We start from the raw sequence: 72,089 nt of genomic DNA on the forward strand, positions 1-72,089 counted from the left end.
AGCATCAAAGAAAGAACAAAGTGGATTAAAATATATCTAACAGAACATGTTATTTTTAAATATTGAAAGTATATATTTTTTCATCTTTCTCAATCATAACGCTGTCTGCCAAATGCATTTAGAATCTCAGACACTTTTCTTTAAGAAGGCATGTTCACATATTCCTGCAAGCAAGAGCAATGCTCAACTCTTTTATATCAAGGTGAAACGAGCACACTGATATTCATTTCCTCTTTGTGTGGACCACACTCTACCCCACATTTTATGAATGTTTAAATGACATTTGTGGTCATGTTTTGATTAGAAAATGTTTTGCAGATTTTTAGGTTAGTGCATTGAAAGTTCCTCTTTAGTTAAATTTACTTAATTACGTGCTTATTACTTTCCCAAGTATTAAACATAGTGCCATGTAAAATTAATCAACTCCTGATCCTATGGAATATTTATGCTTTCTGCACCTTGCAGGAAAATAACTAAAGACTATAAGGAATTCTCAGGAAGATCTGAAGTCCAAGAACCATTTCCCCATGTATCACAAATTTGTATGTCATATAAATATTCTTTGCAGGCATTAAATTTTAAAAAAATAATATGTATAACTACTTAGTTTAATTATGTCTACAGAGAATAGATTTCCCTAAGACATGTGTGGCCTCCCACTAGCCTATTATGAAATCTTAAGATATATATAAGGATTTAGAAGCAGAAGGAGGAAAGGTTATTTCAAGTAGGAAGAAAAAGTGAAACTATAAGATGGAGAATGCATCCTGTTAAAGAAAACACTGTATTTAAGCTATGTGCCATTATTAATTCCCCATTCCCACTTTACATTTCACAGCATCCATGGCCTTCATTTACTTTTCTGCAAACTGCCTTTGTAATATTGTTTGGTGGATCAAAAAATAATATTGTATAATAATTAAGTATTCTCAAATTCTGCCATATTAACAGAATGTTCATCTGTGTAAAAGACTAATCAGAATGAAAATCATTTCCCTAGCCTTCCTTGAAATTTGTTTTGGCCATGTGACTTGTTCTCACCAAAGGATGTCAATGGATATAACTTAACTTCCATTGATTATCCTTTCATAAAAGGGGTTTGTCCTCCTCCTCCTCCATATTCCTCTTACTGTTGTAATGGAGATATGCAGATATACTATCCTGAGTCATAAAAATGAACAAATACATTAGGGATGTCTATTCAACAAGATAGAACACACTCAAGTTCCTAACTCTATAGCATACCATACAAGCAAAAAAGATGCATTGAATTTATGGAACAGTTTCAACCCATTAGCCTGAATATTTAAATGAGACTTCATAAAAAAGAAAACAATTATCTAATTCAAACTACTTTATAATTGTCTTTCTGATATATTCTATTATCACAAACTGAGAGGGTCTAAAAGTTTACCCTACTCATAGTATAACAGATTAACCACCCTAAATTTTATGGATACTGAAGACACAAGAGACAAAGGATATTATTACTCCCTGCACAGCAGGCAGCAAGAGCTTAATAGTTTCATCAGTTCCCTTTCTCCCTCAAATCCTATGGCACACCAGATGGGTGGTGGACCTAGTGGATGTTGTACGTATGATGAGCCTGAGTCACAGATGTGGAACTCGAAGTTTAACAAATTCCTTGTCTTTTAAGAGGGCTGCCTGAAAACTTGCCTCATTTTGTCACTGGGAGACATTTCTTTATTATTATCCTGGGCAACAAACAATTCTGTCTTCTGCCAAAGAGGAAGATACTATTTCCATCTTTCAAGGCTGTCCAAGACAAAAGCTGGCTCAAGATGAGGAGAAATGCTGTGCATACTTACCTCTGGAAATCTACCTTTCCTTTCTAAACCACATCGTTTTTGATAAAATTTCCCATAAATATGACACTTTATTGATTGCTCTGATTAAGCTGAAGCTCTTGCTTACCACCCCTATTGTACAAGTCAGAGTGTTCCAAGAGGGAGGCAAGCTAATGCTTGGTCTTCCCACACCAAGGCTGCATGAGGTCTCATGAAAAGGAATTGATTACAAGTTTTGGAGACTGCCCACATAAGACTGTTAACCTATACAATAATCAGAGCATAGGTAACAATTCCTCTAACAGCCTACCAGCTGGCTGATAAACCATGGTCTTTCCCATTCAGTGCCTTGATTTTTCTAGTGTTGCTTGACTGCAGTTAATTCAATCTGTGCAATTTGTCCATTATTCCTGTTCCTGCACCCCCTTATTCATAACACTTCAGATTGCCTTCTTTATCTCCCATTTTCCATCATTGTTTCATTTGTGGCAATTTAATCTATAAAGCCTCTAGAGTGCTATTCTTGACTTCCCCATTGTACATTATCTGGGTGACAGGACCCAACTTACCAGCCTCCTCAGTACTGGCTGGGAGATGTAATAGCATAGCTTGGTTCTTCATGGCAACAGTAAAACACAGTGTTCTGCCACAGGTACACCAAAGAATGACATATCCTCTTTAATGCAGAGGGGTGGAAGTTACAGTTCTATTCCATGTGGGAAAGGTGTATCTTCATTACTGCATAGAAGACTGAAATTCTGTAAGTAGGATGATGTCGACTGCCAATTGGGAACGTTTTATTTCTTCATTTTCAATTTGGATGACTTTTCTCTTTTTTGCCTAAATGCTCTTGCAAGAAGTACAATATAATTTTGAATAATAGTGATGTCAGTGGGCATCCTTGTCTTGTTCCTAATCTTAGCAGGAAAGCTTTCTTTGTTCCTGATTAAGTAGGTTGATAGCTATGGGTTTTTCAAAGAAGCTCTTTATCATACTGAGGATATTTCCTTCTTTTCCTAGTGTACTAAGTGCTTTTTTCAATAAGGAATGCTGGATTATATCAAGTGCTTTTTCTTCATCAATTGAGGTGATCATATGGTTTTTTTATCTTCCTTATATTATTGTGGTGTATTATATTAATTGATATTTTAAGTAACATTTATGTAATCTAAAGTTTCTTTTAAAAATAAATAAAATTTTAAAAAGGAGGAAATGAAGTCATGAAGTATATGACAACATGGATGAAACTAGGCGATATTATGTGAAGTGAAGCAAGCTAGACAGAAACAGAAGGACAAATACTGTATGATTGTACTATTATGAGCTAAATATATTATATAAAACCTAGGAATTAATAATCAGAATATAGGACACCAGAAAAGAAAATGAGGGTAGAATACCTATAAATCTTTGAAAACACAGCTTCGACTTGAAGATAGGCAAGCATTGGAATGATTGACCATTTACTGGTCAATTAGAGACATAGTAAACTAGTACCAAAGTTATATATTATTACAAACATCTTTAGAGCAATTTTCTTTTGGCATTTAAAACATACATCGAAACATACAAACTTCACACATCTCAAAAACTAGAGTTTGGAAAACTTTACTAGTTTACTCAGTGAATATGAAGTACCAGAAAAACCCAGCATAGCTTACTTAAATATTAAGACACTGTACTGAAACTTTGTAACCAAGTGTTAAAAATTAAAAATAATTATGAATACTAAATCATGGCATGGATGCCTTTTTCCAGTAAATTATAAACTAGCCAAAGGTTGATATCTGGAATCACGGATAACTCCCTAGACTCATTTCACCCTTGAATGTGGCCATTTCCCACTATAACCCTGCCCTTGCAATGAATATTCCAAGCTGATCATCTCTTTGCATATGAATATTTCTATTGAAAGTGTGACCACATCAGCTTCTGCTGTTTGATATTCACATGAAAACCCTTATAGCTGATCTTTGTTTTCAGTATCCCATTTCACAGATGTCTTGATCTCTAATGATTATAACTTTTTGACTCACCCAGATTCAGTACCCATCCCATCCTCCTGAGCCCCTTAAAGTTTATTAAAGACAGAACCAGATCAAACTCCACCCCAATTATTCATTAACATCCTAAGATTATAACATATTAGTATTTCTGCAGATGGGAGAGGTTATTTTGAGATTGTGCATCTTTGGTCTCCTGCAAGTGATTTAACCCTTTTTTCTTTCCTAGCCTAGTTCAGTGTGTCTATGTAATTTGATATGCTGAGTGAATGAACCCAGGCAAGGACCACTCAAGCCCCTCTTCAGTTTGGCACCCAATGAGGAGGGAGCTGGAGTCCTTGCGAAAACAACACTGCTAAGTTGAATCTTGGACCCCTAGGCAAAACATTCACGAACACTAGCTCTACAGCCCCTGGAGTGCTTTACTGCAAGAGTCAGATGGGAATCTCTTGCCTTGGGCATTCAAGAGCCCCAAAGGTGGCAGGCTATGAAGGAAAACAAGTTCAGTTCAGTGTTTTGTGTGTGTGTGTGTGTGTGTGTTATTTTCTGAATCCTCAGAAGCACATTAGTTCCTGCCAAAGTTATAAATGCTATTTCCCATGCCTGTTTCTTTTTGTGGTTTGTTTTTGGAACAAGGAAGGGAGCAACCCCTGGTGTAAAGAAGTGTTCCTCAGTTTGGTGGCCTAGGTCTTGATTTCTGTACTTGTTTAACTATAATAGTATGAGAAGTAACTGGAGTTTGGAAATTATAGGAAAAGCAATCCCCTAGGTTGGATCATTAAACACTGGGAATAATGTGGGTATAGTCCTATTACTAAAAACAAATTGATCTGTTTTGTAAGTCTGGCCTCAATATGCACTAGATGGTTAGCAGAAATGGCCAGCACAAGAACCACCTTTAACGTATCATTTATTCTGCAATTAGACTGGTTCAGTAGAAGTTAAAATAAATGGGATGAAGTTCCTTGCATTCAATGCTTTATGGTATTAGCCCAAATTGAGAAACTTCAGAGAGAATGTTTTGGACATGGTACACCATCAGTTAGTCAGGCCCTAGGTTTGCAGCACAATAAAATTAGAAAAAATGATGACTTGCCATCCGGGCTAACTAAGGAATTAGATCAACCCTCTGTACAAAAGCCAGAGTTAATGAGACTTAGATAGTATTATTGGCTCAAGTACCTTGAGAATTGAGAACGCTTCTGCTCCTTTACCTCCTCCAACTCCAAACAGGGGGATGAAAACATATCTACACTGCCTTTAAATCCCTCAGAAATGGCACCCCCATCCCACACTTGAAATGGTGGATCTTCAAAGCAAGGCACCTCTACCTCAGGAGGAAAAAGCCAAGGCCAATTCCCTCTCCAGCGTCCAGCATGTATAATTGTTGGACTTACAAATGAGGTCCCGAAGCAAATTAATTTAAGCAATATTCAGGAAATTGTACAAAAGCCAGACGAAAATCCAACTGTATTCCTTGAGAGAATCCTTGAGGCATATCTTCAATTTACTGACTTAGACACAGAAGCTATTATTTCCTGGGGAAATGCTTATCAATGTTTTATTTGTCAGAGTCTTCTTGATATTTGTTGCAAATTGAAAAAGTAGAAGTACAGCTAAAACTGCCAACTTTAGCCCTTGCACAGATCCCTTTCAAGGTGTTCTATTACTGAGAAACAGTCCAAGGAAAACATCAGAGGAAATTTTTCTCATATAAAGCTAAATTAAATGATAATCTTTTAGGAGCAGGCATGAGCAAAACCCCCCAGCAACAGAGGTACCAAGGAAATGTAAGACCTCCAAGACCCCTGGAAAGCCTCCAAGTCCCCAGCAATGTGCTTACTGCAAGGAGAATGGGCTTCGGTAACAAGAATGTTCCAGTTTCTTAAGGAAAAGAGAACCAAAGACTCCTAACTCTGCAGAGAAACACCCACAATTTTAGGGTGACCAAGAAGGCAATCTAGAGTAATTGGGCCTGGGGCACTTTCCATTGGTCAGGAAAGGCTCCTAATTACCCGTAAGGAACCTCAGGTCTCTTTCCAAGTGGCTAAGGAATTAGTAAAATATTTGATGGATACTAGAACAACTTTTTTATTTTTGAATTAAAAACTTGAGTCTGTTGGATATACTCCTGAACTTTAAATTTATCTGATAAGAGTACTCTAAAGGTTATCCTTAATATATATGTGTGTAATGTCTCTTTGTTAAATGGTGTGTGTTACTAAGGTATACTAAATGTTCTGTATCTATCTAGCTGCTAAATTAGTGTTTAACTACATTTATACTTCTCATGAATTCAAAATTGGTTGCTAGTTACTGATAAAAGTGTTTCCAAGAATGAGTTTGCCAGTGCAGGCATCACCATCCCCAAATCCCCAAGACTGGGAATGAACAATGGGCTAAAGTAGACATATTACATTATTCTACTATAGACATTATTATTCTAGCAATGGAAAAACTTTTTTGTTTTTTTATTTCTCTCACCTTCCCCCCCACCCTGGTTGTCTGTTCTCTGGGTCTATTTGCTGTGTTTTCTTTGTCCACTTCTGTTGTTGTCAGCAGCAAGGGAATCTGTGTTTCTTTTTGTTGCATCATCTTGTTGTGTCAGCTCTTGGTGTGGGCGGCGCCATTCTTAGGCAGGCTTCATCAGCACTGAACATGGGCCAGCTCCACACGGGTCAAGGAGGCCCGGGGTTTGAACCGCGGACCTCCCATGTGGTAGACAGATGCCCTAACCACTGGGCCAAGTCCGCTTCCCTGGAAAAATTTTTATCAATAATAAAAGGCAGTGGCCACCAGAGATTCTGAGGAGAGGGGGTAAGAGAAAAAAAGGTATAATATGGAGGCATTTTCAGGACATTGAAATTTTCCTGCGTGACATTGCAAAATATATACAGGCCATTAAAATTTTTGTCATAATCTACAAAATTGTGCAGAACAGAGTATAAACTTTAATTAAACTATAGTCTATGGTTAGTGGCAATGTTTCAATATATGCTCATCAAGAATGTAACACACTAATCAAGGATTTTGCTAATGTGGGAAAGTGTATGAGAGGAAGGTGTGGGACATATGGGAATCCTCTATATTTTTTATGTAACATTTATGTAATCTAAAGTTTCTTTAAAAACAAAATAAACTTATAAAAACGAATGAGTTTGCCTATTACAGGCATTGCTGATCCCAGAGGAAATCTTAAAAGCTGTAAGACAAGAGATGTGGAGTGAGGAAAAACTTGGAGACAGCCATAACAAAGATTTGAGAATTATGAGAGAAATTTGTAAGTTTTAAGTTTCTGTTCATGTGTCTAACTCTATTTGTCTCTCTGTTTGTTCAGTGTGTATTTTCACAGGTCCAGATAGTTCTATCAAAGTAACAAATGAAAATTCTTTAAAGAGCTCTACTCAAATTGCTAAAAATTAAATAAGTGCTTTATATGAAAATGAGAACTCCTGGAGCCTACATTAGGAAAGTCAAACAAGATGAAAATGGTCATATAAAATCTGGCTAAAGAAATTATTTGAAGGAAAAAAAAACTAAAGAAATGAAAAAGGTTGTCCTAAATTCCCCCATAATCTTTCTATAGCCTATACTACACCCCAGGGTATTATGTTAACCTTGACTGAATTCAAGGTGTTACTTAAAATGGGTGTGGGAAACTATGGCTTAAGTGCTGGGTGCAGAAAGATGGGGTAGGATGTGAGTTGAGCTTAGAATTGTGTCTACTAGACCTGGAAACTAAAACTGATAGGGACAGTGGGGATATTACAAAATAACATTGTTTTGCATAATTTGTTTTATAATTCCTGAATTAAATGTTAATAACCTTGAGATAAGAGTACTTGATAATTCGTAACCAAATTTCAGTAAGTAAAGAAAAAGTCATTCCCTACACCTCCCATACTTTCCCACATTAACTACATACTTCATTAGTATGGTACATTTGTTACAATTGATGAACACATATTGCAGCATTGCACTAATCATGGAATGATAGTTTACATTATAGTTTAAACTCTGTCCCACACAATTACATTAGTTATGACAAAATATATAATGGCCTGTATCCATCATTGAAACATCATCTAGAACAACACCAATGCCCTGAAAATGTCCCCATATTACACCTATCCTTCCCACTCCCTCTGCTCAGAACCTCTGGTGGCCATTGTCTTCACATCAATGATAAAAGTTTTTCCATTGCTAGAATAACAATAAGTCTATAGTAGAATAACAATAAATCTATTCTAGTTCATCATTCATTCCCCAATTCTGAGGATTCTGGGATGGTGATGCCTCTAATTGAAAAGGGGCTTAGATCCCATGGGGCAGATGGCTAGGACTATCTTTCTTGCAATTGCAGACTTTCTTTTCCTTGGGATGGACATTGTCCATCATCATCTTCTTGTTAGTTGTCCTGGATGAGTCCTATGAACTGGAGAGTTAGGGGTAGCAACACTGGTGAGATTCAGGGTCTAACTGGCACCTGGACGGACAGACAAAAGATTTAAGTCTCTTGGTCATACAACTATCAGAGATTGTACTAAATATAGGTTCAATTAGAAAGGGCAGAAGAGTCATGTGTAGAAAAACCACAAATGTGTCCAACTCTTTCATCTTGGGAATCATAAATTCCAAACTAAGACTCACTGGCAGGGCATGAAACTCCTGAGCTGTCGGTCCTATCTATAATATTTGGATGTCTCTAGAACCCTTATGAGCACTGCTATTTGAGGCAATATTTACTATGGATTTCAGTGAGATCCTGCTGAAACATGCATAAGTATAACCTCTGGAATGAACTCCGAACTCACTTTGAAATCTCTTAGTCCTAAAAACTATAGAAACTCATTTGTATTTACTCTTTCCCCATTTTGGTCAAGGTCTTTTTCCAAGTGCATTGGTCATTGGAGCTTTCTAATAATCCTTTAGTGCCAGGGAGGCTTATCCCTGGGAGTCAGGTCCCATGCCAGTGGTGGGGTGTGTGTGTGTGGAAGGCAGTGCATTTATATGCAGAATTTGGCTTAGAGAAAGGCCACATTTGAACAACAAAGAGGCCCTCAGGAGATAACTCTTAGGCAACATATAATACTAGGCTAAGGCTAAGATTCAATTTCATAAAAAAGGTACATAAGTACAACCATCAGTATCAAAGGCCCATCACAATGATCTGTCCTCCTTCACTAGGCACTGACCCTGTACTCAAAAGGTACATAAGTACAACCATCAGTATCAAAGGCCCATCAAAATGATCTGTCCTCCTTCACTAGGCACTGACCCTGTACTCAGGAGATTCTTGCTGTCCCACTAGAGAATGTAGCAGAGCTCCCCAGGATGGGAATTAAACATTCTTTCAGTTTTGTGTGAATAGTCACCCACCATGACAATGCCCCATGAACACTTGAACACATTCATATGCCTTAGAGGCATGCCCCACGTGAACCCCCTCATCACTGACTCTCTGCACAAATGATCCCCGTTGCCACAGTTGTGATCCATCTGTGACCCAAAACCTCCCCTAATGAATCCAACAAAATAACCAGATAAAATTAATAAGAAAATAAGATAATGATAGTTTAAAAAATAACAAAGTAATATACAAATATATTTTAAAATTGAAATAATGAAAGTTTTTTTAGATGCTATGTCTTTCATAACTGTAAGATCTGTTTTTTTATGTACAATGACATTTTCTTCCATGTGTTCCCCCAGCATCTTATTTTTTAAATTTTATCTTCAAAGAAGCTTCACATTATATAAAAAAAAGTCATGCACAGAATATAGGGGATTCCCATATGTTCAATGACTTCCCCCTTTTCCCCACTCCTATATTAATAACATTTTACATGTGGATGGTACACAGTGATATACAAATATTAAAGCATTACTACAAACCATGGTCAATGGTTTACATTATGATAAACACTTTGGTCCATACCCTTTTATAAATTTTGATGAAATTTCATAAGACCTGTGTCCATTATTACAAGATCATGCAGAACAATTCTAATGCCTTAGAAATGCACCATATACATCCAATATCCATGTGGAATCTAAACCCCCTCTTTACATAGATATGGAATGGACACAACCAAGCCAAGGTCCACAGGAAGGAGGAATACAGTAAGGATCAGAGTGGACTTAATGATATTCTACAGTAAGGATCAGAGTGGACTTAATGATATTCTATTCATGAACTATTGTGGTTAATAATCGAGAAAATGTGGCATTGATTTGGAAAAAGTGGCCATGGTGGCTGCTGGGTGCGGGGAATGGGAGGAAGAGAAGAGATGTGGAGGCATTCTTGGGACTTGGAGTTGTCCTGGGTGGTGCCCCAGGGACAATTGCCAGATGTTTTATGTCCTCCCATGGCCCACTGGATGGAACGTAGGAAAGTGTGGGCTATGGTGTGGAACATGGGACATGGGGTGCAGCGATGCCCGGAGGTGTACTTACCAGACGCAATGGATGTGACATGATGATGGGGGAGAGTGTTATTGTGGGGGGAGTGGTGGGGTGGGGGAAGTGGGGGCGAATGGGGACCTCATATTTTCTTATTGTAATATCTTTTTTTAAAAAAATGAATAAATTGAGTAGAATTTGAAAAAAAAAAAAAAAAAGAAATGCACCATGGTCCATCTGTTTCATTCTTCACTTCCCCTCCCTTCAGAACCTATGATAACCACTAAGTTTCAATTTTTGAAGAATAAGATTCATAGTTACATGTAATAATAGAAAGGGTTTAATATATTGGTCTGTTTTCTTTGACTAGGCCCTGCTATTGTTCTCAAGAGACTCTTCCCCCTCTGGCTGATAACATAGCACAACTCTCCAGAATAGAATTTTAATATTTTATTGTTTATTGTGTGGGTCTCCACTCACTGATATAACACACTATGACAAGATGAACACTTAAATATTCCATAGACGCCTGCCCCAGGTGAGCTCTCTCCTGTATGACCTCCACATCCAACAACCCTACACCAGTAACCCTCCCCTGCCATATTTGCCAAAAGAACATTCCCAGCATTGTAGTTTTAACCACAGACCTGAAAATCCCCAGAGTTCTCCTGTTCTTCCCTCAAACCTCCCCCCCAATTCCATAGATAGTCCAACCCCAACCCCCAACTCCCTCACAGACCAGAACTACAGAACTCAATATCATCACTGAACCACTGTCATGCCCACCCATTGCAAACTACAACCTTGAACTATTCATAGGTTTTTCCAGTGTGAGTCCTGGCTCACAATCTTCTACTTCGTTTCTTTCTCCTGCAAGCTTATCTTTTAGACTCTAGCTCTGTGAGTCTGCTCAATTTCCTTAGTTCATATCAGCGAGGTCATGTAATATTTGTCTTTCATTACCTGCCATACTTCACTCAACATAAGGTCTTCAAGATTCATCCATGTTATCCCATATGTTACTACTGCATTACTTCTTACAGCTGAGTAAAATTCCTTGTATGTATATACCACAATTTACTTACACATTCATTTTTTGATGGATATTTGTATTGCTTCCACCTTTTGGCAATAGTGAATAATGCCACTATGAACATTGGTGTGCATGTATCTGTTTGCATTCCTGCTTTAAATTCTTTGGGGCATATACCCAACAGTGGGATTCCTGGATCATATGGTAGATCTATATTTAGCTTCCTGAGGATCTGCTAGACTGTCCTCCACAATAGTTGCACCATTCTACATTCCCACCAGTATTGGCTAACTGTTTCCTTTCCTCCACATCTTCTTCAACACTTGTCATCCTCTGTTGTTTTAATAGCCACCGGTCTAATGGGTGTGAGATGATATCTCATTGTAGTTTTGATTTGCATTCCCCTAATAGCTAGTAATGTTGAGTATCTTTTCATGTGCTTTTTAGCCATTTATATTTCTTATCTGGAGAAGTGTCTGTTCAAATCACTTGCCCACTTTTTAAATGGGTGGTTTGGCTTTTATTTTCCCTCTGAGTCATAAGGTTTCTTTACATATGCTGGATATCAGGCCCTTATAGGATAGATGGTTACCAAATATTTTCTCCCACTGCGTAAGCTGTCTTTTCAATTTCTTGAAAATTCCTTGGGATTGCAAAAGTTTTTAATTTTGAGAAGGTTCCATTTATCTATTTTTTCTTTTGTTGCTTGTGCTTTTGGTGTAAAGTTTATGAAACTGTTTAAACTACAAGATGTTGTAGATGCTTCCCACATTACCTTCCAGGATCTTTATTGTCTTGGCTTATATATTTAGATCTTTGATCCATCTTGAGTGAATTTTTATATAGGGTATGAGATGGTGTTCTTCTCTCATTCTTTTGGATATGGATATCCAGTTTGTTAGGCATCATATGTTGAAGAGGCCATCCTCTCCCAGTTGAGTAGGCTTGGTGGCCTTGTCAAATATCAGTTGACCATATATGTGAGTATCTATACCAGAACTCTCAATTCTATTGAATTGGTCAGGATGTCTCTCTTTGCACCAATACCATATAGTTTTACCTCTGTAGCTTGTAGCACGTTTTAAAGTCAGCTGGTGCAATTCCTCCAATTTCATTTTTCTTTTTCAATATATCTATGGCTATTTGGGCCCCTTGCTCTTCCAAATAAAGTTCATGGATATATTTTCTAATTCACTAAAAAAAAAGGCTATTGTAATTTTAATTGGGATTGTGCTAAATCTCAAAATCAGTTTGGGTAGGATAGACATCTTGATGTTTAATCTTCCTATGCATGAACAGGAAATATTCTTCCATTCTTAGGTCTTCTTTGGTTTTCTTTAACAATGTTGTGTAGTTTTCTGCATTTAAGTCCTTTACAACTTAAGTTAATTCCTAGATATTTGATTCTTTTAGTTGCTATTGTAAATGGAATTTTTTTCTTGATTTCCTCCTCATATTGCTCATTATTGGTGTACAAAAATGCTATTGATTTTTGGACATTGATCTTATATCCTGTCACTTTATTGAACTCATTTGTTATCTCTAGAAGCTTTATCGTAGATTTCTCAGGGCTTCCTATGTATAGGGTTATGTCATCCACAAACAGTGAAATTTTTACTTCTTACTTTCCAATTTGGATGTATTTTATATCTTTTTCTTGTTTATGTGCTTGGGCAAATACTTCTACCACAGTGTTAATTAAGAGTGGTGGCAGTGGACATTCTTGTCTTGTTCCAGATCTTAGAAGAAAAGACTTTAGCATTTCACTATTGAATATGATGCTAGCTGTGGGTTTTTCTTATACACCTTTTATCATGTTGAGGAATTTTCTTCTCTTCCTATTTTTTAAGCGTTTTTATCAGGAAATAGTGCTGTATTTTGTCAATTGCTTTTTCTGCATCAATAGAGATGATCATGTGATTTTTTCCTTTTGATCTGTTAATGTGGTGGTGTATTACATTGTTTGATTTTCTTTCAGTGAAACATCCTTGCATACCAGGGATGAAAGCCACTCGGTGATGGTTTATAATTCATTTGGTGTATTGTTGAATATGATTAGCAAGTATTTTATAAAGGATTTTAGTGCCTTTGGTTCATTAGAGTGATTGGTCTGTAGATTTCTTGTGGCATCTTTGTGTGACTTTGGTATTAGAGTGATGCTGGCATTATACAATGAGTTAGTCAATTTTCCTTCCACTTCCAATTTTTGGAGGAGTTTAAGCAGGACTGGCATTATTTCTTTCCAGAATTTTTGGTAGAATTCACCTGTGAAGTTGTCTGATCCTGGGCTCTTCTTAGTTTAGATAACTACTTGATTTGTTGAGTTCATCAATTACTTCTTTCACCAATGTAGGCTGTTAATGTGTTTCTAGGAATTTGTCCATTTCATCTAAGTTACCCATCTTGCTGGCATACAATTTTTCAAAGAATTCTGTAAAAATACTCTATTTCTGTGGATTCAGTGATGATATCCCCGTCCTCATTTCAAACTTTATGTATTTGCACCTTCTTTCTCTTTTTTTCTTTGTTAGTCTAACTAAAGGTCTGTTAATTTTTATTAATCTTTTCAAAGAACCAGCCTTTGGATTTGCTAAAATATTCTAGTGCTTTCTTATTTTCAGCTTCATTTACCTCTGCTCCAATCTTCGTTATTTCCTTCTTTCAACTTGCTTTTGGATTAGCTTATCATTCTTTTACTAATTCTTCCAGGAGTGCATGCAGTTAGGTCTTTGCTTTTAGCTTTGTTCTTTTTAAATATAGGCATTTATGGATATAAATTTCCCTCTCAGCATCTCATAGGTTTTGATATGCTATACTGTCATTTTCATTCATTTCAAGGTAGTTACTGATTTCTTCTGCCATTAACTCCTTGACCCACTGATTGTCTAAGAATGCATTGTTTAACTTCCATATCTTTGCACCTAATCTTGTTCTCTGCCCCTTACTGATTTCCAGCTTCATTATTTTGTGGTCAGAGAAATCACTTTGCACAATTTCAATCTTTCTAAATTCATTGAAAATTGTTCTGTGGCCTAGTATGTGGTCTTTCCTGGAGAATGAAACATGTGCCCTCAAGAAGAAGGTATATCCAGCTGTATTTGGATGTAATGTTCTGTATATGTCTATTAGGTCTAGAAACCTCTCTTTCTTTTTTGATCCTCTGTCAAGATGTTCTGTCTAATGGTGATAATGGTATATTAAAGTCTCCCACTATAATCATAGAGACATCTATTTATCCACTTAGTTTTTCCAACAAAGTTTACCATATGTATTTTGAGGCACCTAGTTAGGCACATAAATGTTTATGATTGTTCTTTCTTCTTGATAGATTACCCTTTTATTAATATAGTGTCCTTATTTTTATCTTTTTAGTTGCTCTTATAATTAATTTATTTTCTACATTTTGCTCCAACTCTCTCTCCTGGTTTTTTTCCTTTCAACCTGCAGATCTCCCTTTAGTATTTCTTTAAGTCAGGTCTCCTATTGAACTACTCTCTTAATTTTTGTTTATCTGTGAATATTTTGAATTCTCCCTCATTTTTGGATGCCAATTTTGCTGGATAGAGAATTCTTGCCTGGAAGGTTTTTGTTTGTTTGTTTGTTTTTCTTTTATTACCTTAACTATGTGATACCACTGCCTTCTGCCTCCTTCCTTCATGGTTTCAGATGTGAAATCAGCACTTAATCTTATCCAGCTTCCCTTGTATGTGATGGATCTCTCTTCTCTAACTGCCTTCAGTATTCTTCTTTTGTTCTGGCATTGGACAATATGACAAGTATATGTTTTGGGGTAGGGCTGTTAGGATTTATATTGTTTGGGGTGTGCTGTGCTTCCTGGACTTGTATGTTCACATCCCTGGAAAGAGTTGGGAAATTTTCAGCCATTATTGCCTCCAACACTCCTTCCAACACCCTTTCCCTTCTCTTCTCCCTCTGGGATTCCTACAATGCATATGAATTTGTGGGATTTTTATTGTCATTCAAATTCCTAAATTCCAGTAGGATTTTTTTCTATCTTTTAATCTATCTATTCTACAATCTATCTGATTTCAGATGCACTGTCTATGACATCACTGATTCTTTCCTCTGCCTATTGAAATATGCTGTTATGTGCTTTCAGTGTATTTTTCATTTCTTGTGTTGTGCCATTCATCACCATCATACCCATTATCTTTTATGTATGTTTAAAATTTCTTCTGTATGTTTTCTCAATGTCTTCTTAATATGCTCTATCTTCTCTTTCTATTCATTAAGTTGATACATAATATTTGTTTTAACATCCCTGATTAGTTGTTCTGAGTTCTGAATCTTATCCAGTTATTTAGTTTGTTTGTTAGACTAGACCATGTCTTCCTGTTTCTTAATTTTTTGGTTAGTGTCTAGGCACCTGTTTATCTTGATGGGCTTGTTAGTTGTTAGCTTCTTTTTTTAGTCTAGAGTTTTATTTTGTTGCTATTTTGTGTGTGTGTTACAGTTCCCCTTTCACACTTGGTCCTCTTATTAAATTATATTTCTTTGCAGTTTTCTATGTTCCCATGAAAAAAATTAAGATCAGAGTAAAGGAAAGAGATAAGAAGAAAAATAGAATATTAGTAATAATAATAATAAAATGGTAAAAGATAAATCATACAAGAGTAGAAAATAAATAAGCAAAAATTCTTAGAAAGTACAAAGGAATAAGAATTAAAAGTGTAATAGAAAAAATGAAATGAGCATCAAAATAGGTAAAAAATGGAATCAATTAAAAAGTTGTAAGGTTGAGAAGAGAGGAAAATAAAAAAAGAGAGAGAGAAATTTTTAAAAAATGTATTAAGGCTTAAAAAAATGTGGAATGAAAGAAAAACAATGGAAAACAGAAAATAGGAAAACAAAGGAAAGAAAATAAAGAAGGCAGAAAAAAATAAGTAAAAGGAAAAAAAAAAAAGGAAACCAAAAAGGGGAAGCATATAAAACAAGAAGCAAAACAGAAATAACTAAAAAAAAAAAAAAAAATACAACCTAGGAAAAACAGTCTTCTCTCTTAGGCCCCCAAGGAACTTCTCAGGTTGCTGGTGCCCATCATTCAATCATCCTGCAACCTGTCCTCCACAAGTGATGTACTAGGTTTTAGCAAACAAAATAAAGAAAAAAAAGGAACCAATCAAAATTTTAAAATGACATATCCAAGAAAACCTAAACCAAACAAAAAGATCTGTCTGTATGTTCCCTGCCTTAAAGAATCAGCTGGGTGCCCAATAACCCAGTGGATCACTTCTCTAAGGGGGCCCAGGAATTGAACCAGAGACTTCATACCTGCAAGGCAGGAATCCCTCCACTGAGCTATACCAGCTCCACAGGTTAGGTAGTTTCCAGAAATCTTATCTGGCTCTATGTGCCCTGCCAGAGCCAGGCTCCTTAGGTGCCTGTCTCCACCCCCTCACTAACCTAGTTCCTCTTTCTCCCACTGTGGCTGGGTGTTACAGCTGCATGATCAGATCCCCCCTTCCCTTTTTCCATGGCTACCTCAGTGCTAGTCAGGGTCTTTTCCAAGATTCAAAGAGGGCTCAGCTGGCCAAACTCACTAAAAATAAACCACTCTCCACCCTCTGCCAGGACCCTCTTCCTCCCAAAGAATTCTCCTTCCCACTCAGTTGGCTGCAGTGAACCAGGGGCTTTACAAAGGCTATTTGCCTTGAGGGTGAGATATGTACACAGTTTCCAGCCACAGGATTGAGTAACTCACTGTTTTCCTTTGGCTTCTCTATCTATCTAGTTCCCTCCTGGATGATGCACAGTACTTTCATGGGCTATTAATATTTATCACCAAAGCAGCTCCCTTGAATAGGTTTTTGTTTTTTGTTTTTTGTGAGAGAGTTGGGTTCTGCTACCTACTTTGATGACATTTTCCAAGAAATCTGAAAATAGAGATTTTAAACTCCTATGAAGGAAAAGATAAAAGGAAAACTTTTCTTATGTAAACTACAATTATATTAATTTTATTCTACCTGGGTGTAAGTTTTCTTGACTTATATGGATACTAATGAGTTAATATTTAGTATATCAAATCTTTAAGATGATGAAAATTGTAAGTTTTTAATGAATGAAATTATTATTTTTACAAATATCTTTAAAAAAACATACACAAAAACCCAGTAGTTATTAATACCCAAATTTCCTCAGGTGGTGAGAGAATAAAGGCAATGGGTAGAGATTAGAAGTAGCCAAATAGCAGACAGCTTGGATGATTGATTAACCTGGCTTCAACTGTTTTGAGGCCCAAATTCATCCCTTCATGTACCATAATTTAATTTTCAAATTGTCTCTTGGATATTGAGAGCCAGTAGATTTTCTTTTTGCCACTATAAGTTCAAGCTGATTTTCTATCATTTGTCACCAAGAGTCCTAACTCATGTAAACCTCATCAAAAAAGGAGTGGTTCAGTCATTATTCTTAAGGCAATTTGTCAATCCTCGTGCAAAAATGATGAACTGCCATGGAAGCACATTTATCATTCACTTTAAAAAGTATTAAAATCATGTATGTAATGGTGATGCCCACTCTGCTTCTGACTAAGAGGGGTACTTAGAGTCCATGGGGAAGCTATGGACTAAAGTAGACTTATTATTATTCTAATAATGGAAGAACTTTTAACATAGATATAAAGGCAGTGATTACCAGAGGTTTTTTTTTAATAAAGATTTATTTTTTATTTATTTCTCCCCAACCCCCACCCACAGCCCAATTGTCTGTTCTTTGCATCCATTTGCTGCATGTTCTTTTTGTCCATTTCTGCTGTTGTCAGCGGCATGAGAATCTGTGTCTCTTTTTGTTGCGTCATCTTGCTGCATCAGCTCTCCCTGTGTGTGGCGCCATTCCTGGGCAGGCTGAAATTTCTTTTCACACTGGGCAGCTCTCCTTACAGGGTGCACTCCTTGTGCATGGGGCTCCTCTATGTGGGGACACCCCTGCCTGGCACGGCACTCCTTTTGTGCATCAGCACAGTGCATGAGCCAGCTCCACACAGGTCAAGGAGCCCTGGGGTTTGAACCGCAGACTTCCCATGTGGTAGATGGATGCCTTATCCACTGGACCAAGTCTGTGCCCCACCCCCAGAGGTTCTAAGGGGAGGGAAAGGGAGGAATAGGTATAACATGGGGCAACTTTAGGATGATGGTAATGTTCCTGATATTGCAATGATGGATACAGGCTGTTATACATTTTGTTAAATCCTATAAAATTGTGTAGTGCAAAGTGTAGACCATAGTTAATAGCAATCCTTCAACATGTATTGAATACATGTTGTGGTATATTCTATCAAATATACCACACCCAGTGAAATTTGTTATACTGTAGAAAAGTTTGAAAGAGAGAGGTAGTGGGGCATATGGGAATCCCTTGTATTTTTATGTAAACTTACATAATTGAAGGCTTCTTTAAAAATAAAATTAAAAAATAATAATAATTGTTTTGCTTATAGTAAATGACATTTTGATATTCCAAGAACCAAATGAAGTCTATAAGATTTAAATGGATGACATGGAAAGAGTAGAAGGTTTATGAAAGCTTTTTTAAAGAGATTATGTTTTGTCCTAAAATAAAGATGACTGGTTTTCATAAAATGAAGGTGGAAATATGTAGGATAGGATTTGAATGGATATAGAAAGTTGTAGAAGGGTTGCATAAGTAAATTTTACTTGTCACTGACTGTGATTTTATAAGCTTATTTAAAGTTAAAATTTGTCTTAAGATAAAGTAAATAGTCTATGGTTTTAAATGGTTATAAGAGGTTAAAGGAAATTATAAGTTGGGGGAAGTTGTAAAAGCATTTTCTAAACTGAGGGATTTCAATGTAAATGACTGATTCTCAGAAATCATTATCAAGTAGCAATCTAGGAGTTGATATGAAAAATAAAAAGTAACTTTAATAGCAGACAAAAAATGTCAGAAACCACCTTAATCTATTACGATCTCTGCTAACTAGGTATGTTGATCTTACCATAACTTTAATGGTTTTAAAAATTCAAAGGCACAGCTAGCTATTTTGGAGGTTAAATCTTTCCCACATTATCTTACAAATGTAATTGTTACTATAATAGAGGCCTGTTTAAACAGAATAAGACCTTACCACTTTTAATATTCTAATAACAGATGTATATCTTTCATTTCAAATAGTTAATAAATTTTTTTCTTTTACCTTGTAAGAAGTGAGGTGCTAACATATGCTTTCATGGAAATTAATGTTATCAATATATCTGTATTTTAATTCATAATAGAAATAAATATTCCTAAACTGGAGCCTCATAATACTTGTGTAAACTGTATAAAGTTTAAATGGGATGTTATTTTGACAAAGTTTTAAATTTTAGTCACATTTTATACAGCTTAGATTTTTTATTGGGTGTAAAACTTCTGTTTTTGGGGGGGAAATTCCTAGTTTGTCATTAAATACTGTGGATAATCACAGTATTATTTCATAAAATGATTATGACTATATATATTTATGTTTACTGCTAAGGGAAATATTATTTATAAAATGATATCAAACCTGATATTTATTGCCTATATCAGACACTTAATACTTGTAAAGATCCATTTTACATTTACCACTCTGAAGTTTTAAAAAATCACCTTCATTGTTGAAAGTAATATACCCTTGGGGAGGGAATATTAATGTTCTAATAAGCATGCAATTATATTAAGAAGGTCACAAAGATAATAGAAAAAATAATCTGATTCCATTGGGAATTTTAAGTTTGCATAAATTTACTAGAAAAATAGTTTTTCCTTTGGTAAATAATATCTTTCTAAAAGAGAAAACATAAGGAGAAATTAAATGTATAATTTATTTGTATATTTGAGAATTATATAAAATTCTTAAAGACTTTCAAAGTTCTTACTATCTATCCTGTCCTAACACTGATCTGCATGATAATATTGTGTGTTGAAATTTTGTTTTTCTTAGAAAAATGTGATGTTATGAAACAATCAGAATCTCTACTTTTTACACTGTTTTGCTCTGATGCTGCTCTAAAAGAACTTGTAGTCACCTTGTCATCATAAAGAAAAGGGACTTTAAGGAAAAAGCAAGACAAATCTATAAGTTATACTTTATCTGTTGATTAACATAACCTTTGTAAAAGTGTAAAAGTAAAATGAAGCAAAATTCTAATTATGATCTGTAGTTAATGATCTCTATAAACAGGTTTATTTTAAATGTTAATAAGGAAATGAAGGCTTAGATTATAAACTCTTACAGCAGTCATATTTATTCCTGATCTCTGATCTCTAATTGTTATAATATTTCTACATCCTAAAATACTTTACTTTTTATGTGTAAACTAATAAATCCCAGAATCTTTTAGAGGGCGTGTATGCCACCTGGAAGTCCGAGCTAAAGGTAACCTGTGCTAAAGGTGCTGAAAAAGCAATATTAATTCTAAAAGAAGCTAAAAGATATCAGACTTTAATTAAAAGGTAAATTGGGCTAATCTAAACATTAAAGAAAATCAAGACACAAAAATAAAGGTAATATTATTGATATTTTAAAATACTAAGTACTACAGGGAGGAGAAAGAAGAGATTTATTTTGTTAAGAATATTCTTTAAGGGGGCAAGATGGCTTCTGAGTGAGTGCACCTCATAATCTCTCTTGCAAAGAGTGGCTGAGTAGGGTTGGAGTCCTGCTGGACCAGGCTATTTCAGCTGTTTGCAGAGCAGGAGGTGTCTGGATGTCAATTTGGTGGGACGGTGACAGAGGAGATTCTTGCAAGAGGTAGAATTTTGGGTCTCTTGCACAGAGGTCAGAGGTTGTGGGCAGGACCCTCCTCCCTGGAGCTGGTGGCCTGGCTGTGGTGATTCCTGAAGGCTTTGTTGTGTTGGGTGTTCCTAAGCCCTAAGCAGGCTGTTTTGGGGACTTGCAGGGTGGGAGGTGTCTGGATGTCGATTTGGTGAGACAGTGATGGAGGAGATTCTTGCAAGAGGTGGAATTTTGAGTTTCTGACATGGAGGTCAGAAGTTGTTGGTGGAGCCCCTCCCCCTAGGGCTGGTGGCATGGCCGTGGTGATCCCTGGGATCTTTGTAATGCTGGGGTGTTCCCAAACCCTGAGTGGGCTGTTTCAGGGATTTGCAGGGCAGGAGGTGTCTGGATGTTGATTTGGTGAGACAGTGACAGAAGAGATTCTTGCAAGAGGTGGAATTTGGGGTTTCTGACATGGAGGTCAGAAGTTGTGGGTGGGACCTCTCCCCCTAGTGGGGGACATGACAGCAGGGATCCCTGAAGCCTTTGTTGTGCTGAGGTGTTCCCAGGCCCTGTATTAACCGGATGCATAGTTCCCAGGTCTGTGTCCCCTAAACACTGATGGCCCACACTCCAGAGACTCACACACCTTGAGTCTGCAATATCACAGACTTCCAATCCCTGAATCCACCACCCTGAGGTCCTTCTGAAGTCCTTGATTACCCTAGCCCTCCACATTTTGTGTTGTTGTTTTTTTTCTCTCTCTCTCTCTCCTTGAACTTGGAGGAGTATACCAGCTGACTGGGGGACAGTCTGGGAAGAAAGGAGAGGCAAATCTGCTGAGAAAGCCCAATTTACCTAAACATCCTGGGATAGGAAACTTGGTCTGGGAGGTGGAGTCAGAAAATCAATTAGACCTCCCTTAGCACACCTAAGGGGGAGGGACTGTAGGAGGTGATATCCAAGCTTCCAATAGCATATTTGGGGTTTCTGGTGAGGTGTAGGTGCTCTCACGCTGGAGATAAAAGTCATAGTCTTCTGTGTTGAGTTGGTTCAACAAGAACCTACTTGAATCTCCTATAGGACCTGTCAGGCAGCTTTCCTGCTGCCCTGGGAGAGAGAGAAGTGAGGAAGGGAGAAAAGTGGAAGGTCAAATCCCTAAGGGTATTTTTTAACTGCAAAGAAGATTCTTAATTTGAAACATTGGTTCTTTTTTTTTTTTTTTTTGTCATGGTTGCTAATATTGTGTTGTCTCCTGGTCTTTTCTCCCATTTTATCCCCCAAGGTCCTTTTTCATTTATTTAAGTTTTTTTTTCTCCTTTTCTTTTTCTTGCTTGTTCCCCCCTCCTTTCTTTGTCCCCCTTTTTCTCTTCTCTTTTTTTCTTTTCTGTCTTTTTCTTCTTTCTTCTTTTATTTTCTTTATATAAAGGTGCTGCAGGGAACACTTCACATTTGCTGTGTTTCCTCATCCTACATTTCCTCCTTTCTTTGTGTACTGATTTTGGCCACCTACACTATCCCCTTTCCCCCACGTCTTTCTATCTTCTATCATCTACTGTTTCTCTTACATTCTACCTCCCTTTCTTTGACCCCCAAATTGTCTGACTTTTATTTCTAATATCTTTGTTCTGTTTTCTGCCTTTTATCCACTCTTGATATTACTGTATTTCTTTTCTCTTTCCCTCTCTCATGAAAACACTGACCTTTTAATTCATACTATATTCCTCCCCATATTCAGTTGACTGTCTCATTATAGGTACTCTCCTTACTGCTATAACTCTACACAACATACATGAGTCTGATATCCATTCTCCTAGATCTCACATTGTTGCTCTGTTAACATTTATTGTCAATACTACTTTATACATTTTCTTTTCTTACTCATTTTGCTTTCCCTGATCCTAATATTTTCCTTCACAGTGAACTTAGCCAGCAACAAGAAAATAGAGTAAGAAAAACAAAGTGACAAAAAGAAGACATAACACGTACAAACAACAACTAAGTAATCCCCAGGACTAGACAAAGAAGCTAAGGAACTACTTAAAACTGTCAAGATTAAATAATAAACAGACAGCAACAAAAAACTACAAAACAAACCAATAATCAGGAAAACATGGCCAAATCCAATGAACAAACTAAAAACCAGGAAGAGGAGCAGAACATCAGACAAGTAATTAAAGACCTCAAAACATATATTAGAGACCAACTTAATGAAGTAAAGGAAGAGATTAACAATATGAAGAAAACACTTTGAGAGGAAATTGAAGACATATGCAAAATGATAACAGATATGAGGGTGATAAACACCACAGTTCAAGAAATAAAAAATACACTCTCAGCAAATAGCAGCAGATTAGAAGAGGCAGAGGAGAAAATTAATGACATGGAAGACAGTACATCTGAAATCACACAGATAGTAGAACTGATTGATAAAAAGATAGAAAATATCCAGCTGGGACTTAGGGACCCGAATGACAATGCAAAATGCACAAACATGTGTATTATAGGCATCCCAGAAGGAGAAGAGAAGGAAAAGGGGACAGAAAGGGTGATGGAGGAAATAATGGCTGAAAACTTCCCAAATCTACTGAGAGAGATGGATGTACATGTCCAGGAAGCACAATGCACCCCAAACACCATAAATCCCAACAGGCCCACCCCAAGACATATACTTGTTAAATTATCCAATGCTCAAGACAAAGAGAAAATTCTAAAAGCACAAGAGAAAAGAGAACCATCACATACAAGGGAAGCTCCAAGATTAAGTGCTGATTTCTCATCTGAAACCATGGAGGCAAGAAGGCAGTGGTATGATATAGTCAAGGCACTAAAAGAAAAAAATTTCCAACCAAGAATACTCTACCCAGCTAAACTAGCATTCAAAAATGATGGAGAGTTCAAAATATTCACAGATAAACAAAAATTAAAAGAGTATTCCAACAAGAATGCTGCCCTTCAAGAAATACTAAAGGGAGTTCTGCAGGAAGAAAGGAAAAAACAGGAGAGGCAGAGTTGGAGGACAGTGTAAGAGCAACAAAAAGACAAAAAGAGAAGGCAAAAAACAAACAAACAAAATTTGACAAACACAATTCCAAACAAAATATGACTAACAAATAATTCCTTGAAAGTAACAACACTGAATGTCAATGGATTAACCTCACCTGTCAAAAGATTCAGACTGGAAGTTTAGATAAGGAAATATGACCCATCTATATGCTATCTACAAGAAACACAACTTAGACCCAGGGATTCAAGGAAGTTGAAAGTGAATGGCTGGAAAAAAACTTACCAGCAAACAATAACCAAAAAAAGGCAGGGGTAGCTATATTAATATCAGACGAAATAGACTTTAAATACAAAACAATTGTGAGAGACAAAGATGGATACTGCACATTAGTGATAGAGATAATCTTTCAAGAAGAACAAACAATTATAAATATTTATTCTTCTAACAAGAGCACCTCCAAAAATGTGAGGCAAACACTGGAAAAACTGAGTGAAAGAATAGATGCCTCTACAATTATAGTGGGAGACTTTAATACACCACTATCAACTTTGAGCAGAATATCTCAAAACAGAATCAATAAAGAAACAAAAACTTTAAACAGTATATTAGAGGAGTTGGACCTAATAGACTTATACAGATCATTACACCCAAATACAGCAGGATATACATTTTTCTCAAGTGCACATGGATCATTTTCCAAGATAGACCATATGCTAGGCCACAAAGAAAGGCTCAATGAATTCAGAAAGATCAAAATCATACAAAATAATATCTCTGACCGCTGTGGAGTGAAGCTGGGAATCTGCAAGGGCCAGAGGCCCAGATTTCACATCAAGATAAAGAGATTAAACAGGACACTCTTAGAAAAAGAGTGGGTCAAAGAGGAAATCTCAAAAGAAATAATAACTATCTTGAAACTAATGAAAATGATAACACAACATATCAAAATTTATGGGATGCAGTGAAATCAGTACTGAGAGGGAAATACACAATAGATACCAAGAAGGTAAATCAACTATTATTTTAACTTTACTTTAAAATCAAAAGTTAAGACAAATGGCCAGGGAGTCAAATCCAGGGAGTTTAATTTGACTGCAGAATTTTCATGTTTATAAATATCTGTATTTCATGTTTATAAATACTGTAAGAATAATCTTACAGTAATGTGTATAATAGATGATTCCATATATTTTTCTTTTATTGTTACATCTATATTTCTTATTCTCTGAACTTCTTTAGGAACTAAGTGCTGCACTGGGTACACTGACATGGACAAAAGAGTAACAGTGCAGGTCACCCTTAAAGTCTTCAGTAGACATAAAAAAATAGATGGTCACTAATAATATCTGCTTCAGAAAATCACAGTAAGCTTATAGAATCTGAATGTTATTTTTTTTAATGAGATAAAATGTAATCCAGAGAAAGGATTGCAAGATTATTAAGAGGAAATGCAAAAGAATAAAGATAATGTTCAATTTTTCAGAAATTATCTTTAGTCAATCTCTTCATTGAAAAGTCCATTGAATGTTCAATGTAACGAAGATAGGACAACATGGGGTAAATAGAATTCTTATATACAGAAAGAGGAAAACATAGAAATATTTCTTGGATTAAGTAGATTTATAAAGAAGTGAAAAAGTATCAATATTTTATAGACATATGTAGGAATAAATTTCAAAAAGGGTAGATGGAAACAAGATAAAATATATTTTATTGAAGTATCTTGTTTGTTTTCATCATGTTTTGCTTTGCATTATTTGTTCTATATTCTGGAAAATGCCTTTTTACATATTAGAAATCCAGAAAATTGGTAATCGTAATGATATATTCTCATTGAAGCAAACTTTTCAAACTACTGTAATCGATCTTTATTGAAAATACATTATGTCTTAGTAATTGATCAGCATGAAAATTGTCATAAAACTTTAAATGTGGTTTTGCAAAATCACTCTGATAATCAATGTAAGAGGCCAAATCAACTTTGTGCAATTTGGAAATGATTTACTAAAATGAACATGGGCATAAATTTAAGTTCTAGGAGAATTTTTAAGAAACATTATACAGAGAATTAGTGTTGGAAGGATTTTGAATTAAGCATGACATGTATTTATATCATTTGTTATTTTAAACTGGAGAAACTATTTAAAAATGTGTATGTTTGAAGATATATGTCTTTCTCTGTTTTAAGTAAATATGTGTTAGAATAAGGGAGTGTGTGTTTGTATATGTAGATATTTATAATTAGGTTCTCCTTTTTCTATATAGATTTGCAAAAAGTCACAAAAGAGAAATGAAGAACCAATCAATGAAATATAATTCATTCTGGTAGAACTGACAGAAGACCCACAATTGCAAATTGTGATTTTCCTGTTTCTCTTTCTCAACTACACATTGAGCCTGATGGGGAACTTAATCATTATCTTTCTCTCCCTGTTGGATCCCCGTCTCCAGACCCCAATGTATTCTTTCTCAGAAATTTCTCCTTTTTGGAAATCATATTCGTAACATTGCATATTCCCAGATGCCTGGTAAGTCTTGTGATTAGATACAAAACTATTTCCTGTAATAATTGTGCAGCTCAATTATTTTTTCTCCTTTTACTGGGAGTTACAGAATTTTACCTTCTGACTGCCATGTCCTATGACCGCTATGCTGCCATCTGCAAACCCCTGCATTACCCAATCATAATGAGCAGCAAATTGTGCTACTAAATGGTACTCAGCTCTTGGGTAACAGGATTCCTAATGATTTTTCCCCCATCCGTCATGGGACTCCAATTGGATTTCTGTGCTTCCAAAGAGATTAATCACTTCATATGTGAGGATTCTCCCATATTTCAGATCTCCTGCACAGATACACATGCTCTAGAATTGATCGCTTTTATCTTAGCTGTGGTGACACTTGTGGTCACATTGGTTTTAGTGATTCTCTCTTACACTTACATCATTAAGACGATTCTGAGATTCCCCTCTGCACAGCAGAGGACCAAAGCTTTCTGCACCTGTTCTTCCCACATGATTGTTGTCTCCTTGACTTATGGCAGCTGTATCTTCATGTATATTAAATCATCTGCAAAAGAAAGAGTGACCTTATCCAAAGGTGTATCTTTGCTCTATACCTCCGTTGCCCCTTTACTAAATCCCTTCATTTACACTCTAAGGAACCAGCAGGTCAAAGAAGTGTTCAGGGATGTGCTACAAAAGATTTTGTATTATTCAAGAAAATGAATTTTAAATTATGATGTAAATTACAACTTCACAGAAAAACTGAAAAAATTCACAACTTTTTTCTGATTATGTGTACCTTCTCAGTTATCTCATACATGAGATTCTTTCAAAGAATCTTCTTACTCAGTTTCTAACTTAAGCTCTACTCTTCCTTGTAAAAATATTTTCCACTCTGCTGCAGTAAGCTTTCTAGTTTTAATTTTTAAATATCATCATCTGGAGGCAAATTATACTCCAGAAACCATGACCAACAAGAAATGTGCCCTCTAAGTATATCATGCCACATGTAATTTTTAAATCAATTTGACATATATTTACTAAACATCTAGCTTACTCCAGACATTGAGAGAGGTTCAATCCTTATGTTTAACAAGTTTGTTTTGCCTAAATGAGGCAACCACATAAAGCAAATATTGTCATAAAATCTTTGTTTTGGGCTGTAATAAAAGTCTACAAAAATATTATAGCCTACATAAGAAGGGCTTTTAAGAAATTTTGAGATCAGGCAAGCCTTCCAGAAAAATTAAAAATTATGATGAGGCTAACAATATACATAAGGAAAGAAGATTGACAGAATTGTAAGTAAATAACACAGAGGTATTAGATTGAGAGATGTGTTTGGAGTGGTTATGTCTGATGGTTATACAACAAGGTTTTGAGACATGCAGCCTAGAATTAGTAAAGCCTTCCCTGCATACGTTTGTGGGACACTACACAGATTATTCAAGTTTTTATGCTTCACATTCACCTTATGTGGAGTAGGAGAAATAAAATCACTAACTCATAGTTCAGTCAATTGATTTAAAGCTTTTAGAACAATTTAGTGCTCAGCAAGTAATAGAACTTATTTGAATTGCACTTATATATTTTATAGCACCTAATAAGTAAAGGACATTATTTACATTTTTATATGGATTTTTAAAAATTTTTATTTTATCAGTGCATATCATTCACACATGAACATACATAAAGAATAAGTACATAGTAAAATTGGGGAACTTAGAAAAGAAACATACACAACATCATGCAGGTGTCCTATACATCATCCCACCAATGCATTTTATTATTGTGAAACATTTGTTACAAACTATGCTAGAGCATCATCAAAATACTTTTACTCACTATAGTCCATATCTAACATTCGGAGTATTTTTCACCCAACCCACCCTATTTTTTAAAAATATATCTTTATTAAAGAGGTTGTAAACTTAAAACGATCATACATATGTGTAAATTTACCAAACAACACCACTTCACCAACACACTACACCTTGGTGGGATATTTGTTACAGATTATGAGGTAATATCATCAGATTATTGCCACCAACCACGGTCCATAGACTATTTTTGGCACTCTTTCTGTACCCAACTCTCCCATTATCAACACAGTACATCTTTGTTATTGACACAAGAATATTACAGTACTGCTCTTGACTACAGTCCACAGGTCAGACCAATTATATTTTTTCCATGCTTCTCCACATTCCTACCACCTGCACAGAGTATATCCACTCTAGCTCACAGAAGGTCACTCTTGCATCTGTACCATCAACCACAATTCTCATCCACCCCTGGAGTGTCTTTGTTGTTCAGTCCCTAATTTATTCTCTCATTTTCTTTCAATTTACATTTACATTCTAGACTAAACTTTTCACCCACAATCCCATTTATAAATCAGCTGCTACCCACTATGTGTTACTGTCAACTCTCGAATAACACTTCCATTGAGAATGTGATGCAACCAATATTTAATGTGCTTGATGAAATGAACTTTGTACCTCAACTTCTGCATATTCGTGGTTTTGAGTCACATTTCTGCAGGTGTGAACTCTTTACAATAGGATTGCTTACACATGGCATTTTAGTCAAGGAGTGGTCAAATTTAATGAGGTTGGGTCTTAATGGACTTCTTTAGATGCCAAAGAAATTCAGACAAAGAGTGAGAAACCCATGTGAGATGAGTCAGAACATACAAGTCAGTGGAACCTAGAAGAGAAAGGAGAGGACATCATAATGTGACAGGAAAGCCAAGGTACCCAAGAATTGCTGACCAGTCAAAAACTATTCCTTCTGAAGCCATGAACAAATAATTCCTGTTGAAGACAAGCCAGTTTGTTATATTTGTGATGGAAGGCTAACAAAACTAAGGCAATGTTCTTGGAATTTGGACAAGACAATAAGTCTGGAGAAATTGTATGGCTGAATTATGAAGAGATCTGTGTGGCAGAAAAGTATTTTTGTTTTTTTTCCATGGTATCAGTAATTTTCAAGGCTTTTCTCTTAAAGAATCTTCTAGAAATTTTTATAAAGGTATTTTAAGTTCTCATTCCTAGTGCTTCCAAGTCAACAGTCCTGGTGGACAGACAATGAATTCTATGTTTAATATGCAGCTCAGTTTATTTTGAACTAGTGGTAATTGCCTGATATTTCCAACAAAGAGACATTAAGTAGTTAGGATGTTAAGTAGTTAAGATATTAAGTTAAGTGGTTAAGATGTTAAGTAGTTAAAATTGAAATGTTAATGTTCAGCTTGTACTTTTTAGGAAATTTGCTGTGGCAGTGATATTAAATATTAAATATCGGCTGTCTTGGAGTCAAGGGAACAAGTGAGGGGGCTATCACTTTAAACTTCTGAGAAATTTTGATGCTTAATATATAAATGTGATCATAGATCTAGCCGCAGAAAATACAATCAGAGATTTTTAGAAGAAAGAAGTGAGTGATTTTATTAATATTTGGGTTGCAAGTATAATAAACTGGGAGGATTTGAGATTAATATCTTATAATTCCTCATTCTGCAATTTTACCCCTGGTATATATGCATTGAAGGACCTTAAGGATGTGTTTTCTTGTCACCTCAAAAAAAAATTCTCAATGGCATAGAAATCACAAAGATACGTACTTATCCAAAATAATGAAAGAGATTTATCAAGTAAGGAGTTAAAATAACCAAGATAAAGCAAGAAATAGAAATTTTAGGATATTTGCTTCATTTCATTATTATCTGATGCCTGTCTTCATTGAAAGATATTAGGGTCTGGCTTTGGTTCCAATTGTTCTATTTTTCACATGCTCTTGTGTCATCCAATTATCTCACAGGGAAATAAGAAATTTTTAATATGTTCCCCCTTCAACCTCCCATTCCTCCTCTCCCTCACAGACTATATATGTCTTTGCCAGAATCACCTTATGTGTACATATATGTGTCCAGTCACAGTTCACCTGTAATCAAACTCAATAACAAAAAGCCCAAGAAACGAAAAAGGTATTTTATTTTTCTTGAGTTTGGCAAACAAAGTCATAGGTTATAAACAGTAATAAACTGTGAATGTTCTACTATATTGCTCTTGAACTTTTTATTAACTAATTTATTTTATTTATTTTATTTTTTGTGTGTTTATTTTTTTTAATATTACATTAAAAAAATATGAGGTCCCCATATACTTCCCCTCCCCTTCCCCCCACTCCTCCCCCCATAGCAACAATCTCCTCCATCATCATGAGACATTCATTGCATTTGGTGAATACATTGCTGAGCACCGCTGCACATTATGGTCAATGGTCCACATCACAGCCCACACTCTCCCACGTTCCACCCAGTAGGCCATGGGAGGACATACAATGCAGCATCACCCAGGGCCACTCCAAGTCCCAAAAACGCCTCCACATCTCATCTCTTCCTCCCATTCCCCACCCCCAGCAGCCACCATGGCCACTTTCTTCACACCACTGCCACATTTTCTTCGATTACTAATTACAATATTTCATGAATAGAATAGCAGTAATTATTTTAATACAATTATCAAAGCTGCCCACTACAGCATTCCTAGCTATTTTTACACTGGACATTTTTCTCCACATCATAGAAACCCTCACCCTAGAATGTGACACATGAGGGTTGATGTTCTCATTTCTCAGTCCCTCAGACTTCCTACTACCACCTTCCAAATTATCCATAAGAGGAGTGTCCCCAGATGTGTTATTATCTCATGACATTTGGAAGACTACTCCTCACTGTACATTTTCCACTGAACCTCTCAAGAGAATTTTTCACGTAGAAAATGAACAGTGCCTGAGATCTCCAAGCAGTCATTACTTTGACCTGAGGCAATTCTGTCAATAACCTTAAGCTTTGGGTTAAGACACTTCTTTCATTTCATGTAGAGAAATAAAATGTCCCCAAATTGTAATTTCAATTGTATTTTTGTAATACACATCTGGATTTTTTTTTTTAAGTGTGAGGAGAGATGTGAGAAAAAGAGAGGCTCGAAAGTGAGGCAGGGGAAAGAAATAGACTAGATGAAATGTGTTTTTCTCAGAAAATCTGAAACAGCCTTATTTTTATCTCTATTTCATCTTAATTCCTTATACAAATCATTTCTCCATTTTCTTAAGACCTAAATTAACTCTTTAATTTAAAAATCATAACAAGATTTGATTTTCCCTACGCAGTACCATTTCAAGCATTCCTTTTTCCTCTGAGGAAACTCAGGCCCAGTCCTAGGTAACTTTCCTCAAACCCTGTACACAGTCAGTGATTACAGGTTTTCCTTGCCAGGACAACCATTTTCTCTTAATTTTTATCACTATCTTCAACTTTACTCTCATTATCATTACCATATCCCTAAGACAGTCTCATAAATGTTAGATGTTAGGGTGAGACACTTGGACATGGAGACCAGCAATTGCAGGCAAGGATTTATTGGCAAGCTCTCCCAACAAAGGGGATCTCAAGAGAAACTTCAGCCCCCTGCCAGCATGGCAGGGATCTGATGAGAAACTTCAGCCCACTTCTGACAGAGGCAGTTAGGAATGTATACAGTACATCTATAGGAGGGAACATCTTAGTGGGAGTGGGTTTGGACTTGGGTAAGACCCAAGGGCCTATAGGGATGGCTGGGGGGCGTGTGCTAAGGGCAGTGACTTTTAGGGGAGTGCGAGGAGTTGATGGGGCCATGTAGATTCCTTGTCTCTTCTTGTGAGGAAATGAACTGTATCTGGACACTTAGGCTCTGGATGGGGGCTGTTCTCTGTCATGGGATATGGTTCCTTCTGAGTAAATTGCTGGTCACACTTCCACATTGGGGCCGGTTAATAATAAACTTGCAGCCTCTATAAGTTGTGGCTGTTATGGGGGCTAGGGATGAGGCCTAGTCCTGTCAGTAAGTACAATTGATTTATATTTTATTTTAATAAACAGATGTTATCAACATCTCTATTCACAATCTGATTTAAAGTATAAGAGAAAATGCAGGAAAATACTCTTCTTGTTTATCACAGTACTGTATTTGCACATAACTCCTTTACTCTGCATTGATAGCAAATAATTCTTATCATTGTTTCAATCCCTGGATAAAATTTGCACCTTGAATATTAATGGCATGATATAAAATTCACTGTTAAACCTTACTGCTGTTTCCAAGTGTAATTTTTTTAAGTAACTATCTGTTTTGAGAAGAAAGGATCATTATATTAATAAAATATCATAATTAAACAGCTGGTACGTAACTCTCCCTTGGCAATACCAGAGGTAATTTGGACTTAGACCAGACCTCCTAGTAAACACCCAGATATAACTGACCAAGACCCAAAGAGCTCTACTGGTCCTACTTTTACATGAGTTCGAAAATGCTTTTAGCAGAGGGAAACCTAATGTATTTAGATCACCATTTCTCACCCTCAATACTACTAAAATTTTGGACTTAATAGAAAATCTGTTATTTTGGATAGGCAAAACTTGATCCAGAAAAAAAAAATACACAAAAAGATGCATCTATAAAAATTAAGAACTACACACCAAAAACATTGTTAAATGAATGAAACAAGCATCAGACTGGGAGAAAATATTTGCAAATACATGACTGGAAAAAAACTAATATCTAAAAAATATAAAAAGGATCAATAATAAAATATAAAAATGCAAACTAGTCTTATAAAATATAAGCAACACTTAAATGGTTTACTAGAAAAAAGTTAAAAATGCTAAATAAGTATAAAATGATGATCAAATCATCATTAGGGAAATGAAATTAAAATCAAATGGGATAAAACTATGTATTCTTTAAAAAGTTAAAAACAAAAAAATTAAAATACCAAATTTAGGCAAAAATATGGAGCAAATGAAACTCTCATAAAATTCAAGTGAGATTATGAAATTGTAAAGCTACTTTGGAAAAGAAATTTGCAAATTCATAAAAAGTTAAAAATATATCCACCATACAATCCGGCCATTGCATTTCTTGGTATTTCCCAAAGAAAATGGACAGCATATGACCACACAAAGATTTGATGTCAAATGTTCATAACAGCTTTATTTCTAATAGCCGAAAGCTGGACATGAACTTAATGGCATTCACAGAAGAACTGAAAAATGAGCTATAATACATTGATAAAAGTGAATAGTAGTTAACAATAAAAGGAAATTAAGTAACTGTACAGGTAATACATGAGTGAATCCCAAAATAATCAACTGAGTGAAAAGTGTTCAATAAAAAATAATTCTGCCTTATTCCATTCATACAGTATTCTAGAAATTGCTAACTAAATCTTAGGAACAAAAGCAGACAAGTGGTTGCTAAGGGAAGAGAAGAATAGATTACAAAATTGCAAAAGGACATTTTTGTTGGTAATGGAATGTTATCTTGATGTGATGGTTTTATATGTGTAATTATTACAAAATGTGAACTTTTTATACATTCATCAGTTTATCCAATTCACACTGTACATATATACAGTTATAGTATACCCTACCTTAATAAAGCTTGAAAAGATGTACTGATACAGAACAAACTCTTTGCTAGAGGTTCTCTCTCACTAGGTTTGCAATAATTAACAAGCTCTGAGTAGGTTCCCTCTGGCATAAATTGAGGAAAGACAGGCCCCCCTGTCCTTTAAGCCTAGGTGTTTGAAAGCACTGCACTTCCCAAAAGGTTGAACAAAGATACCATATGGAAAGGGGAGTAAAGGGAGATAGAAACCTTCCCTCTCTGCAGATCAAAGGAACACCTGTTCCTTCCGCATTCCAAGAAAACATAACTCCCTAACCCACTACCCTCTAGCTATAAAAGGGAAAATTTTCAATTCTAAGGTTTCTTATTGGCCTCTGAACCTCACTTGGATCCTCAATCCCCTCCCACTGACTACCATTTTCCCACCAAGGAATGTACTGTATAAATTCAAATCCCTCTTTTCTAGAAGTGGGCTGAAATCTCTCTTCAGGCCCCTGCCATGCTGGCTGGGAGACTGAAGTCTACTCTTCAGACCCCCTCCATTGGGAAAGCTTCCCAATAAACATACTGCCTGCAATCAGTCTCTGTGTCCCAGTGAGCATTGTTTTTCTCCAACATTTGGTACCGAAAACCCAGGACTGGGGTTATGCTGACACTGATTCATCGGTGAGGAATCTCTCCTCTGCCATGGCTAAATGTCCATTCAACAATGGACATTGAATCTTGGTTGGGTGAGTTAAGGATTTCTCCACTGGAGAATCCTACTCTCTCTCTCTCTCCTTTTCCATTGTCCAGGACAACGCATGGGAAAAATCCCAGCACTAGGTCAATGATCCTCACCGTCCTTGAGGACCATGGTATGCGGAGAGACCTCTGGCTCCAAGCATGGTTTCCTATTTCCTTGGAGCTATCTAACTGATTCAGGGATGGCTGTTTCACTCAAAATCTCCCCTGTCCTAGAAATCCTTTGTCTCACCCCAGCCACATAAAATGAGGAATTCAAGTTTGACCACCCCACAACCATGCCTTTGGGCTGTCTCCTTCATAACCTTAAAACTCTGTACCCAGATGATGACATCAGACCTGAAAAGCTTGTTTTCTTTTTGATCTCTGCGTAGCCACAATACAAATCGGACAATGAAAGTCAATGGCTGAAAAATGTCACTTTCAATTTCCAAGTCTTCCAAGACTTAGAGAACTTTATCCAGTTCAATGGTGGATGATCAGCGACCCCTTATATTCAGTCACTCCTTTTCATTCTTTCCCTCCCTCTGCCAATCCTGTTCTTCCTACCAAATTCTTTTACATCAGAAACCTCCTCAGAAATCTTCCTCCTCATCACTTCTACCCCCTAAAACTTCTGAACACTCCAACTTTTATCCCTCAGATCATGCCACCCCACCCCCACCTCCTCCATATAATCCTCCAGGGCTGTCTCTGGACTCACCCTCCACCCCCTTTTCCTCCCGCTCGCCCTCATCATTGCTGCCTTCTACCCCTTCTCTTCTCCCCTCCTCATAGGCACTTGTGGAGACTACCTCTCCCTCCTTCTTCACCACTGTCCTCCACCTCCATCAATCTGCAGACTCCTAACTGCACACAGCTCCTCTCTTGTCCCTCCAGGAAGTAGCAGAAGCTGAAAAAATAGCAAGAGTGCACGTTCCTTTCTCACTCTCAGATTTAAGCCAGAGAGAGAACCAGTTAAGATCTTTCTCTGAAAACCTCCACATCATTCTTTCCACTTGTCTATCCCCAGAAGAAAATGAATGTATTTGGTTTGCAGCCCAAATCCTCGCAAATACCTTAAACCAACAATCGCTGCCAACAGCCCTGTCAGAGCCATGTCAGTCCCCCAGAAAACTAAAATCTAACGTAGTTATAAATTCTCCACCCTCCAAAGTTCCCAACAAACACCTCACCCCAGGCAAGTACAAAAACCCCACCAATACCACACTTCAAAGGAAAAAACCTGGGCACTGGGCCAAGCAGTGTCCAAACCCAAAACCTCCTCCAAGGCCTTGACCACTGTGCAAGCAAGAAGTCCCCTGGAAGTGCGATTGTCCCCAGGCCTCTCAAGGCAAATGGATATCAGTTACCCTGTCAGACCCAACTCCTGGCTTCAACCTCCCAGATCTTCTGAAACTGGCAATAGACCATCAATGGTACCCAGAAACAGTCCAGGGCCCCATACCCATCTCCAAAGCAGAATCTTATGTAACTCTGATGGTGGCAGGTAAGCCAATTTCATTCCTTATTAATACAAAAACCACTTATTCTGCCCTTCCCAAAGTCCCTAAACCCTTAACTCAGTCCTCAATCTCAATAGTGAAGGTCAATAGAATAGTTTCACAATCCCCCTTTTACCGTACCCTCTAAGGAGTCACCTGTTCACCCATTCACTCCCTTCTCTGCTCTCCCTTTTTCCATCAAACTCTGTCAGTCCTGAAAACTAAAATACTAAAATTCCTATCATTGCTGCCCATCACAAACCAGTCATGGTTGAACTAAAAAATCCAACCCACATCTCATTCACACCCCAATATCCTGTCCCTCTTGATACTCTGCAAAGTATCAAATCTACAATTCCTTACCTCTTACAAGTAAACCTGTAGCTTACTCCTGAACTTTAAGTCTATCTAAGCGTACTATTAAAAAGTATTATTTCAAAATACGTATGTGTTAACTCTCTGCCTATCTAAACTGCTAAGTTAAAGCTTAATTGCATTTATAGTGCAAATATTCCTAACTGGTTGCTGATTACTAACTAAAATATTTCCAAGAACAACCTTGCACATTACAGACCACACTGATACCAGAAAAACTTAAAGGTGAAAAATCAGAAATATGAAGTAACAAAAAGCTTAAAAACAGCCATACCAAAAGAGTAAAAATCGTAAGTCAAATTGATGAGCTTTATGTTTCTGTTAATATGTCTAATGAAATCGTTAGTCTGACAAGATGCTTAATTTTAATGGTAATTATATGCTATAAAAAGTTTGCTTTGAAGCAGTTTCCAAAATTGTTTTGGTAACTTAAATATAGAAGGTATATAGAATGTGTTATTTTCTTTGTGTAAAGGAAAAAGAAGGTAATTTTGTCCTGAGATAAAAGGCCTGGTTATTAAGAAAGAATAAGATCTGGAAAAAAACCAGAATGAATACAGAAAGTGCAAAGGTGTGCAAAAAAGGAATTTTTGTAGTTAAGTTGAACAAGATTAATTGGTCTATCTATAAAGTTTTCAAATCTGTAGTATCAAATAATATACCAATGCAAAGTTAAAATTTTGTTCTTTCTTTTAAAGCAACAAAATTTCTTACGTTACTGTTTTGTTTTAGCAAAGGTTTAGAAAGAGTTTGTTTCCTAACTAATCAGTGTACAAAGAGTGTCTTTTACAAAGATATACTTTAACCATATCATGTCCTTGGCTGTTAACAAAAATAAGTCTTACCTCTTTCAAAGAAACATAATGTTCAAACCTGCTTTCTCAAAATCAAATCCTGAAAAGTATTTTTATTTCAAGTTATTGTAAAAGATTTGTTCTTTCACCTTAAAAAGTGAAGTAATAAAATAGTTGAATTCATTTAATATGTTATAATTTGAATAAAAAGTGTTTAGAAATTGCTATAAATTTAAAAGGAATTCTTTAACCCTGTGCTAATTAAAGTGTATAAGTAAAAAGTATATACAAATACTTAAAAGTGTATAAAATTTCTGAAAATTTAACAATGTTCTGACATAATATTAGGTAAAATATAATGTCGTTAATCAGTTTTAATTATTTTTAAAAATGGTATGTATCACAGAAACAATCTCTCTTCCTAGAAATCAAAAAGCAAATGCTTTTACTTGTATTTGGCTGATTTATACTGAAAGCTGCTGCAGAACAAATGCTTTATCTCATACTTGTCCAACTCACATTGAAACCTGCCGTGGAGTGATAGATAACAGTAAGCTATCATAAATTAAAGTAACACCACTGCTGTATTCAGTAATCCTAAATATTGTCAGTTTATTACAAAAATTAATATCCAATTATGTCACTATCACTTTGTTTTCAAACTTGCTAAAACTTTCTCTAGTATCTCCTTAGACAAATCAGGACAGCCTGCATTCTCCCTCATGTGAAAAAGCCACCAGTGGGTTTTACAGCACTTTCCCAAAGCTGTGTACATAACCAAATTGCCTATCCTAAGTATCCTAAGTATAGGTTTTTACACAGCAATAAAAGAGTAAACTCTAGTTTACCTTGTAAATTAAATCTAACCTGTACCAACATTAGCTTTAAGTAAAGTCTGTGGCAGAGGAAACACTAAACAAATACCCTTTGAGTTGTAATCACAGTCGTAAAGGAGACCAAATTACAATATAGTTCCTTAATAAACAACAACTGTGTGCCGCATACCACACCCTGTTGTAAGTGAAAGGCTTAACCCATTAGTGTCTGGTCACTCTGAAGACTGCCACTTCTATCTAAAGGTGAGTTGCAGGTAGAAAAAAACAAGACAAGAACAATGAACTGTCATAAAACACACTTTGTGAAGAAGAAATCTATGGAAAGTCATCTGAAATGCCTGCCAGCAGCAACAGGTAATGGTCTACCATATCCCTACCAACTCCTCTAACACTCCTCATGAGACTGTTAAAGCAAATACCCTCAGAAAGATCCAGAGCCATACCATTGAAACCTGAGAAGCAGCAGAACGGCTCCACATGAAAAGCAGACATCACGACTGACTACTAAACCTGTAGCAGCACTTTCAGCTGCCTGCTGCTTGCCAAGGGCTCATGGATATCACCCACGAATATTCATCGTGCTCACTCGACAAGACAACTTAACATCAGTCCCCTTCTGTTCTCAGAGAGAACAAAACAAGGTATGCTTTCACTAATACAAACACTGAAAAAAAAAAAACAACAAAAAAAAAACCTCTAGTAATCAGCTATTTGCTGCCTAAAAATATAAGTATCCTATATAAAGTCCCAGCTACCCTACAGCCCAAAATGAAAAGTAATACTTTGTTTTTGTCCATGCCTCAAACTATACAGAGAAAAAATAAAGTAATTTTGGCCTTGCTATGCAGCCTTACTAGATGGAAATCTTAAGTACATGAAAAACAAAATTTACCCAAACATTGTTATGAAACCGCAGTTAATAATCTGAAGTTTCCTATTCCCACTAAAACTCAATGTATGTCTAAGTAATCTCCTCTTATACCTGAACTAATTTTAATGTCATTCAAACCTCACAGCATATGGGCCATGAAATAAGTTATATTAATAATCTAGCAACTGACACTATATCTGATGAGTTTTCCTCATTATCTTAGCCCTGAATCTCATGGTTACTTACTATATTCACTCCACTAAAACCTACCTTCTTTAACATCAACAAAACCATACATTCTCCAAGCTATAAGGCAGTTCATTCAAACAACAGTCGGGAACATCACCTAAATCATGTGAACAACCTCCTAATGCGTGAAATTCAATACCAGTTTTTAACCCCTAAAACATCATCACAATAACTCAACGAAACCCCACTCCACCCCTCAACAGCAGACAGAAGCCTGAGATAATAGCTATGGGAGTCACTCATGGCTATGGACATTCCTCTTATTTTTCTTCACCTTTAATATCAATCTTTTTACCCATTATAATGCTATTACCAATAGTATTGATGTTTTTCTTTTTAGCCCCTGTCTCTTACAGCTCCTCTCCTAATTCATATTCCAGATGGTATAGTCAACAACCAAGAAATACATAAATGTGCCTTTCTGCTGCTTGAACAACAATATCAATCCCTACAGGACCTGAAGCCACAGCCCACTGGACAAGATGGAAGGGAAGTTTTCTCTGTCCTTGACAGCAGAAAGTAGCCAGATTGATTCAATGCCCTAAATCCCCTTACATTCCTGTCCTGCCCAGCACTGTTTACCCCAACAACCAGGCCCCCTAACATATATATATACATATAAATATATATATATATACACATATAAATAAAGAGTTAGGAATGTTAGAGGTTCCCTCTCACTAGGTTTGCAATAATTACAAGCTGTGACTCAGTTCCCCCTGACATGCATTGAGGAAGGACAAGCTGCCCCGCCCTTTAAGCCTTTGTGTCTTTAAGCCTATGTGTCTGAAAGCATGACACTTCCCCAAAAGTGGAACAAAGAAACCACATGGAAATAGGAGTAAAAGGAGATAGAAAACTTCACTCCCTGCAGATCAAAGGAACACCTTTTCCTCCAGCATTCCAAGAAAACATAAATCCCTAACCCACTACCCTCTAGCCATACAAGGGAAAATATTTACTTCCAGGACTTCCTATTGGCCCCTGCACCTCACCTGGACCCTCAAGCCCCTCCCACTGACTACCATTTCCCTGCTTAAGAATATATGTAGTGTATGAATTCAAATATCCCCTTTCTAGAAGTGGGCTGAAGTCTCTCTTCAGACCCCTGCTGGCATGGCAGTTCTATTCTTCAGACCCGCTCCATTGGGAGATCTTCCCAATAAACTTTCTGCCTGCAATCCATCTCTGTGTCCCAGTGAGAGCCCCTTTTTCTCCAACAATCCTGGTGATTAACTACCACATAAAAATAAATGAGATTTCCGTCTACATGACCCCAGGAGTTTTTTTTTAATTAACTTATTAAATAAATCAACATAGTGCCAATATAGAAACCATGATACAATTTTTGTTTCTCAAACCACGTCTTTGGTGCCACCTATATTTCCAATACAATAATTGTTTTAAATGTTTCTGAACCAAGAAAACAATGTACTGATTGCTCTCCTTTGTCCTCACTAGTGTGGGTGCACATATGCAAATACTTTGGCAAGCTTCCAGTCAGGAAAGATATAATTTGTTTACAGTTTTTCCAGTCATTAAATTGGCATCAGGGAGGGGATAGCCCTGCATCTCTCCCCCACCCCCTTTTTCATAATAATAAGACCAATACATCCCCCCCCCCTTTATGTGAGCTGTATATAAATCCATATGATCCCTGTTGTTGGTGACTATCTTGAGATTCTGATGTATCATGCATTGTCTTTGGGTTTTCAGAGCAGTTAATTTGCAACAGAGAATTCTCACGTAGCATCCAAATCCATAAGTTATTTTTATTTATTACTAAATTAATGATCCCTACTAACATTGAATGATTCTGAGAATCTTCTCAGACACCTACAAAATATTTTTTTAGGTGATCTACTCCAAACATTCTCATTTCCTTTTCTTCAGATAACTTCGTCTCTAAACATATCAGACCCTCCAAATAAAAAAAAAAAACGGATTATTGTTTGGATCATGGAAATTGTAACCCTAAACAACCATATTAACAATGAATAGAGACCACACTTTTCAAATTAGTTTTATAATGACTGTGTAGATCATAGGGAATTCTGCCCAGAGTTTGTGAAGTCACATGGCAAACACAAAACACACCCCTATGGTGCCAAGTTGCCTTGGGTTTATCAGAATTAACTTCTGGATTGAAAAGTATGTCTAAAGTTTTAGTAATTGAAGCCAAAATTCCTCATGGTTAACAGATTTGGCAACTTTAAGGCTGTAAGAGGTCAGAAGTGAAAGATATTTTAAAAGGAAAACATTCATGATTCTAAAACAATTCAGGTTTTCTGTTCTAAGTTTCAAGTTCATATCTACATCTTCAGTAGTGAAGTATGGACTATTTGGCTCTCTGATCATTAAACTATAAATATTTAATTTCAAGGAGCAAACCTCTCATTTTCACTTATATAATTGCAGCTTCTTAGTACACTGTCATTATTTGTTGAGGAAATAAATGGATTAATGAAAGAACAAATGGACAAATATTAGGAATTTGGGATTCAAAATAATTTATCCAAAGGAGTGACTAATAAAGGTCTTGTTCACCCCAGGAAATCTTGAACTTTAATATTTAGACCTGTTCTTGACTGATGGAAAAATTTAATTACTTTATTTGCTAAATAATTATTGACCTATCATTATTACCCTTTCTCCTAATTCTTGCCTTGTTCATAAATATATCTACAGGGGTGGTTTGGAACTGCTTATACCTCAGAAAAGGCGTGCTCTTAAATTTCATCCATTCCTGTGAGTGTAAACCCTTTGGAAATTGGAATTTTTTAAAGATTTATATTTATTTATTTACTCCCCCCCCCCCCTCCTTTGCCTCTTGCACTCACTGTCTGCTCACTATGTCTATTCATTGCATGTTCCTCTGTGTCTGCTTGTCTTCTCATCTTGTTTTTCCTTTGGGAAGCACTGAGAATGATCCCAGGACCTTCCAACATGGAAGAGAGGCACACAGTTGCTTAAGCCACCTCAACTCCCTGGTTTGTTGTGTCTCTCATTGTCTTTCTTCTGTTTCTCTTTTTTGTTGTTGTATCAACTTGTTTCATCAACTGGGCTAGCACTCTGTACAGGCCAGCTCAACATGTGGGCCAGCTCTCCATACAAGCCAGCTCATGTTCACCAGGAGATCCTGGGAACTGAAACTGGGACTTCCCATATGGTAGATGAGAGCCCAATTGCTTGAGACACATATGCTTCCCTAAATTGGACATTTTGATGAGACTACTTCAGTTAATGTGTACCCCACCTCATATAACATGGGTCTCAATCCTTTCACTGGAGTTCTTTTTTTTTTTTTTTTAAAGATTTATTTATTTAATTTCCCCCCCTCCCCTGGTTGTCTGTTCTTGGTGTCTATTTGTTGCGTCTTGTTTCTTTGTCTGCTTTTTGTTTCTTTGTCCGCTTCTGTTGTCGTCAGCGGCACGGGAAGTGTGGGCGGCGCCATTCCTGGGCAGGCTGCTCTTTCTTTTCACGCTGGGCGGCTTTCCTCACGGGTGCACTCCTTGTGCGTGGGGCTCCCCCACGCGGGGGACACCCTTGCGTGGCACGGCACTCCTTGCGCGCATCAGCACTGCGCATGGCCAGCTCCACACGGGTCAAGGAGGCCCGGGGTTTGAACCGTGGACCTCCCATATGGTAGACGGACGCCCTAACCACTGGGCCAAAGTCCGTTTCCCTGGAGTTCTTTATAAATGCAAATAATAGAGACAGAAAAAGAGAGAAAAAGAGAGAAAGAGAGAGTCACAGAAGCAAGAAGCTAAAAGCATAGAAGCCTGGAAGAGAAGGGAGAGACGAGCAGATGTGACCATGTTCCTTGTCATGTGGCAGCAGCCAAGTCTTGCAGGTAGCAGAACTTCAGGAAGAAAGCATCGCCTTAATGATACTTTGATTTGAACATTCCCATGACTTCAAACTGGATGCAAATAAATTTTCATTGTTTAAAGTCAACCCACTTCATGGTATCTGCTTTAAATATCCATTACATCCTGTAGACTATGCTTTCCAATTCATTGGTGAATTTTAGGAATTAAACTTTCATAACATTGAGGAACTTCCAAGAGTGTCTTAGGATGGGAGTAAAATGAACAAGATGGGGTAAAATCATATCATTTCTCTCAATCCTGCTTATAATACTTCCACCATTCTTTGGGGCAATGGGCTATGGTACAATGAATTGCAACTTCTAAAACACTGTCTGTGGTTATTTTCAAGGAATCTATAATGAAATTGCCTGTTGTCAACTCGAATAGCATCTGTAACCTTCCTAGTTATTCTTTAAGTATAGAGTTTCCTGCCCTGTATGATTCCAAATTTCAACTTGCCAATGAGAAGACTGCAAAATTTGGAAATTGGGAGAGAAACAGAGACCATTTTTCTTCAGAGGCGTTGTTACCAGACTGTTGAATAGAGGGGAGATTCATAACTACTTCTCAAAATGTCAATGAGAAATATCGACTTCACTGCTAAGACTACTGAAAGAAGATTTCTCAGAAATTACTGAAAGTCACTGCACTTTCCCTCTAAGCTTTTCTGAACCATTCTCTTCATGGCTCCAAACTGAGATTTTTCATATTAGTTTCCTTTGACTTTTGTTCCCCCAGTTCTTCCAACAGTTTTTAGAGTTATAGTGATATATTATATCCTTTAATGCTCAGAACACTTAAAACAGTTTCCTTTCCCAACTGCCCTGACTGATATAAATCCTATGTTTCCAGTGTTTGCAAACTTCGTAATCCCCCAAGATTAAAATATTTTGTGATCTTATGTAGGATTGGTAGTATAACTTTAAAACCAATTTGCTTATCTATTATCAGGTAACCAAGACAGAGGGAGATGGAAGAGAGTGTTTTACAGTCCAATAATTTGTTACAAATGAAAACTCCAAAATATCATATGAGCTGCTAACACAAAAGATAAAAGAGGGTTGGTTCTTGAATACTGCTACACAAACTGAGAGTAGAAGCTCTCAGTTTGGGGCTGAGATGGGGCCATGAAATGAGCAATAAAATATAACATCAGCAGTGTTCAATTCAAGTATCCTTCTTTTCAGCTAGGGACTATTCCTAAAATCTACTTGCTACACTGCCTGGGATAATTAGCTTTGTGGGAGAAATAGACATCAATACATAAGAGAAACAACTCCTTCAAAGAACTCTCTTTGGCAGACAGTTTATTCAAAAGTACATTTTAAGAGGATGGAGGAATTCAGGGATTGACAGTTCAGAATGCAAAATGCACTCACTTTTCACCCTGTGCAAAGTGAATGATTGAGGGAATTCAAGGGGAAAAATGTTGGGGTAGAGGAGGAAAACTGACTTTGAAACAAGGACACCAGAAATTTTGCAAAATCACATAGTGAAAAAGAGTGAAGTGCAGATGGCTGCAATAGCATACGTAGACCTCAAAAATATTATGTTGCGCAAGAGAAACCATACATATAATTCATATTGTAGCATACACTTTATAAGAAATTCCATAGAAGGCAAAATTAGTCTATAGTGAAACTAAATATACATCAGAGCATGCCTAGGTCTAATGGCAGAGGTGGAAATGTCTGGGAAGAAGAAAAGAACTATTTGCAATGGTGTGGATGTTCCTTATCTTTATTGTAAAATGGTTGTATATATTTGTTCAAATGCATTCTTTCAAAATGATTACATTCTATTTTATTCAATATATACATTGATAAAAATGTATTAAATGGACCATGCAGGATTAGGAAATTTGCATTTTAGAAATTGTTTTAAATATATAGAAACATCCCACAACCCAGATATAAATAAATTATACCTTGGATTTCTGTCATGGGTTAATTATTTATAAGCTTAATAGAATATAAAATAATTTAAGCAATTGGAACCTATGCACAGAATTCAATTATTTCCACCAAAAACAAAAACCAACAATGTTCACAAATAGCGTATTCCTAATTCTTATAACTCTCCAGGTAAACATTCTTCAAGGTAGATTCTTAATTTCTTTACATATTTAATATCCCTATTACAATACCTTTGGAATTTTTTCCATATTCATATTCAAGATTATGTATATGTAATGTTTCCTGTTGGAGGCAACTTTGACCTTTAATATAAACCAGATTATCTTCCCCTTTTCTATTACAACATTAGTTATATAGTATAATGATTATAAGGTCTGTGTGTCTCACAGTTTTAGCCATGTAGATTTATTAAGAGTAGATGCAATTAGCAGTAGATATTTAGTAAATACACTTTTGTAATAATTATATAAATAGTTTAAAAATTTAAAAACCTAACTAAATAAGTATATCTAGCAGGTTTCACTTTTAAAACATTCAGTACATAAATCTGGATCATTTGTGGAAACATAAAGATCTGTGCAAAGATGAAATATGTTATTCAGGGTTGGAAGGGACAGGTCACTTCCAATGAGGAAATTCTATTGAGAAAGGAAAACAGAGACAGGCAAGAAGCATTGAAGGCAGAAGTGACATCTGTCTGACTAATGCAATAGGAGTCTGGATTCAGTTATCCCATTCAATATGTTATTTAGATCAAAGTTTTGTTTCTTTATGTTGAACATAACAAAATCTTTGAAGCACGAACTTGAGGGCTTCTTTCACCTGCTGGTTCCTGAGGGTGTAAATGAAGGGGTTGAGTAAAGGAGCAACAGAGGTGTTGAGCACAGCAACACCTTTAGTTAAAGCCACCCTCTCCTTTGCTGAGGGTTTCATGTACATGAAGATACAACCTCCATAAGTAATAGAGATGACAACCATGTGTGAGGAACAGGTGGAGAAGGCCTTTGCTCGTTGCTGAGCAGAAGGGAATTTTAGGATGGTGTTGAGGATGTACGCGTAGGAGAGGACCACTAACAGCAACGTGACCACAAGGGTCACCACGGCTGAGGCAAAAGACATCAGCTCGATGAGGCGAGTATCTGTGCAGGAGATCTGCAGGATAGGAGAAGAGTCACATAGGAAGTGATCAATAGTTTTGGAGGCACAGAAATCCAGTTTCAGCCCCAAAATCAAAGGGGGGAAGATGATTAGGAATCCGGTTCCCCAGGAGCTAAGGACCAGTTGGCAGCACACTTTGCTGTTCATGATGATCTGGTAGTGCAGAGGTTTACAGATGGCAACGTAGCGGTCGTAGGACATGGCCGCCAGAAGGTAAAATTCTGTAACTCCTAATAAAAGAAAAAAGAACAATTGAGTAGCACAACCATTATAGGAAATGGTTTTGTCTCCAGTCAGAATTGTTACCAGGAATCGTGGAATGCAGACCGTTATGAATAAAATTTCCAAGAAGGAGAAATTTCGGAGGAAGAAATACATTGGAGTCTTGAGGCGGGGATCCAGCAGGGTGAGGAGGATGATGATGAAGTTCCCAGTCAGGCTTGACATGTAGCTGAGAAAGAGAAGGAGGAAAATCACAATTTGCAGCTGAGGGTCTTCTGTCAGTCCAAGCAGAATAAAATTTATCTCCATCGATTGATTCTTCATTTCTCCTTTGTCCTATCAAATATAAAGAAAATAAAAATTAATAATACGTCAAGGAAGCATTTTGTTTCATTCTGAACCATGGAAAGCTCCATACTTTAAAAGTTAACTCTTTGTTAATGTCTTCAAGAATCCTCTTAGAATTAATCAAAATGAACAACCTCCATTTCATCAGATTTCTTTATGTGAATGTTGTGTCTTCCCTTTTCTAGACCTGAATAACCTTATTTGCCAACTAACAGAGAACAAATCGGAATTTTGAAATTTAGCTCCGCAACTGATCTATGACCCATCTTGAAAATAGATACCCAGTATTTAAATATTTCATGCCTTCTGGTTTCTTCATTTAACTACTTTCTCAACTAACTTGTTGATTCGATGTATTCATCACCAAGTTCCATTTTATATTTCCTTTATTACTGCTTTTGTTATCACTTTGATTTGAATTTTCTAAATATATTTGTTTGCTTATTCATTCTAACTCCACCTGTTTTCAACTCACTGTTTACTTTTTTAGTGGCCTTTAGAATCATTACTTAGAAAACGTCCCAGTATATTATTAACTATGGCTGAAATAGGCATGACTTATAAAATAAGACATACAAACTAAAATTTTCATCTATGGTTTATATTCCTTTTTAGCTCATTCTATTTATAATAGTCTCATATTATTTTATGTATAATTATACAAATTACATTAAGAAACTGTAACTTATAATTCGAAAGCAATCATTTTAAGCACTAGTTGCAGTTCTTTCCAGTACCTAGTGCTGGGGCATCATGCCATAGAGAGTAATTATAATGCTTTTTGTTGTTTATTTTCTTTGAACAGGAGTAAGGCTTTGCCTCCAGTTTTCAGAATTTCCAGACAATATTCAAAAGAATTTCTTTTCTTTTCTTTTCCTTTTTTTATTTGCATAGATGGTATAATAGAAAAAATTATATTGCCACATATGTGATTTTACCTTTTCTAATCATTTAAAATTGTTCAAATAAATCTTCAATTTCTTTTTTTAATAACTTGATGTTAATAACAGTGGGTTTTTTTTCTGTTTTTTCTTTAGTGCATAAGTTTTTTTTCCTCCTCTCCTGATATTTCTTACCATTCATTTTGATATATTCTTCATTGAGCCACATGGGGTTTTTAAAATTAACTTTATTGATATATATTAATAAAGCATAATTCAGGGAGCTGAGGCGGCTCAAGTGATTGAGTGCCTCTCTCCTACATGGGAGTTCCCAGGTTTGATTACCGGTGCCTCCTAAAGAGAAGATGAGCAGACACAGAGAACACACAGCAAATGGGTACAGAGAGCAGACAGCATCCTCAAACAACGGGGTGGGGGAGGGTCGGAGGAGAGGATAAATAAATAAAATAAATTTTTAAAAAAGAAAAAAAAATCCACCCAAAATGTATGATCAATGGTATTCAGTGAGATCACGTATTTGTGCATTCATCACTTCAATCATTCTTAGATCACTTTCATTATTCCAATAGTAATAATAAACAAATATCAAACAAACAAAATTCATCATTTTTCAATCTATTTATGCTTCCCCTAATGTACATAGCTGCTAGTATTTTTACTTCTCTCTAGTATATTTGAATTTATATTTTGTAAAAACTGTCATACATGCAATATTCATAAGATATATATATATATACACACATATATATGTGTGTGATAGTAAAACCTCATGTAAAGCAGCCCCATGTTCAGGTTTTAGCTTTACTTCTAGTAACATACATGACCTTAGACTTTCCCTTTCAAACACTGTCATACCTATAGAGTAGCACTAATAGTTATACAGTATCACAAATACCATGATATATTTCACTATTTCTATTCTTTTCCAAAGATTTAAAAACAACCTTTTTACCAATTCTGCACAGAGGAACCCTCAACTTTCCATTCTCTACCCTCCTTCTATTTTCTGACACATATTCTAATTATTAACTCCATGAGTATACAGAATATATTTAGCTCATAATAGTACAATCAAACAGTATTGTCCTTCTGTGTGTAGCTTGCTCCATGCAACATAATGTCCTCCAGGTTCATCCATATTGTCATATGCTTCATGACTTGGTTTCTTCTTACTACTGCATAATATTCCATCGTGCATACACTACGATTTATTTAGTCATTCATCACTTGATGGACACCTGGGTTGCTTCCAACTTTTGGCAATTGTGAATAAAGTCACTATGACACTGGTGTGCAGATGTCTATGTTTCTGCTCTCACTTTTTCTTGGTATATACCTAGTAATGGTATTGCTGTGTCACCTGGAAAATCTATATTCAGCTTCTTTAGGAACTGCCAAACAGTTTTCCACATTGGTTGTACAAGTCTACATTCCAATCAACAGTGAATAAACATTCCTATTTCTCCATATCCTCTCCAACATTTAGTTTTCTGATTTTTTAAAGGTGGCCAGTTTAACAGCTGTGAAATGATATCTCATTGTAGTTTTTTTTTCTCCTTTATTCCTTTTTAAATGTTATACTCAAAAAATATAAGAGCTCACCATATACCCTCCACCCCTGTCACCCCACTCCTCCCACTTCAACAGCCTCTTCTATCATCGTGGGACATTCATTGCATTTGGTGAATACATTTTGGAGCACTGCTGCACCTCATGGATAGTGTTTTATATTGTAGTTTACACTTTCCCCCAGTCCACCCAGTGGCCATGGGAGGACATATGATGTCCAGCATCTTTCCCTGCAGTACCATCCAGTATAACTCCAAGTCCTGAAAATGGCCCCACATCATATCCCTTCTTTCCTCTCCCTACCCTCAGCAGCTACTGTGGTCACTTTCTCCACATCAATGCTACCATTTCTTCCATTCCTAATCACAAGAGTTCCATAGTAGAACATCAGTAAGTCCACTCTAACCCATACTCTATTACTTATTATCCTAATCACTAGTGATATTAGACATTTTTTCATGAGTTTATCACCATTTGTTATTCTGCAATTGGCAATTGCTTTTTCAATTCTTTGCCCATTTTATAATCGGGTATTTTATCTTTTCTTTGTTGTTGAGTTGTATGATCTCTTTGTATATTATGGATATTAACGCTTGCCAAAAGTTTCTCCCAATGAGTCAGCTGCCACTTCACCCTTTTGACAAGTCCTTTGAGATACAAGTGTTTAATTTTGAGGAGGTCCCATTTAGTTCTTTTGTTTGTTCATGCTTTGAGTATAAGGGTTAAGAGACTATCAACAACCACAAGATCTTGAAGTTGTTTTCTTACATTTTCTTCTAGGAGTTTTATGGTCCATAAACTTTTAAAAGCTAAAGACCTCTAAAGTTCTTGAGTATATTAGATTGTTTCCCACCAGTTTCAATTATATAATTCCATGAATAACATTTTAATTCTTAGGTGTCAACACAAAAAAAACCTCTATTTTGATTATCTTTTTTCCATTAATCATTTTTCTCATATTGTAATAAAATATGCATGTACTTTCCTTTATGCATTAACTTTGGAAGTTTTATGATGTGTTATGCTAAACATAACTACAAAGACATGGCTTATTTATTATTTCATCCTTGTTTTCTATTAATCATAATCATCCTAGTTTTCCTACACACACAAATAGTTTTTATACTGGAACTGTGTATAAAACTTTTTGTTTAAGACAGCATAAGCAGTTATGATTTTTTTACTATTTTCCATAAATGAAGCATGGATTTCTGTCAGTAAGAAAACACAGGATGTCATTAAATATTTATTTTATTTATTCACAAGCATTTATTTTAAACATGTACATCTGCCCTTGTCATCTCTGGGAAAGCTAAATATACTTTACCCCTGGTTGACAGAGAGCTTTTAGAAATAATTTTCTGCTAACCATGAGCGCCCAGCAGAGGCTTGAAATTAGATTTCCTCAAAACTTAAAGAACAGCTGCTGTCTAAATTCCCTCCAAAATTTTAGAAATTGATAAAGAAAATGAACTACAGAGTCATTTGTATATTAAAATCTATATACAATTACAGTCTATACATTCTTATCTAAAACTAAATAAGAATATTTCACATCAAAAGGAATAGGTAAATAGTACAATTTAAGGGCAAATATTATTCCCCCTTATGGACTTACACAGCTTTGTTCTAACATGAGATACAGAAAAAGCAAAGTTAAAATTAAAAATTAACTTACCTTCCACAGGGCCAGTTAGAATTGCTTCTTCTGCTATGATAGGTGGTAGAATATATGGAATAATTAAATTAAGGTTGATTATAATCATTCCAGGATGTTATTCAATTATAAAGGGATGTTATATACCAATTATTTCTCTGAAAAGGGATTCAAGTAAAAGTCAAATTGTGACAATTATTTATTTTTCAAATGATGTCCCACTTTCACTTCAACTCCCACTCACTACATATATCAGCCTTCAGAAAATAAGAATCCTAATGTAGCTATCATCCTTTCCAGATTGGTTACATTTTCTTCAAGTTTTCTTTACTCTTTAACTAGAAGTCTTATATCAGACATCCAAAGAATAAAACCTAGAAAAACTGACCTTTACAGACATTTAACATATCCCATGATTCTACCAAAGGGACAGTTTTATCTTTTGCTAAATGAATACACGAGAGACTCTACTGAAATTACCAACTGAAAGAAGAAAAGAAAAAAATTTCTCTAGAGAATAGTATTCAAAAACTACTATTTATGTTCAAAAATAAATTTCTCTAACTAAATCATTTAGAAAAAAATAGCTGAAAGAAGAAAAAACCAAATGACATTGTTTATTATTTGTTTAATAAAGGTAATATATAACAAGAGCACAATCATGAGGCAACATGAAAAAATCAATTTGAAAAATGGGCTTCAGTTCCCCTTTGAAAAATTTCTCTGAATTTCACCAAAAGAACAAATATATATATACACATGGACACACACACATATATATTTATATATATATCAGGAGGTCTTAGCAGGCTTGGATATTGCAAAGAGAGTCTTTAAAATGAGGGTTTTAATTCTGGGGATATTATATGAGAAATCAAGTGTAATGGGTTTGGGTATTTATAAGAGGGTGTTTCATTTTGGAACATAGAAAACAAATTTCTGGTGGTGCATTGGGAATCACTTCTAAAATATTTTTCAACTCAGGTCCCTATCAGGGACCACTTTATCATAACTGAAAAGAAAATGTCGTCAAAATCAAGTACAAAAACCATGTTACTAGTGTTTGAATATGAAGGGAATGTGCTTTCTGCCATCTCTTCTTAATGAAGCTCCAGGTCTACTAGAGGAATTCAAAGAATTGTAGGGGAGCCAAAAGACATTTCACTTACAACATCAACACAACATCAGAACTCCTTTGTTAAAAAATCAGTTCTCTCTACAAGGGTGTCTGATTTCTGGGTCCTCTTCTTTCCATTCATCTGACTGCTTTGAGCCAGTGCCATACTCTACAGAATACTATAGTTTCATATAAATATTAAAACAAGGTAATTTTAATTTTCTATGTTATTCTCATTTTCAAAAGATATTTTGCCTATTATTGGTCCAGAGATTTTCCATATGAAATTAATAAACAGCTTCTCAAATTCTAAAATAAAACAAAGAAAGCAATCAGGGATTTTTCATTGAGATTGTGTTTAAACTGTAGATATTTCAGGAGAATTGACATCTTAAAAATACTGAGTCTTCTGACTCATGCACACATTATATCTCTCCATTTACTTCACTCTTAATTTCTCTCAGCAATTTTGTACAGTTTGGAGTACATAGTTCTTGCACATTTTTTATCAGATATATAGGGATACCTACATATTTCATTTTCTTTTAGTTTAATATGGCAATATTTTAAAATTTTAATTTCTAATTTTTGTATTGATCTTGAACCCTGACCACCTGCTACACTCATTCACTAGTTCTAATAACATTTTTTTATATATCATTGGATTTTCTACATTGAAGTTAATGTTGGTAGTGAAAAAAAGTTTTATTTTACAGTATGCATGCATTTTATTTCTTTACTTTGTCTTATTGCTCTGACTAGAACTGCCAGTACAATGTTCAATAGCAGGGCTGTAAAGTATATGCTTCCTTGTCTTTTCCTGATCTTAGTGGAAAAGCATTCAGGTTTTCAGTGGAATCATAATATGAGCTGTAGGTTGCTGCTAGATGTCCTTCCTTCATCATGATGAGCAAATTCCAATCTATTCCTAGTTTTCTCAGAATTTTTCTCAGGAATGGGTATTGAACTTTCTCAAATTGCTTCTCTATGTTTGTTTAAATGATCCATTTTATTTGTTTGTTTTTTCATGCAATGAATTACATTGATTTGTTTTCTAGTTTTAAACCAATAAGGAATTTTTAAGAGTAATCCCAATTTGGCAGGAAGTATTGAAATTTTTTATTTAAGATTTATTTATTTATATTTATCCCCTTCACCTTCTCTTGCTCTGTTGTTTTTGCTGTCTGTGTTGTCTTCTTTTCTCCTTTTCTCTCCTCTGAGATTCACCAGTTTCAATCCTGGGGACCCCTGATGTGGACAGAGGTTCTCTGCCAATTGTGTCACCTCAGTTCCTAGTTTCTGCTATGCTTCACCTTGACTCTTCCCTTGTCTCTCTTCTGATGCATCATCAGCTTGCTGCATGACTCGCTTGCGTAGGCACTGGCTCACCACGTGATCACTCTTGCACACACTGGGTCTCCATACTGGCACTCACATGGGCAGCGGCGCACCACGCAGGCACGCTTTCTCTTTTTTTTTTGACCCCAGGGATTGAACCTGGGTCTTCCATGTGGTAGGCGGAAGCTCTATCACTTGAAACACATCCACTTCCATTGCCAATTTTTATATATTGCTTTTTAGAGGCAATTTGATAAATATTGTTCAGAATTTCTTTATCTATATTAAGAAAATATATGGTCTGTAAATTTATTTTTAATGTCTTTGGTTTTGGCATCAGGGTAATGTTGGCTTTATAGAATGAATTGGAAAGAATTCCTCTTCAATTTTTTTGCAAGAATGTATGTTCAATTGCTATTAGTTTTTAACAATGCTTTTTGGTACAATTAACCAGTGAAGTCATCTAGATCTAGCCTTTTTTTGTGAGAAGGCTTTAAACTACAAATAAAATATTTTAACAAATATAGGGCTATTCAGTATACAAATATCTTTTTTAAATACCTTTGGCAGTTTGTATTGTTCAAGAATTTTGTCCACTTCATATAAATTGTCTATTTTTTAAATTAAAGTTGCTCATACTTGTCCTTACTCTTCTTCCAAAAACTGGAATCTGTATTGATGTCTCTTTTCTTAATTCTGAAATCAGTAATGTATGCCTTCTCAATTTTCCTTGATCATCTTGGCTAGAGATCTATGTTTCTTTTTCATCTTCACAAGGAACCAACTCTTCATTTATTTTTTCATTTGTTTTTGGGTCTTAGAGTGCTGCTCAAGTGATTCTATATATAAAGGATAGTTTTTTCCAGAAAATAGCACAGAAAATACTAATTATCCATCTACAGTAAAATTCATTTCAATTTGTACTTCATATCATATGGAAAATCAAATCAAAATGGATCATAGATTTAAATTGTAAACCTTAATATCATAAAACTTTTAGAAGAAAATATGGTACAAATGTTGTGACTTTGGGTTAGGTGAACATGTCTTAGATATAACTTCAAAAGGATGCTACATAAAAATTAATCTCCAGACTTCTGAGTAAATGGCACTGATGTTGCAGCACTTACTCTCTAGTTCATTGGACTCACCCAGGACAACTAACAAGGAGATGATAATGGGCAATGACTATCTCAAGAAACAGAGAAAGTATGCAACTGCAAGCAAGATAGTCCCATCCATCTGTCCCATGGGATTTAAGCCCCCTCCCAATTAGAGTTGGAGTGGGCATTACCATCCCAAAATTCTCAAGATTGGGGAATGAATGATGAACTAGAGAAGACTTACTGCTATTCTACTATGAACTTACTGTTATTCTAGCAATGGAAGAACTTTTATCATTGATGTGAAGACAGTGGCCACTAGGGGTTCTGAGGGAAAGGAGAGGAAAAATAGGTATAATATGGAGGCATTCTTGGGACTTGGGAATTGTCTTGAGTGACATTGCAAAGACAGATACAGGCCATTATATATCTTGTCAAATATTTCAAAATTGTGCGAAACAGTGTGTAAACTATAATGGAAACTATAATCCATGCTTAGGGGCAATGCTCCAAAATGCATTCATTAATTGTAACAAATGTACCACACTAATGAAGGAGGTTGTTAATGTGGGAAAATGTGTGAGGGGCAGGGAGGTTGGCATACGGGAATCCCTTATAATTTTTATATAATTTATATAATCTAAGTATCTTTAAAACATTTAAAAAATATAAAAAAGAAAGGATATTGTTAAAGCATCATTATTTTTGAAATAACAACAATTTCTAATTTACTTAAATGAAACTTAACTTCCTCATAAAAGATCATCATGTATCTATTAAGATTTACAATTTCAGATAAGCTGATACCTATTTCTTCAGTAGTGTTCATTTCCATATAGCCTTTAAATGTTTAAAATATCAATAATTATTAGACTTCTGAAAAGAAATGTAATTTTTATAAAATTAAAATTAAAATAACTATTAAAAAATAAATCTCCAGCATTATATAACTGTATACTTTTCTCTAGAATGTGTCCAGCAGGGATCACTCTTCCTGGGTGGAGTCTACAACTCTATCTCTCAGGTTAACTAACTCTAGTGGCTGCATAGTGAATAGCTTAGCTGGCAGCTGTCTATTTCTGGGTTTCTATCACCACCAGAAAAGCAGTAGTAGAGCAAAGATGGAAGTGCCAGAATAATCCGAGAGTCATGAGGATTTCCTCCATGGGTCCTGCTGGAATGAAGCCTTTCAAATCTTCAGCTTTTTTGAAAGCCACTGCTAACAAAATGAAAAAACAGTCACAAATGGGAAGAATATATTTACGTGTCATATATATAATAATGTCCTTGTGGATAAAATGTATAAAGAATTCTCAGATTTTAATAGGAAAAATATAAACAACCTAACAAAAAATGAGCAAATCCTTGAATAAACACTTCACAGAAAAGAAATGGTTTAAAACTAAGCACATGAAAAGAAATTCAACATCATTTGTCCTTAGGATAAGGCAAATTAAAATTTCACTAAATTATCATTTCCATTTATAACATGACTAAAATAAAATGCTAGAACATACCAGTGCTGGTGAGAATATGCAGGAAGTAAAACTCTCATATAGTCTCTTTAAATATAAAATAGGGAAACTCTGCAGTTTATTAAACATTTAATAATATACCTATCCTATAATCCATACATATCAAAGGTGGTTATCTTTTGGGTATATATTTATACAAAGGAAATTAAAGCTTACATCTAGGCTCAGACCTATAGATGAATGTTCATAGCAAGTTCATGGAAAATATCCAAAAACCTAGAAGCAACTCAAGTGTCAATGAACAGGTAAATAGATAAAGCATGATATATTGATACAATGGAATACTACTCAACAGTATAAATCAGTGAGCCATTGATATATGTATTCACACAGATGACATCATAATAAATATGCAAAGTAAAAGAAGCCAGACCAAAAAGAATACATCTATAGTTATATTTATAAAAATTGCTAGGAAATGCAAACTAATCTATAATGATGGAAAACAGATAAAGAGTTGCATGGGATGGGAGATAGGAGGTAGGAAGGAATGTAAGGGACATACTGAAACCTGTGGAGATGACATATGCATTTCCTTATTCATGGTTATAGTTTCATGGATTAAACCTATGTGAAAACTTACCCAATTATAAACTTTGAATATATGTAATTTGCTGTATGTAAATATTTTAAGAAAGATGTTTAAAAATATGAATGAATGGAGTTTGTCAAAACTGAAAACAAGTGGAAACAAATGGAGTAAACTCTATTGTTAACCACAGAGAGAAAAAATAAATGTAAATTATTTTTAAACATGGTTTTTATTTACTTTTAATTCCTGTAAGAATGTAATTTAGAGTAGTAGATGTAGCTCAAGTTGTTGAGCACCTGCTTCCCATGTACAAAGTTCTGGGAACAATCCTTGGTACATTCTTAAAAAAAAAAAAAAGACTGTAATCTAAAGGCAAAAAGATCTTAAAATTCAATTATTACACTTAATTTTAGATGTAAATATTGGTATTTATATTTTGAAATGATCATTTTTATTTGAAGACTACAGATAAATAAAGTTCATTTAAAGCATCAAGATATGCAGGAAAATATAAAAGCAATACAATAACATCAAAGAAATTTTGTAAACACTGTGATATTAAATTTCAACAATTCATGATTTCTTTTTATTCATTATTTGGTGACTTAGGCTACATAAAAGTCTAAAATAAAAGGCAAAAGAGTTCTACTGTATTCCAAAGTACCATCTTTAAATCCTATTATCACAAATAGATGCTCAAATTACCATCTTTAAATCCAATCATCACAAATAGAAACCAGAACTTCTAGAGGAAATGGCTATTTCAAGGATAGGATAGGAAATGCTCAAGATAGGCCTGGAAGATATCATTGTACCAGGAAGCATGGAAACAATCTAAAATTAAGGGGAAGGACACAATAGCCAAAAAAGGAGTTCCAAAGTACTTAAGAAAAGAAAACTTGAACATCTAAAGTGGATTCTAACTCATCACATATCAGAGGTCAACAAACTTTTCCAATAAATGGTTAAATAATATATATTGATGTTTGTGGGGTTTTGTTGCAACTATTCAAATCTGCTGCTGTAACATGAAAGCAGCTATGTATAAACAATACATAAATAAATGGGTGTATGTTTCAATAAAAAGGTACTTACAAAAACAGGTGGCAGGTCAGTTTTGGCCTCCAGACCACAGTTTGCTAACCCTTGAAATATATAGAAATGCAAAGGTTCATAAATAAGGAAACCTACTGTAAATATTTCAGGTTGCCATCACACCAGTAGGTTAAACTGAAATAAACAAATATAGGGAAGGATCCACACATTTATCTTTCCTTTCTTGTACAAACATAATCAAGTATATAAGAGAACATTATTTTTATAGAGTAAAAAGTAACCATTTTATAGGGTTATCCATAGATAACACCTTGATTTCTTAAATTACAAGATGTAAAGAATGAAACTATATTCACTAATGTAAATGATCTCACTTTGCATGGAATTCAGAGAATTAAACAATTTCATAACTAAGTAAAAACAGTATGGGATTATAATAAGAACAAAACTGTGTTGGGAAATATATACCTGCTATGTGGGACTCTGACAGTCTGGGAGAATCTACTAAAGGAGAAGATGTGCAAGCTAGTGCTTGAGCAACAAAGCCCACTCAGTCAAGTGAAGAAGGTAGAAAGATTATTACAAATTAAAAGAGTAATACACACCAATATATAGAGACATGAGAAAGAATAGAAACTCCTGGAAACTAGAAAATGTCAGAAAGATTCAATATGGATATGAGATTTAATATAGATAGAGACAATGTGAGAGAAAAGGGTTAACAGCAGGCTTGCAATTCACACTTTCCCATTACTGGTAAACATCATGGGGAAAAGCAAACATAATAATGACAGACTGTCTGGCAAACACACTAATGGTACTTATCTGTGGAACAGTCTTTATCTATACAATACTTTTGCAGAATTTAAATTTAATAGAAATTCTCTCCACAATTTCTTCTAGTGAACTAATCCTGAATCACTGAATTTAAGGGCAATATTTCCTAAATCATGTAATCTATGTAATTTTTAGAGTATAAAATAAATGTGTATCATAATCAAAATAACTTCATTTTATGACAGCAATGTGCCTGCATACATATGATACATCTGGGCTAAAGTGAATCATAATGTGTCAAGAAAAGACAAAATAGAATAGTACATCCCTGTACCTCGTAATACCTGTTTCCTGAAAAATCTTAGTAAAGCTTGATTACTAATACGATTCTTCTACCTTTGATTTGGCAACCCATATTTTGTGTTATTTCAATTTAGAAGGGTTTTGGCCATTCTACAGGTTTACAGTTTATTGTTTAAAAAATTATATTGTTTAATGCTGTTGTTTCTTAGGCTTGAAATTGCTTTGGCTCTATTTGACTAAAAATTTATGAGGTATAGAACATACCTGAGGAATTTATAGACAAATGCTTCATTTTCATTAAAAGCCACAGCTATAGACCAAGATAATCCATTGTAATACTCAATTTTTAAGTATGAAAAAAAAACTTCATGGAGTATATCAGAATTATACATCAGAATACAAAGGTATTAAACTTGTTGCTGTGATCAATGAGTTGAAGGAAATTAAACTATATGTGGCTTTATGAAATAATTTTATATTACTTTCTAATAAATGCTGAACTTAAAATATGACAGAGGAAGTCTTTGTCCAATTTGATGCAATGCCATATTTATTCAGTAAACAACACTGATCTGAGTTTATTCCATACCCTTTAAGTTTTCTGGAGCAAATGGTATGTTGCAGGAGATTGTTTAAAATAATATAAAACATATTACACACAGAAAAAGTTGCAAAACTAATAAATAGTATAAAATGCAGAAATCTTCCTAATGACACATCAAATTACACTTTATATGAAATTACAAAAAAAATGAAGAGTTTAACATAAAGGAAATGTAATATAATTCTGTCACAAGAGAATTAAACATAAAATTACATAAATTGCATAATAAGTTTAATGAATTCATGACAGTTCTTCAAAATGTTTTCTGGTATTTTTTTATGAAGATATTAAAGACTTTATTGAATATGTCAAAATTATTCATAAAATATTACCCAGAATTTCTTTCATGTTTTTTTCCCCAAATTCTACTCAATTTATTCATTTTTTTAAAAAGATATACATTAAAAAAATATGAGGTCTCCATTCACCCCCACCGCCCCCACCCTACCACTCCCCCCACAGTAACACTCTCCCCCATCATCATGTCACATCCATTGCGTCTGGTGAGTACATCTCCGGGCATCGCTGCACCCCATGTCCCGTGTTCCACACCATAGCCCACACTTTTCCACATTCCATCCAGTGGGCCAAGGGAGGACATACAACATCTGGCAATTGTCCCTGGGGCACCACCGAGGACAACTCCAAGTCCCGAAAATGCCTCCACATCTCTTCTCTTCCTCCCATTCCCCACACCCAGCAGCCACCATGGCTACTTTTTCCACATCAATGACATATTTTCTCGATTATTAACCACAATAGTTCATGAATAGAATATCATTAAGTCCACTCTGATCCTTACTGTATTCCTCCTTCCTGTGGACCTTGACTTGGTGGTGTCCATTCCACATCTATGTCAAGAGGGGGTTTAGATTCCACATGGATATTGGATGCAATCCTCCTGCTTTCAGTTGTAGGCACTCTAGGCTCCATGGTGTGGTGGTTGACATTCTTCAACTCCATGTTAGCTGAGTGGGGTAAGTCCAATAAATCAGAGTGTAGGAGCTGAAGTCTGTTGAGGTTCAGGGCCTGGCTATCATATTGTCAGTCCAGAGATTCAAATCCCCTAGATATATCTTAAACCCCAGCACCAACTACAATTCCAGTAAAGTAGCATGAAAGTCTTGTGAAAAGAGATCCCATCTGAGTCCAGCTCCATCATGCAGAAACACCAGCTCCAAAGAAGGGCCAACTGGCATGGTAGTGAACCCCATCTGCCATGACCATAGAACCTGTGGGTCTCTTTAGCCCTCAAAAGGACCAGTATCTGGGGTTGTATCTACTTTATCTGTCTCTGAGACTCTGCTCAGGTGTGCATAAAGGCAATCCTTCTGACAACCTCCAGACTCTTTTTTAGAAACTCATAGCCATATAAACTCATTTGTCTTTTCCATTTCCCCCTTACGTTTGGTCAAACAGCATTTTTAACTCCTGTTATTATATGTAGCTGGGGATATTCTGCTGGTCCACATTGAACATCTAATTTAAGGTCATTTTCTAATTACGTCATCAGCTGGTACTTGGTGGTGATCCCTCGGTGCCAGGGAAGCTCATCCCCGGGTGTCATGTCCCACGCTGTGGGGAAGGCATTGCATTTATATGCTCAGATTGGCTTCGAGACTGGCCACATTTGAGTAACATGGAGGCTGTCAGGAGGGAACTCTTAGGCACAGTGCTGCTCTAGGCCTTGTTCTTATTTCAGGTGTATAGGCTCACAAGCATAGTCATTAGTATCAGGGGGTCACTATTGGACCCTCATTCCTTCCTGGTCCTTACCGTTGCCCCTGGGGGACAGCCGCTGCTCCCCTAGGGACCACAACAGAGCCCCAACACCCTGGCCAGTAACCCCCAGCTGTTGTTTTTAATTGTTTCCACTATGAGTATATCCAAACATTTCCATGCACCCTTGACACATGCCCTGTATAACTTCCTGTCAACCATATATCGCCTGTCAATAACATCCCATACCAATATTCCTCCGCTGCCATTGTTGAACCACTCTGTGATCCAAAACTTCCTGAAAAGTGGAGCCCAATATAATGTCAGGTTCCCTTACTAGTAAAATGGAATATAGCGATGAGTTTAAAGGTTATGTATAGAATACATATTGATTTGGAAAAATTCTACATCCTATCTTTTTCTTTTCTTTTTTCCTTAATTATTGAGCTTCTCTTCACAAGAGCCTTAGATCACAGTAATTCATATATACAATATACAGTACTCCCACACATCCACCATAAAACCTTTTCCTTTCCACAGCGATAATATTTTAACTTATTCATATCATATTTACTGAAACTGATGTACAGACTCAGAGACAATAGCTTTCAAACAAGGTGACATATGTGCTTACATTGTGGTCCATACTTTAGGCTATACAGTTTACTAAATTTTTAGTTATCCTATGTTTTACATTATGGTTTACATTATTAGTCTGTCGTCCCCTATATGTTTTTGGTGTAATATTACATGTTTTATATCCATCTTTGTGTATTCTCGTGAAACTCCTCTCTTGCCCCCACATTTACCTTGGTTCCATCCATTCAACATCCATTTTCCCCTCCCCTTGGGGCCCACAGTGACAGCCAATCTCCATTTCCCAAGGAGCCACGTCCAGAGATACTTGCAACAGTGTTCAGGGCTTGACTTGCACAACTGCCCTAATGTCCTGGGAGCCACCCTTTCTCTCAAGAGATACAGTTCCCTCTATTTGATGGCATTAGTCCTCCCCAGGATGTGGGTCCACCTCCACTCTCACTACTTGGGTCTCTACCCAATGGTACAACCCACCCTGGCAAAATGAGCATTCAGACATTCCACAGGAGTCCGGCCCGTGTCAGACGATCCCCTCCGAGCATCCTAAACAGGTAACCGTCCTAACTATATTTTGATACGGTTTTCTCAGCATTTTACTCTCAACCAACACCTGACAATCTCCTATGTTTGTGTGTTGCCCATCCTCCCCCCAATTTTTTGGGCAATATTATCCATCTGCCCATCCCCAGCCCCCCTCAAACCCACAAAACCCCACCCAAAGGCAACCCCTTGACCCCATTTTATCTCTTCTTTGTGCTCATACTTACCGCCAGCTCATCATAGATTCCACCCCTGCAGACGTCAGCTCACATCCTTCCTCCACCCCCCGATTTCCTGTAAGCCTTTTTTTGCAGTCTCTAGCTCTCTGAGGCAGCTTGCTTGTTTCATATCATTGAGGTCATGTAGTATTTGTCCTTCAATGCCTGGGTTGCTTCACTCAACATAAGGTTCTCAAGATTCTTCCATGTTATCACGTGTGTTTGTAGAATATTTGTTCTTAAAGCTGAGTAGTATTCCATTGTATGTATATACCATATTTTATTGATCCACTCATCTGTTGATGGGCATTTGGGTTGATTCCAACTTTTGGCGATAGTGAACAATGCTGCTATGAACATTGGTGTGCATATGTCAGTTTGTGTCCTTGTTTTCAGTTCTGTTGGGTTTATACCCAGCAGTGGTATTGCTGAGTCATATGGCAAAACTGTGGTTAGTTTTTTGAGAAACTGCCAAACTGTCCTCCAGAATGGATGGATCCTTCTGCATTCTCACCAGCAGTGGATGAGTGTTCCCATTTCTTCACATCCTCTCCAGCATTTGTATTCTCTTTTTTTCATAGCTGCCAATCTTATGGAAGTAAGATGGTATATCATTGTAGATTTGATTTGCACTTCCCTGAATAGCTAGAGATTTGGAGTATTTTTTCATGTGCTTTTTAGCCATTTGTATTTCTTCTTTGGAGAAGTTTCTGTTTAAATTTTTTTCCCATTTTTTAAAGGGGCTGTTTGTCTTTTTATTTTCAAGATGTAGGAGATCTTTATATATGCAAGTTATAAGTCTCTTATTAGATGTATGGTTGCCAAATATTTTCTCCCATTGTGTAGGTTCCCTTTTACTGTCATGACAAACTCCTTTGAGGTGCAGAAGGCTTTAATTTTGAGGAAGTCCCATTTATCTATTTGTTCTTTTGCTGCTTGTGCTTTTGGTGTGATATTCATGAAGCCATTTCCTATTACAAGGTCCTGTAGATGTTTCTCTACACTGCTTTCCAAGGTCTTCATGGTCTTGACTCTTATATTTAGGTCTTTGATCCATCTTGAGTTGATCATTGTATAAGGTGTGAGATGGTAATCCTCTTTCATTCTTCTACATATGGATATCCAGTTCTCCAGGCACCATTTGTTGAATAGGCCATTCTCTCCCAGTTGAGAGGGTTTGGTGGCTTTATTGAATATTATATGGCTATATATATGAGGTTCTATATCAGAACTTTCAATTCAATTCCATTGGTCTGTGTGTCTCTCCTTATGCCAATACCATGCTGTTTTCACTACTGTAGCTTTGTAATATGTTTTAAAGTCAGGTAGTGTGATTCCTCCAATTTTGTTTTTCTTTTTCAATATGTCTTTGGCTATTCGGGGCCTCTTTCCTTTCCAAATAAATTTCATAGTTAGTTTTTCTAGTTCCTTAAAGAAGGCTGTGTTGATTTTTATTGGGATTGCATTGAATGTGTAGATCAGCTTTGGTAGGATACACATCTTAATAATATTTAGTCTTCCTATCCATGAACAGGGAATATTCTTCCATTTATTTAGGTTCTTTGATTTCCTTGAACAGTCTTGTATAGTTCTCGGTGTATAAGTTTTTTACATCTTTAGTTAGATTTATTCCTAAATATTTGCTTTCTTTATTTACTATTGTGAACGGTATTTGTTTCTTAATTTCCTCCTGAGCTTGCTCATTATTGGTGTACAGAAATGCTACTGATTTTTGCGCATTGATCTTATAACCTACAACTTTACTAAACTCATTTATGAATTCTAGAAGCTTTGTTGCAGACTTCTCAGGGTTTTCTATGTATAGGATCATGTCATCTGCAAATAATGAAATTTTGACTTCTTCCTTTCCAATTTGAATGCCTTTTAGATCTGGTTCTTGCCTCAGTGCTCAAGCAAGTACTTCTAAGACAGTGTTAAATAGAAGGGGAGACAGTGGGCATCCTTGTCTTTTCCTGACTATAGAGGGAAGGATTTTAGGATTTCTCCATTGTAAACAATGTTGGCTGTAGGTTTTTCATATATACTTTTTATCATGTTCAAAAAATTTCCTTGTATTCTGATTTTTGTAGTGTTTTTATCAAGAAAGGGTGCTGTATTTTGTCAAATGCTTTTTCTGTATCTATAGATATAATCATGTAATTTTTTTCCTTCAATCTGTTTATGTGGTATATTACATTGATTGATATTCTTATTTTAAACCATCCTTGCATACCTGGAATGAATCCCACTTGGTCGTGGTGTATAATTCATTTAATGTGTTGTTGAATATGAATAGCATGTATTTTGTTAAGTATTTTTGCGTCTAGGTTCATTAGAGAAATTGGTCTGTAGTTTCCCTTTCTTGTGTCTTTGTTTGGCTTTGGTACTAGGGTAATGTTGGCATCATAGAAGGAGTTAGGCAATGTTCCTTCTGTTTTGATTTTTGGAAGAGTTTCAGCAGGATTGGTGTTAGTTCTTTCCAGAATGTTTTGTAGAATTCACCTGTGAAGCCCTCTGGCCCTGGGCTCTTCTTAGTTGGGAGGTTTTTAATGACTGATTCTATCTTTTTTCTTGTGATTTGTTTGTAGACATCATTAATTTCTTCTTTCATCAATATAGGCTGCTTATGTGTTTCTAGGAATTTGTCCAATTCCTCTGAATTGTCATTTTTGTTGGAATATAGTTTTTCAAGGTATCCTCCTATGATACTTTTTATTTCTGTGGGGTCAGTTGCGGTATCTCCTTTCTCATTTCTTATTTTGTGTATTTGCATCTTCTCTCTTTTTTTCTTTGTTAGTCTCGCTAAAGTTTTGTCAATTTTATTGATCTTCTCAAAATCCAGCTCTTGGTCTTGTTTATCTTTTCCAATGCTTTCTTATTTTCTATTTCATTTAGTTCTGCTCTTATCTTTATATTTCCTTCCTTCTTCTTCCTGTGGGATTACTTTGTGTTTTTTTTTTCCTAATTCCTCTAAGTGTGCAGTTAGTTTTTCAATTTTTGCTCTTTCTTCTTTTTTGATGTATGAATTTATGGCTATAAATTTCCCTCTCAGTACTGCTTTTGCTGCATCTCATAAATTTTGGTATGTTTTGTCATCATTATCATTTTTTTCAAGGTAGTCATTGATTTCTTTTGAGATTTCATCTTTGACCCACTGTTTTTCTAAGAGTGTGTTGTTTAATTTCCAAATCTTGGTGTGAAATCTGGGTCTCTGGCCCTTGCAAATTTCCAGCTTTACTCTACTGTGGTCAGAGATATTATTTTGTATGATTTCGATCTTTCTGAATTCATTAAGCCTTTCTTTGTGGCCTAGCATGTAGTCTATCTTGGAGAATTAACCATTTGCACTTGAGAAAAATGTATATCCTGCTGTGTTTGGGTGTAATGATCTGTATATGTCTATTAGATCCAGCTCCTCTAATATACTGTTCAAATATTTTGTTTCTTTAGTGATTCTCTTTTGAGATGTTCTGTCCAGAGTTGATAGTGGTGTATTAAAATCCCCCACTATAATTGTAGATGCATCTATTCTTTCACTTAGTTTTTCCAATGTTTGCCTCATGTATTTAGAGGCGCACTTGTTAGGAGCATAAATATTTATGATTGTTCATTCTTCTTGACAGATTGTGCCTTTCACTAATATGTAGTGTCCTTCTTTGTTTCTCACAATTGTTTCACATTTAAAGTCTATTTTGTCTGATATTAATATAGCTACTCCTGCCTTTTTTTGGTTATTCTTTGCTTGTAAGATTGTTTTCCAACCATTCACTTTCAGTCTCCAGGAGTCTCTGGGTCTAAGATGTGTCTCTTGTAGACAGCATATAGATGGGTCATATTTCCTTATCCAATGTCCCAGTCTGAATCTTTTGATAAGTGAGTTTAATCCATTGACATTCAGTGTTATTACTTTCAAGGAATTATTTGTGTTAGCCATATTTTGATTAGACTTGTGTTTGTCATATTTTGGGTTTTTTTCCCCTTCTCTTTTGTCTTTTTTGTTGCTCTTACACTTCTCCTCCAACTCTGCCTGTCCTGTTTTTTTCCTTTCTTCCTGCAGAACTCCCTTTAGAATTTCTTCAAGGGGAGGTTTCTTGTTGGCATACTCTTTCAGTTTCTGTTTATCTGCAAATATTTTGAACTCTCCATCATTTTTGAATGCTAGTTTAGCTGGATAGAGTATTCTTGGTTGGAATTTTTTTTCTTTTAGTACCTTGACTATATCATACCCAGCCTTCTTGCCTCCATAGTTTCAGATGAGAAATCAGCACTTATCTTACAGAGCTTCCCTTGTATGTGATGGTTTTCTTTTCTCTTGCTGCTTTTAGAATTCTCTCTTTGTCTTGAGCATTGGATAATTTGACAAGCATATGTGTTGGGGTGTGCCTGTTGGGGTTTATGATGATTGGGGTGCACTGTGCTTCTTGGATATGTACATCTGTCTCTTTCAGTAGATTTGGGAAGTTTTCAGCCATTATTTCCTGCAACATTCCTTCTGACCCCTTTCCCTTCTCTTCTCCTTCTGGGATGCCTATAATACATTTGTTTGAGTGTTTTGCATTGTCATTCAGGTCCCTAAGTCCTAGTTGGATTTTTTCTATCTTTTTATTGGTCAATTCTACTATCTGTTTGATTTCCGATGTACTGTTTTCCACATCACTAATTCTCTGCTCTGCTTCTTCTAGTCTGCTGATATTTGCTGCAAGTGTATTTTTGATTTCTTGAACTGTGGTGTTCATTCCCATCATATCTGTTATCTTTTTGCATATGTCTGCAATTTCCCCTCCAAGTGTTGTCTTCATGTTGTTAACCTCTTCCTTTACTTCATTAAATTTGTCAGTGATATATGTTCTGAGATCTTTAATTACTTGTGCGAAGTTCTGCTCCCCTTCCTGGTTTTTAGTTTTTTCATTGGATTCAGCCATGTTTTCCTGATTACTGGTTTGGTTTGTAGATTTTTGTTGCTGTCTGGTCATCATTTTATCTTGACGGGTTTAATCAGTTCCTTAGCTTCTTTGTCTAGTCTTGGGGATTAATTAGCTGTTGTTTTTGCATAAGTGTTATATCTTGTCTTTGTCACTTTGTTCTTCTTATTCTAATTTCTTATTGCTGGTTGAGTTCACTTTAGAGGAAAGATTTAGGGCCAGGGAAAGGCAATTGTGTAAGCAAGGAAAAAGTGTAAAGTAGTATTGATGATAAATGTTAACAGAGCAGCAATATGAGATCTGGAAGGATAGATATTAGATTCATGTATGTTGTGCAGAGTTATAGCAGTAGGTAGAGTACCTATAATGAGGTAGTCGACTGAATATGGAGGAATATGGTATGAATTAAAAAGCTAGTGTTTTCATGAGAGAGGGAAAGAAAAAAGAAAGGCAATAGCTTCAAGAGTGGATAAAAGACAGAAAACAAAACAAAGGTATTAGAAATTAAGAGTTAGTCACTTTGGGGATCAAAGAAGGGAGGTGGAATATAGGAGAGACTGTAGATGATGGAGGATATCAAGATGTAGGGGAAAAGGGAGAGTGTTGGTAGCCAAAATCAATTCACACAGAAATGAGTCATCAGAGGATGAGGAAACCCAGCAAATGTAAAGTGTTCCCTGCAGCACCTATTTTATAGTTAAGATAAAATAAAATAAGAAGAAAATGAGGGACAAGAGAGAGAAAAAAAAAGAGAGAAGAAAGAAAGAAAGAAAAAGGGGGTGGGTAAAGGGAAGGGAACAAGTAGGGAAAAGAAAAAAAGATATAGAACAACCACAACAACAACAACAACAAAAACCCCCTAAATAACTGAAAAAAAAAAAAAAGACTTTGGGGGATATGCTGGGAGAAAAGACTAAGAGATAATGCAATGTTAGCAATCAGGACATTAAAAAATAAAAAAAATCAAGATCAAAATCAAAACAAACAAAACAAATCAATACAAAAAAGAAAAAATGCAAATGTTGAGGGCTAGGACATTCAAGGACCTCAGATGGACGACAGGGCATGATGGATTCAGTGATGGAAAGTCTGTGATATTGAAGACTCAAGAGGTGTGAGTTTCTGGGGTGTGGGCCACCAGGGTTTAGGGGACTCAGACCTGGCAACCTCAAATCTGGTTAACAGGGAGCCTGGGAGCACCACAGTGCAACACAGACTTCAGGGATCCCCGCAGCTGGGTGCCAGCCCTATGGGAGAGGTCACATCCGCAAACTCTAACCTATGTGTCTGAACCCCGCAATTCACTCACTCACTCGGGTCTATTCTGTGGCTGTATCACCAATTCGACTTCAGGACACCTCCCACCCTGTAAGCCCCCGGAACGGCCACCTGGGGGCGCCTCTATACTGCAGCCAATTTAATGACACAGATCAGTAGCCAGGCCCGGGGGTGGGGCTCCAGCCGGAAACGCTGATAACAGAGTCCAAAACCGAAATTCCCACGCTTCGCAAAATATTCCCCTAATCAGCTTCCAGATGTCTCCCAATCTGCAGGCCCTGAAACAGTCTCCTGGTGATGTCTCTTTATTGTGAACAATTTAAGGCTGCTTCAGATCAGCAGCCAGCCTGGGGGGGGCGGGGCTCTAGGCAGAAGCGCTATTATTGGTGTCCAGAATCAAAAATTCCCCGCTTCGCAATAAAACTCCCGTTTGTCTCCCCAAATCAGTCTGCAAAGACCTCCTGTCCTGTTAGCCCCCCAATAGCCCGCTCAGAGCTTATGAATTCCCCATACTGCAGAGCCTCCAGAAATAGCCACTGCAGCGCCGGTGCATCGGCTCTGCCCACCTCCATGTATTAGAGCCTCAATTTTATCTTATATATGAATTTTCTCTGTTACCTTCCCACCAAATCAATGTCCAGACACCTCCTGCCCTGCAAAATCCCAAAACAGCCTGGTCCCGAAGAATTTCCAGCACTGCCCAGCCGCTTCTTTGCAGGAGAGAATCTCAGGTGCGCTCACTCAACCACCATCTTGCCCCGCCCCCCTCCCAGTATTTAATTCATTTTTAAAATCTAGAAAGTAAAAGAAGCTGTAGAATAAACTAAAGACTAAATAACATACACCTATAGTAGACAAAGATTTTGGTTAATAGTACAAACGCAAGAATGTTCTTCTAACAACTAGAACAAATATATGCCACTATTATAAGGTGATAAGAATATGGTGATACATGGCAAAAATACAATTAATGTAATTTATGGACTATTGTTAATTACGATATTGAAATATACTTACATCGATGTCAAGGGAAGCTATAAGTCAATAATAGGGGGTATGGGATTTTTCTTTTCAACTAAGGAAAATGTTCAAAAATTACTGAACCAATGACTGCACAATTCTGTGATTACAGTGAGAGTCACTGAGTGTACATTCTGAATAGACTGTACAAGGCATGGGACTATATAACACAGTGAACCATGTAGTAGAAGATGGACTGTGACTAACAGTACAAATTTGAGAGTGTTATCTCAATGAACTATAACAAATGTTCAATATCAATACATGGTATTAATAATACGGTAGTATATGTAAAAATATACCAAATGCAAGCCAGAACCACAATTGGTAGCAAAATTTTGATGATGTTAATTCATAATCTGTATCAAATGTTCCAAAAAAAATGCAATGTGTTTGTGGAGAGATGATATGGTAACTAGGCAAATTATACAAGTTTGTTTTGTAAGCTCATAACTTCTCTAATTATATATATACACACACACACACATACATGTATATCTATTTAAACAACCCCCACAGTGATTTCCTATTAATTAAGTAGTTCAATAATTCACCAATTTAATATCACTAAAGTCTTTATGAAATAGATCATTCATATTTTTAAATGCTAATGTCCAAACTGAGAATGTTAAATGACCTTGCCTACCACACACTTATTATGTTGTGTAAGAGGTTAAAGGAAATCTATAATCAAGTTTTTCACAAGCAAATTTAAATATGTAAAACCCTAATTGACTGATTTCAATATTATCGTCACAAAAAAATCCAAAAATAAAACCTTAAAATAATTACATCACAAAATAAAATTTTAAAACATGATTCTGTGGTGATACTACCACAGATGTCTAAGTCACAGGACTTACGAAATTGGCCTTCTGTCTACCAGAGTCCTGATAATTCTTTTACATTTTCGAATATAATCCATCCTTCCAATTCCCACAGTTATTCCATTGGCTCACTTTTCTTCCCTTCCTTCCTCCCCCTTTTCTCCTTCCCTTCTTATTTCCTTCTGGTGTTTCCTTAACTTTCTTTCTTGCTCTCTTTCTTTCTTTCTTTCTTTCCATTCTTACCCACTCCCCTTGTCATAACAAAATTATTTTAAGTTAAAGTCCAGGTTTTCTCTTTGTCAAATATAATATATATATATATATATTTATATAACATATATATTTAAAAGTAAATCCTGATGGACTAAAAGAGGTGATGTCAAAGAACATTTGAAAGAGGAATTACTTTACCAAAGTAACAGATACAGGCAAATAGATTCTTCTTCTCTGAATCCAATACCATTTTGAGTGATAGATGCATTGAACCATCTAAGCCTCAAAGACCACACTGGGTTGACAAATGGTATTATAATGTATTGTTTCTTTTGTCAAACAATGTGAAGCATCAAGCAGTTAAATTTTTAGTATAGAGACCATCAGGTAGATCTAAATAAAAGGAAATATTGGCTGGCCTTATATAATATGTCAATTCTGTAGTTTCTGGTAAAAAAAAATACAGCCTCCAAATATACATCATGTGTACCCAGATCTTTCCAAGACATACTCCTGTGGAGTTCATTTACAAGAGATAAATCACACAAATAGATTCCAAATGTTATTTCAGTAGAAACTCTCTTCCCTGGGAAAGGGGAGTATATGGAAAGGTGTAGAGAGTGTTTTCTCTTCAGTGAATTTGACTAGCACAGCCTTCTTTGAAACTCAGCTTTAGTCAGCCCTACAAGTGGAGGTTGAAAGAGACAGCTCTGTGGAAATATTAGTAAAAGGCTTAATCTGCAGGCAGGCCAAGAAACTGTGAGGGAAAAAAAGGTTTTTTGGGGTCTGTCAAGCCTCAGGTCACCTTGGATCTGGTCTGAGACCCAGTAGTGGATCCCTGGCCTGGTTTAGATAACGTAGCACAGCCAATTTTTATAGTTTAGAATAAGGTAAAACAAAAATTAAGAAATGCCATGAAACATAGTCACTAGGCAAGAGAGAGAAATTCACGAACACAAGAAAACAACCAACATAATCAGATGCCGAGATATCAGCAAAAATTAAAAACCATACTAAAGAAACAGAAAGATATGGCCCAGCAAATGAAACAAATTAAATATCCTGATGACATACAAGATTCAAGAAAACTAATCAATGATATTCAGAAAAATATCCTAAATCAATTCTAGGGGTTGAAAGAAAATTTGGCTGAAGAGACAGAATATATTAAGAAAACATTCAGTGACAAAAAAAAAAAAAAAAAAAATTGAAAACCTGCCAAGAAAAGTAAAAGAGCTTGTGGAATGAAAGGCACAATGGATGAGACTGAAAATACATTAGAGGCATACAACAGCAGATCTCATTCTCTGAAGACAGACTTCATGATTTAGAAGACAGTATCTGAACTTGAAAAGACAGTAGAACAAAGAGAGAAAAGAATGGAAAAAATTGGAACATGATCTCAGGGAATTGAATACAGATGTGAAACTCACAAACATACATAGTTAATGTGTAGTATAGGTGTTCCAG

The 72,089-nt window shown here is 36.0% G+C and overlaps 1 protein-coding gene and 1 pseudogene across 1 annotated transcript; one reads left to right on the forward strand and one right to left on the reverse strand.

Annotated features, from left to right (window-relative positions):
* Window positions 1–5,111: 5,111 nt before the first annotated feature.
* On the forward strand, window positions 5,112–27,195 carry LOC101423037 (olfactory receptor 6C6-like; annotated as a pseudogene).
* An 18,622-nt stretch (window positions 27,196–45,817) lies between these two features.
* On the reverse strand, window positions 45,818–46,768 carry LOC101433108 (olfactory receptor 6C6-like). The gene has a single exon (XM_004453994.2). The coding sequence runs from the start codon at window positions 46,766–46,768 to the stop codon at window positions 45,818–45,820; it is 951 nt and encodes a 316-aa protein (XP_004454051.2).
* Between the last annotated feature and the right edge of the window lie 25,321 nt (window positions 46,769–72,089).

The sequence above is a fragment of the Dasypus novemcinctus genome, chromosome 12 (assembly GCF_030445035.2).
Source record: "Dasypus novemcinctus isolate mDasNov1 chromosome 12, mDasNov1.1.hap2, whole genome shotgun sequence".
Classification (NCBI taxonomy): Eukaryota; Metazoa; Chordata; class Mammalia; order Cingulata; family Dasypodidae; genus Dasypus; species Dasypus novemcinctus.

Bases quoted from the DNA above. Each gene is read 5' to 3' on its own strand.
- LOC101433108 (XM_004453994.2), bottom strand. From the start codon at position 46,768: ATGAAGAATCAATCGATGGAGATAAATTTTATTCTGCTTGGACTGACA.